Source organism: Triticum urartu, chromosome 3A (assembly GCF_056163025.1).
Source record: "Triticum urartu cultivar PI428250 chromosome 3A, HENAU_Tu73, whole genome shotgun sequence".
In the NCBI taxonomy this organism is placed as follows: Eukaryota; Viridiplantae; Streptophyta; class Magnoliopsida; order Poales; family Poaceae; genus Triticum; species Triticum urartu.
In genome coordinates this window covers 633,947,290-634,018,577 of record NC_141875.1, presented here as the reverse complement: position 1 = coordinate 634,018,577, position 71,288 = coordinate 633,947,290, and the positions used below count along the sequence as shown (strand labels likewise).

The 71,288-nt window shown below is 45.8% G+C and overlaps 3 protein-coding genes, 1 non-coding gene and 2 pseudogenes across 7 annotated transcripts; 1 reads left to right on the top strand and 5 right to left on the bottom strand.

The window, feature by feature from the left end:
- Positions 1 to 18,109: 18,109 nt before the first annotated feature.
- Positions 18,110 to 23,045, top strand: LOC125545622 (mediator of RNA polymerase II transcription subunit 10b). Of its 4 annotated transcripts, none has more exons than XR_015598778.1 (7): positions 18,110 to 18,404; positions 18,514 to 18,594; positions 18,690 to 18,792; positions 19,931 to 20,020; positions 20,443 to 20,608; positions 20,790 to 20,855; positions 21,188 to 23,045. XR_015598778.1 is itself a non-coding variant. In XM_048709634.2 (5 exons), the coding sequence occupies exons 1-5, from the start codon at positions 18,169 to 18,171 to the stop codon at positions 20,512 to 20,514; spliced, it is 582 nt and encodes a 193-aa protein (XP_048565591.2). In that variant the 5' UTR covers positions 18,110 to 18,168; the 3' UTR covers positions 20,515 to 20,706. The 4 variants fall into 4 exon arrangements, 1 of the variants encoding a protein (XP_048565591.2); XR_015598777.1 differs by having other exon boundaries at positions 20,977 to 23,045; XR_015598776.1 differs by having other exon boundaries at positions 20,790 to 23,045.
- A 6,456-nt stretch (positions 23,046 to 29,501) lies between these two features.
- Positions 29,502 to 30,104, bottom strand: LOC147980950 (uncharacterized; annotated as a pseudogene).
- Positions 30,105 to 32,438: 2,334 nt separating this feature from the next.
- On the bottom strand, positions 32,439 to 35,362 carry LOC125547088 (U-box domain-containing protein 4-like). Its single transcript, XM_087516997.1, has 3 exons — positions 34,758 to 35,362; positions 32,792 to 34,154; positions 32,439 to 32,707 (listed from the first exon to the last, which is right to left on the bottom strand). The coding sequence occupies exons 1-3, from the start codon at positions 35,087 to 35,089 to the stop codon at positions 32,648 to 32,650; spliced, it is 1,755 nt and encodes a 584-aa protein (XP_087373123.1). The 5' UTR covers positions 35,090 to 35,362; the 3' UTR covers positions 32,439 to 32,647.
- A 20,577-nt stretch (positions 35,363 to 55,939) lies between these two features.
- Positions 55,940 to 59,755, bottom strand: LOC125545621 (U-box domain-containing protein 4-like). The gene is made up of 3 exons (XM_048709633.2): positions 59,169 to 59,755; positions 56,450 to 57,929; positions 55,940 to 56,365 (listed from the first exon to the last, which is right to left on the bottom strand). The coding sequence occupies exons 1-3, from the start codon at positions 59,501 to 59,503 to the stop codon at positions 56,276 to 56,278; spliced, it is 1,905 nt and encodes a 634-aa protein (XP_048565590.1). The 5' UTR covers positions 59,504 to 59,755; the 3' UTR covers positions 55,940 to 56,275.
- Positions 59,756 to 60,898: 1,143 nt separating this feature from the next.
- On the bottom strand, positions 60,899 to 60,983 carry TRNAY-GUA (transfer RNA tyrosine (anticodon GUA)). Its single transcript is given in 2 exon segments — positions 60,899 to 60,934; positions 60,947 to 60,983. It is a non-coding gene; the product is annotated as a tRNA-Tyr (tRNA).
- Positions 60,984 to 61,249: 266 nt separating this feature from the next.
- On the bottom strand, positions 61,250 to 63,817 carry LOC125547087 (CO(2)-response secreted protease-like; annotated as a pseudogene).
- Positions 63,818 to 71,288: the final 7,471 nt, after the last annotated feature.

Genomic DNA, 71,288 nt, shown 5'->3' with positions numbered 1-71,288 from the left:
TGGTTCCCCACAAGATGACTTTTGTCCCATTATATTTGGTAGACCCTTCTTGAATACTGTTAATGCTAACATAGACCCTTCTTGAATATAAGGATATTGTTTCGGTTGGTTTAGGGGATATGTCTCATGAGTTTAATTTTGCTAAATTTCGTAGACAACCCCATGATAAAGAATTGCCTAGTAAAGATGAAATTATTGGTATTGCTTCTATTGTCGTGCCTCCTACTGGTCCTTTAGAACAATATTTGCTAGACCATGAAAATGATATGTTTATGAATGAAAGAAGGGAAATAGATGAAGTATTCTTTAAACAGGGACCTATTTTGAAACACAACTTGCCTGTTGAAATCCTAAAGGATCCTCCTCCACCTAAGGGTGATCCCATGTTTAAGCTTAAACCTTTACCTGATACTCTTAAATATGCTTATCTTGATGAGAAAGAGATATATCCTATTATTATTAGTGCTAACCTTTCCGAGCATGAATAAAAGAAATTATTGAAAACTCTGAAGAAACACCGTGCTGCTATTGGATATACTCTTGATGATCTTAAGGGCATTAGTCCCACTTTATGCCAGCACAAAATAAAATTGGAGAAAGACGCTAAACCAGTTGTTGATCACCAACGACAGTTAAATCCTAAGATGAAAGAAGTGGTAAGAAAAGAAATACTAAAGCTTCTGGAGGCAGGTATAATTTATCCCGTTGCTGATAGTCAGTGGGTAAGTCCCGTCCATTGTGTCCCTAAGAAGGGAGGTATTACTGTTGTTCCTAATGATAAAGATGAATTGATCCCACAAAGAATTGTTATAGGTTATAAAATGGTAATTGATTTCCGCAAATTAAATAAAGATACTAAAAAGGATCATTACCCTTTACCTTTTATTGATCAAATGTTAGAAAGATTATCCGAGCATACACATTTTTGCTTTCTAGATGGTTATTCTGGTTTCTCTCAAATACATGTGTCAAAAGATGATCAAGAAAAGACAACTTTTACTTGCCCTTTCGGTACCTTTGCTTATAAACATATGCCTTTTGGTTTATGTAATGCACCTGCTACCTTTCAAATATGTATGACTGCTATATTCTCTGACTTTTGTGAAAAGATTGTTGAGGTTTTCATGGATGATTTCTCCGTTTATGGAACTTCTTTTGATGATTGCTTAAGCAACCTTGATCGAGTTTTGCGGAGATGTGAAGAAACTAATCTTCTCTTGAATTGGGAGAAGTGCCACTTTATGGTTAAAATTTCTGAAAGAGGTATTGAAGTTGATAAAGCTAAAGTTGATGCTATTGAAAAGATGTCATGTCCTAAGGACATTAAAGGTATAAGAAGCTTCCTTGGTCATGCCGGTTTTTATAGGAGGTTCATTAAGGACTTCTCTAAAATTTCTCGGCCTCTGACTAATCTTTTACAAAAATATGTTCCTTTTGTCTTTGATGATGACTGTGTAGAAGCATTTGAAATACTTAAGAAAGCTTTGGTTTCTGCACCTATTGTTCAGCCTCCTGATTGGAATTTACCATTTGAAATTATGTGTGATGCTAGTGATTATGCTATAGGGGCTATTCTAGGACAAAGAGTTGATAAGAAATTAAATGTTATTCAATATGCTAGTAAGACTCTAGACAGTGCTCAAAGAAATTATGCTACTACTGAAAAGAATTTTTAGCAGTTGTATTTGCTTGTGATAAGTTCAGACCTTACATTGTTGATTCTAAAGTAACTGTTCACACTGATCATGCTGCTATTAAATATCTTATGGAAAAGAAAGATGCTAAACCTAGACTTATTAGATGGGTTCTCTTGCTTCAAGAATTTGATTTGCATATTATTGATAGAAAGGGAGCTGAGAACCCCATTGCAGACAACTTGTCTAGGTTAGAAAATGTTCTTGATGACCCACTACCTATTGATGATAGCTTTCCTGATGAACAATTAGCTGTCATAAATGCTTCTCGTACTGCTCCATGGTATGCTGATTATGCTAATTACATTGTTGCTAAATTTATACCACCTAGTTTCACATACCAGCAAAAGAAAAAGTTCTTCTATGATTTAAGACATTACTTCTGGGATGACCCACATCTTTATAAAGAAGGAGTAGATGGTGTTATTATACGTTGTGTACCTGAGCACAGACAGGAATAGATCCTACGCAAGTGCCACTCCGAGGCTTATGGAGGACACCATGCTGGAGATAGAACTGCACATAAGGTATTGCAATCCGATTTTTATTGGCCTAATCTCTTCAAGGATGCCCGTAAGTTTGTTTTGTCTTGTGATGAATGTCAAAGAATTGGTAATATTAGTAGACATCAAGAAATGCCTATGAATTATTCACTTGTTATTGAACCATTTGATGTTTGGGGCTTTGATTATATGGGACCGTTTCCTTCCTCTAATGGGTATACACATATTTTAGTTGTTGTTGATTATGTTACTAAGTGGGTAGAAGCTATTCCAACTAGTAGTGCTGATCATAACACCTCTATTAAGATGCTTAAAGAAGTTATTTTTCCGAGGTTTGGAGTCCCTCGATACTTAATGACTGATGGTGGTTCACATTTTATTCATGGTGCTTTTCGTAAAATGCTTGCTAAGTATGATGTTAATCATAGAATTGCATCCCCATATCATCCACGGTCTAGTGGGCAAGTAGAACTGAGTAATGGAGAGCTCAAATTAATTTTGCAAAAGACTGTTAATACATCTAGAAAGAATTGGTTCAAGAAACTTGATGATGCATTATGGGCCTATAGAACTGCATATAAGAATCCTATGGGTATGTCTCCGTACAAAATGGTTTGTGGTAAAGCATGTCACTTACCTCTTGAACTAGAACATAAGGCATATTGGTCTACTAAAGAGCTCAACTATGACTTCAAACTTGCCGGTGAGAAGAGGCTTTTTGACATTAGCCCACTTGATGAATGGAGAACCCAGGCTTATGAGAATGCCAAACTGTTTAAAGAAAAAGTTAAAAGATGGCATGATAAAAGGATACAAAAACGTGAGTTTAATGTAGGTGATTATGTATTGTTATACAACTCTCGTTTAAGATTTTTTGCAGGAAAACTCCTCTCTAAATGGGAAGGTCCTTACGTTATCGAGGAGGTTTACCGTTCCGGTGCCATTAAAATCAACAACTTCGAAGGCACAAATCTGAGGGTGGTGAACGGTCAAAGAATCAAACATTATATCTCAGGTAACCCTATAAATGTTGAAACTAATGTTATTGAAACTGTAACCCCGGAGGAATACATAAGGGACACTTTCCAGAACGTTTCAGACTCCGAAAAGGAATAGGTACGTGGTACGATAAGTAAACCGACTCCAAAACAGTTCTAATAGCAATTTTTCTCCGTTTTAGAATATTTAAGAAAATAGGAAAATAAGAAGTAGTCCGGGAAGGACACGAGGCGTCCATGAGGGTGGAGGGCGCGCCCTACCCCCTGGGCGCGCCCCCCTGCCTCGTGGGCACCTCGTGTGTTCTCCGGACTCCGTTTTCTTGCACAATACTTCTTTTGGTCAGTAAAAATTTCACTATATAATCTCCCAAAGGTTTTGACCACCGTATCACACAAATATCCTCTGTCTTTGTTTCGAGCTGTTTTCTGCCAGGGTTGTCAAGGCCAGGCATCATGTCGTCTCCCTCCTCCTCCAACAATGAGGGCAATGATGCTTGGCTAATGTAGATAGAGATGAAGAGAGAAGAGCCCGGAGAGATCAACAAGGATGATGGGATTAAGAAGACCACGGGGGATCAAGTTCCAGCAGGAGTAGACGAAGACATCCTTCAACCTCATCACAATCTCTTTACCCCAACGGAGATTGAAGCTTTCAAGATGATTGAGTTAGATCGTATTCAAAACAAGTATCTCACAAGTGAAAATATTTTGTAGAAGGAGCATATCATCGCACTCAAGGGCATTATCCGCAAATTGTAGGATCTCCTACGCTCGATGTGCGACTATCCATCATCACCAACACCTTCTTCACCAACAAAGAAGAACTGAGTATCGGGTATGGGCACTCCCCTTGGCAACTGCCAAGCTTGGGGGAGTGCCCTGGTATCGTATCACCATCACACTTTTATCTTTACCGTTTTTCTTAGTTCAATCCTTTTGGTAATATCTTGATCTAGTAGAATAAAGTTTTAGTATGATATAGTTCTTTAGTTTTGCTTTATGATCCTTCTATGTAATCGAGTCCATGAGCAATATATAATAAAGATTAGTGTTGAGTCAAGGGCTTGATTATTTTGCTATGATCTTGAGGGAATAGAATAAAAGAGAAGAAATAAAAAGAAATAAAGAGGTCATATGGATCTTATGGAGAGTAATGACTTCACATATAAAGAGTATGATGAATAAAAATTGTTGAGAGTTGACAAGCATAGTTTTGGTCATTGTTGCAATTAATAGGAAGTAATAAAGAAAGAGAGGTTTTCACATATAAATATAATATCTTGGACATATTTTATGATTGTGAGCACTCATTAAAATATGACATGCTAAAGAGTTGATGTTGGACAAGGAAGACAACGTAATGGGTTATGTTTTCTTACATCTAAGATAAATTATATTGTCATGGATCGTCCAACATGTTGAGCTTACCTTTCCCTCTCATGCTAGCCAAATTCTTTGCACCAAGTAGAGATACTACTTGTGCTTCCAAATATCCTTAAACCTAGTTTTGCCATGAGAGTCCACCATATCTACCTATGGATTGAGTAAGATCCTTCAAGTAAGTTGTCATCGTTGCAAGCAATAAAAATTGCTCTCTAAATATGTATGATTTATTAGTGTGGAGAAAATAAGCTTTATACGATCTTGTGATGTGGAAGAAATAAAAGCGACGGACTGCATAATAAAGGTCCATATCACAAGTGGCAATATAAAGTGACGTTCTTTCGCATTAATATTTTGTGCATCCAACCATAAAAGCACATGGCAAGCTCTGCTTCCCTCTACGAAGGGCCTATCTTTTATGCTTGTCTTATACTTCATGCAAGAGTCACGGTGATCTTCACCTTTTCCTTTTTACATTTTATCCTTTGGCAAGCACATTGTGTTGGAAGATCATAATATATATAGCTAATTTGATGTGAGTTTTCATGAACTATTATTGTTGACTTACCCTTGAGGTAAAAGGTTGGGAGGCAAAACTATAAGCCCCTATCTTTCTCTGTGTCCGATTAAAACTTCATACCCATAAATATTGCGTGAGTGTTAGCAATTGTGAAATACTAAATGATGGTTGAGTATGTGGACTTGCTAAGAAGCTCTTATATTGACTCTTTCCTACGTTATGATAAATTGCAATTGCCTAAGTGACTGAGATTATAGTTTGTTAGTTTTCAATGAAGTTTCTGATTCATACTTGAGTATGTGAATGAATTGTTACTTTAGCATAAGAGATCATATGACAATATATATATATGTTGCTTTCTAAGAATGATCATGATGCCCACATGTCCGTATTTTATTTTTATCGACACCTCTATCTCTAAACATGTGGACATATTTTTCGATTTCGGCTTTCGCTTGAGGACAAGCGAGGTCTAAGCTTGGGGGGGTTGATACGTCCATTTTGCATCATGCTTTTATATCGATATTTATTGCATTATGGGCTGTTATTACACATTATGTCACAATACTTATGCCTTTTCTCTCTTATTTTACAAGGTTCACATGAAGAGGGGGAATGCCGACAGCTGGAATTCTGGGCTGGAAAAGGAGCAAATATTAGAGACCTATTCTGCACATCTCCAAAAGTCATGAAACTCCACGGGAATTATTTTCAGAATATATAAAAAATATTGGGCGAAAGAAGTACCAGAGGGGGGCCACCCACCGTCCACGAGGGTGGGGGGCGCGCCCTACCCCCCTGGGCGCGCCCCCCTGCCTCGTGGGCCCCCTGGTGGCCCTCTGATGCCCATCTTTTGCTATATGGAGTCTTTCGTTGAGGAAAAAATCATAAGCAAGCTCACGGGACGAAACTCCGCCGCCACGAGGCGGAACCTTGGCGAAACCAATCTAGGGCTCCGGCGGAGTTGTTCTGTGAGGGAAACTTCCCTCTGGGAGGGGGAAATCATCACCATCGTCATCACCAACGATCCTCTCATCGGGAGGGGGTAAATCTCCATCAACATCTTCACCAACACCATCTCATCTCAAACCCTAGTTCATCTCTTGTATCCAATCTTTGTATCCAAACCTCAGATTGGTACCTGTGGGTTGCTAGTAGTGTTGATTACTTCTTGTAGTTGATGCTAGTTGGTTTACTTGGTGGAAGATCATATGTTCAGATCCATTATGCATATTAATACCCCTCTGATTATGAACATGAATATGCTTTGTGAGTAGTTACGTTTGTTCCCGGGGACATGGGAGAAGTCTTGCTATAAGTAGTCATGTAAATTTGGTATTCGTTCGATATTTTGATGAGATGTATGTTGTCATCCCTCTAGTGGTGTCATGTGAACATCGACTACATGACACTTCACCATTGTTTGGGCCTAGAGGGAGGCATTGGGAAGTAATAAGTAGATGATGGGTTGCTAGAGTGACAAAAGCTTAAACCCTAGTTTATGTGTTGCTTCATAAGGGGCTGATTTGGATCCATATGTTTCATGCTATGGTTAGGTTTACCTTAATACTTCTGTTGTAGTTGCGGATGCTTGTAATAGGGGTTAATCATAAGTGGGATGCTCGTCCAAGTAAGGACAGTACCCAAGCACCGTTCCACCCACATATCAAATTATCAAAGTACCGAACACGAATCATATGAGCGTGATGAAAACTAGCTTGATGATAATTCCCATGTGTCCCCGAGAGCGCTTTCCTTTATATAAGAGTTTTTCCAGGCTTGTCCTTTGCTACAAAAAGGATTGGGACATCTTGCTGCACCTTATTTACTTGTATTACTTGCTACCCGTTACAAATTACATAATCACAAAACTATCTGTTACCGATAATTTCAGTGCTTGCAGAGAATACCTTGCTGAAAACCGCTTATCATTTCCTTCTGCTCCTCGTTGGGTTCGACACTCTTACTTATCGAAAAGGCTACGATAGATCCCCTACACTTGTGGGTCATCAGTGGCGGAGGAACATAGGCGGTGGGGGCCGGTGGTTCGGCCGGCGGCCCGTGCGGTGTTCTGTATGGGAAGAATTAGAGACGAGGAAGAAGAAGGGTTAGGAGACGTAGGATCTTCATCCAACCGCCTGAAATGGTTGACTGACCCAAATGACAAAAGTCACGCGACTTGCATGCAGACATGCCTTTATATTCAGTACCATCATCGTACCTGCTTAGCAGTGCTCCTAAATCCATCAAGCTAAACAACGTGCCACTCATAATTACAAACTTGTTGCTCAAATACGAATCTAATATGATGCTGATATTACTAAAACATATAACGTTTAATTGGTCAGCTAATGTTGCTACTTTACTTTTGAAAAGCACGTGCACCACATATAGAGAGACAACAGGGAGTTGCATTCTTAATACGCTCTGGTTCATCATGTGTGGGCACTGCGCAACAAACATTTTATTATCCAAAATCTGCTTGCTCTTCTTTAGCATGTTCCTCTTCCGTTCTTCTTTAATAAGTACTCTCTCCGTTCCTAATTACAAGTCTTTGTATAGATTCCACCATGGACTACATATGGAGCAAAATGAGTGAATCTACACTCTAAAATGTATCTGTATACATCTGTACGTGATCCATAGTGGAAATCTCTATAAAGACTTATATTTTGGAATGGAGGGAGTATGATAGTAGTACAGTATGTTCCTTGTAGTGAAGATGAGCAGGGACATTTGTAGTGTAGAGGTCTATACGTCAGTTGTGATGGACACTTTGAACTCTTCGGGCCTCTTTGATTCATAGGATTTTGTCATAGGAATAGGAATTGTAGTGGCCTGCCCACTTGAATCCTATAAGATTAGCAAGGAAATGCGGGGAGCTGTGTCGCCTTTGAGAGTTACACGGATATTAATAGTACCGCACCTTCAGTTGAAGAGAGCTGATATCCGAAGCCTTTCTAGCCGTACCGGCAATACTAGCACATATATTCCAGCAAGTTCCACTTTGCTGATTTTACTTGTGATGCTTACGATTTTCCCGTTATATCTACACTAGGATCTACGTAGCTGCTTTGTGTCGCACTAGCAGCAGTCCACTCTTGAACCTAAACAACACGCCAATCATAAATCCAAAGCTTACTTCTTCAAATATGAATTGTGATATGATACTGATATTAGTTAACTGACACACATTTAATTGGTCAGGTAATGCTCCCACTTGATTTTCCAAATGCATGTGGCCACATATAGAGAGACAACATGGAATTGCATTTCTTTGGGCGCTGTGATTCATCATGAGTGGGCAACCAACACTGTATGCAATGAAGCGGAACCTCAAGAATATGCTTCCTCTTCTGTTCTTTAACATGTTACTCTTTTGTTATTCTGTATTTAGTACGTACAGTATGTTCCTTGTCAGGAAGGGGAGCAGGGACATCTGCAGTCAACAGCTGATAGAGCTAGCTTGTACGTGATCGATAGGCTTTCAATTAGTAGCGGCAATATAACACTGTAATTTCTAGCCAGTTCCACTTTCCCGATTTATATATCCTGGTTATGGTGTACCCCTTTTATGTAAACTACGATCACGGTTTGGCAATAAACTCTCTATACAATATATTATGAACCTATCATCTGCCAACTATCCTTACTTCTGGAGCCTATTTTTTTGTGTACTTGTGCCAGATTATATTAATGCACACACCATATTATAGTTCACATGGGCTCTCTCATCAGAATCCAGTGATAGCAAACAAGGGTTTACAGGGGCGCCGCTATATTAGAATATCATCTGCATTACAAAGATAATCTCACTACTATTTATGTTTTCATGCTTCTCAAATATTATACGTAATCATAGTGAATATCAGAATCCGCGCATCAGAAGAATATTGTGGAACACTGACGACTTACAAAATTGGCACCAAGGCATTGAGTGCCATTCTGGATGCAATGAAACTCATACGCTCCCCACCTGTAGATTCTTGTTCAGAATATGATCCTAATGACTATTCTGACCTTGAGGAGTCAAAGGCAGATGGACTATCATGTTCACCCGTCAAGGTGCCTGTTCTAATTTGGCAAGGTTTTATTGATTGCGCGTATCTTGCATACGTTGTCTTGCATTTCTTCTACTTTGTAGCACCGCCATTTGCTTAGTTTACTCATCATATATGTCAAGATGCCATGCCCATCCATTATCAATACATATTCCATCTGTCATCATACCATGTTTTTTCACTCAAATGTTGTTCTTGTGCATCAGACATCAGAAAGGAAGAGGGTGATTGTCGAACCTAAAGGAGCACCAGCAAAGTCCTTGAAAAACGTGGTGGTGCCGGAGAAATCAGACAGCACCCCACTTATATTGGCTCTACAACCAGTGACACAAAACGTAGGACCCGACTCCAGTAGACTGCACCCATACTTCACTGGCCACACCACTAGCCCCACCACACAGGACCTGCACTCTAGCAAAAGGTATGCCGATTTCAGTTTCCATATCACCAGCCGTACCACAGAAAAATCCCACTCCAGCAAAAGTATAGGAAGTCCACCGGCAGAAGACCTATCCCAACTGCAGAGACGGCCAATTCCTGCAGATTGGAACCCCATTCCAGTTATTCCCAGTTTAAAAGACAATGCTTTCAATGTTGTTAGGGACTACGTGCATATATTCCCATCATGGGAAGATTATAGTGAAGACAAACACCATTTTCACATCTTCCTGTCCCACTTACGTGTAAGTGCTATTATTCATGGTGATTATTTTCCTGTTTTCTGCTGATTGAACACATCAATGATTTACATTACATTGTTGTAAGTAGGTGAGGGTCAATCTGGATAGTTATGGCAAGCAAAGCTTGCTTGCGCTTTTCAAGGAAGCATTGCAGCAGTATCGATGTTACTTGAGGAAATCACACTTTGATGGAAAGTCTATAAACGAATTTCCGGTGAAGTCTCCTATGCTAAATTTAGAAGACATTGAATGGAAAAACCTTGTTATGCACTGGTCTCGTTCACGGGATGAGGTATTGTCTATGATATCACATGACAATTTGAACTTCTACTTTTCCGCATGTGCCTTACGGAACTTTTTTGCAGGAAATCTGCTCGAAGAAGAATTCCGGTTTGAAAAGGACGATGGGATATCGCAAATATGCTGCCCGCTGCTTTGCTCTTGTTAGTACATGTTGTCCTGTATCACTGTACCTGCATACATACCTGGTTCATTATGTGACAGCTTGCTTATTAATTGTTCACTCCAAATTATTTGATCTGTATGAATGGTTACATTAGTGTAGAATATATCCAATGCCAATGAATTTTTTTAGCTCTGCATTGTTCTTGTAAGTACCTGATGTCCTTTATCAGTGTACTTATATTGACAACTAGTTGTACATGTACCATCACTCTGCAGCTTATTTTCCTTTGCCCTCCATTTTCTACACATCAGATCTATATTTACTCTTACCATAAGGGTTGGATAACACCGATGGTATTGAAGAAGTTTAGCTCTGCATTGCTCTTGGATGTACCTTTTGCCTGTATCGCTGCACTTACATTTATAACTACTTGGTTATGTAGCATCACTCTTCATCTTATCTTAAATATTCTCCATTTTTTATTATATTATCACATCTATATTTACTCTTAACAAAATGTAGAATAAAGATAATGCTTATGAAGAAGATTCTGTGGTAAACTTCTTGAATTGCCCCCCATCAGCATGGACAAGGGCTTTATAGAGTCTGTCTTCACCAATAATGTAAGTTTGTCCTTCTCAAGCCTTAAAACTTTATTGTGTATATTTGGTTAGGCATGACTGCAACAGCTGTTTATTTTTTATGTTTGCATCAAATTGCATGTTTAAAGTTTATTATGTAGTTCATAAACAAAAGTTTGTCCTTCTTAATTTAAGTTTTCAGTTGTACAACCAAGTTCCTTCTTCATACCATGTAAATTAAACTATACAGAGCAAGTGATCTTCTTTTGCACTGCATGTATGCTTCTGTTCTTGATTCGTAATCCAGTGGTGTCGTGAACCTACCCACTACAGCAAAATATCATATTCTGCAATGTCTTAACTATGAACAATGTCATATCATTCTACTATTATTTAAACCGTCTCTTTATTTGCCAATCTGAAATGGGATAAATTGACAGCACACTAACTATTGATACTTATGAGTTCTTGATCTGTAATCCAGTGGTGTCGTGAAGCTGCCAACTCCTTTACAATGTCATTTCCTGCCATGTCTTGACCTGAACAATACCATATTGTGTTAATGCTATTTTAAATCGTGTCACTTTATTCGTCAATAAGAAATGTGATGAATTGTCAGCACTCATACTTATATGTGCAAAACCTGTCATATGTCTGCTTGTTTATCTTTCAAAGTGAGGAGGATATAAGTGTCAAACAAGCGCAGTCTCATCAGCTTGCTCAGCTGCTTGCGTTGCAGTTCCCGAGCAGGGCTAACCTTTCTTGAACTCTATTGAAGTGCTAACGGTTTTGTATATTATTTTGTTGGCGTGTTTATTTGCACTAGTGGCGATCTTTGATGCCCAGTGTATGTAATCTGCTGTCTGATTGTGCTTTATTACCATAGTGGCGAACTTTGATGCCCAGTGGATATAATATGCCGTAATTTCTTTATTGTATAGTCTAGGTTTATTCTTATTCACGATGTTGCAGTTATTTTACTATATATATATCCTGTCTTCGCAGTAAACCGGCCAAACCGTAAAATTGCGGTACATAATCGGGTTGTCATGCAAATCACTATTTATGATCCGCATCATGGGCCCAGTCATCTTGGTCCGTTAATAGGCCTAAATATGGCAGGCTGAAAAGTAGGTTGGGCTTTTAGGAGGCTGAAAAGTAGGTTGGCCTGAAATGTGCTGAACAGCTCATGGGCCGGCAGCAGGCCGAAATAGACCCCGGCCCATGATTGTGCCAATCACATCACGGGTCGTTAACATGCCAAAATTGTCTCGGTCCTTGTTTGGCCCAATTAGATTATTAGCTGTGAGCAGGCCGGATGCAAACCGGGCTGTAGTTAGGCCCAACTATATGACAAGCTTTTAACAGGCCGAAATAAATATAGGGCCGAAATGTTAAACGGGCCGTTAACAGGCTGAAACTAATATCATGCCAAATTACTAAATGGGCCTTTAGCAAGTGGGCCCAAAAGTATAGCGTCCAGTTGACGGGCCGAATCTGATATGGGCTATAATTTGGCCCAAAGCCTCTTAAAGGGCCGGATCTTATCTGGGCCGTAATTTGGCCCAGAACATGGTAGGCTTTTAACGGGCAGGATCTCATATGGGCCTTTATTAGGCCCGGAATGTGGCAGGCTATTAATGGACCGGCATTTGGCCCAAAACATGGCAGCCTGTGAATGGGCCGGCCCACTAGTGTCCTCAAAATCTTGTGGGCCTTTAGCTGGGCCGACCCATTATGGTCGGTAAAATATTGTGGGCCTTTAGCTGGGCCGGCCCATTATGGTCGGCAAAATCTTGTGGGCCTTTAGCTGGGCCAGCCCATTATGGTCCACAAAATCTTGTGGGCCTTTAGCTGGGCCGGCCCATTATGGTCCGCAAAATCTTGCGGGCCTTTAGTTGGGCCGGCCCATTATGGCCCGCAAAATCTTGTGGGCCTTTAGTTGGGCCGGACCATTTAACCTATATGGGCCTCTGTAGGGCCCTGCCACGTGTCGACGTATCATAGGCATGTCTCCTCCAATGGACGGGCGACATCTGGCCCACCGAGGAGGAGACACGTGTTTCCTCCGGGCAATGAGAATTTTACACGTGGAAAATCACCATTGGTCCAGGCTGTTAACGGGTTATCGGATCCAAAACCGGACCCGATAGCTTAACGGCGAGCCGTTACGGTGGATGCCACGTGTCGGTCACCCTTGACGAAAGCACTTCTATAACGCATGATTTATCGTCATAGAAGTGGACACTTTCGTGATGATAATTTTGGTAATGTCATGGAACACTTCTACGATAGCACAGGTATGACTATCTTTATTCTGTCATAAAATCGTCATGGATGTACATGCATGACAGAAAACGTGACCTACTGTGACAAATACGTATCATCACGGAAGTGTATTTTTTGTAGTGCAAAGCATGGTGCTACAAAGGTGACTCCATATGAGCTAGTATATGGTCAAGAGGCTATTTTACCGGTGGAAGTAAATTTGAATGCTTTGAGAATAGCCAAACAAAATGATTTATCGGCAGTAGAATTTTTATAACTTGATGATGGATAATATTGATGAGGTTGCTGATAAACGTTTGGTTGCTTTGAAGGCCATAGAGAGGGACAAGTTGAGGGTAGCAAGAGCTTACAATAAGAAAGTTAAGTTGAAGAATTTTCGAGTTGGCGATCTCGTCTAGAAAGTAATTCTGCCGATTGGCTCAAGAGATAGAAAATTCGGGAAGATGTCTCAAAGTTGGGAAGGTCCTTTTAGGATTACAAGAATAGTTCCCGAAAACTCTTATTTGGTGGAATCCGTACAAGGGGCACTGTTACCTCGAGCTCTCAATGGCAAGTACTTGAAGAAATACCACCCGAGTGTGTGGCAAGAAGCCTAAGTAGGTAATGGACGATATATGATTATCGCCCTTAGCACAAACATGACCGATACCTAATTATCGTCCTGAGAAAAATAAATGGCCGATGGAGTGTTGACATCGTCCTTAGAACAAGCTATGTGCAAGTTATTTTTTGGCACACAAGCTTTGCCGAAAAATAGGGGGGCATGTGTTGACACCAGATTTTGACATGGTCAAAAACACAATTAAGATGGCCTCATATAAAAAGTGTTCAAAGTGAGAAAGTTTTGTATCTTCAAAAGGAGAAACTTTGATATTTGGGTCATAGCCATCCGATCTCATCTCTAAGGCCGAAGTTGTGTTCGAAGTATTAAGATTTTGTATTCAGAAGTCAGAACAATGTTCGGCTGATTACGCCTCAAGACTGCCTCATATGGAAAAATGATCTACATGAATTGTCTTCGTCTCGTCGAAACGATCGTTTTTGATATAAAAAATGTCCCAATCCGAGTTCATATGCAAAAGTTAGAGGCAACACTTCACGGACCGGTCCTAAATGAAAAAGTGACACGAGGGACCAGGCACCCACCTAGGTGGTGTCTGATGGGTCGCGTGAGTTATTTGTCCTTTGTCGGCTGAATGAAGCTTGCCGGTGTGAAAGCTTGCCAGGATGGAGACCTTGCCGGCGTGGAAAGCATGTCGGGGTGGAGACCTTGTCGGCGTGGAAAGCTCACCGGCGTGGAAGCTTGCCGGTGTGAAAGCTTCCCGGGGTAGAAACTTTGCTGGGGTGGAAATCTTGCCGAGGTAAAACCTTGACGGTGTGAAACCTTGCCGGGGGCAGAAACCTTGCCGGTGTGGAAAGCTTGCCGGGGTGGAGGCTCTCAAAGTCAATCCGACCAGAAGTTGGAGATGGGCTCGAAAGGTTATTAAAATTACCTCAGATGAAAAAGTGTTCTACATGGAAGTTGTGCATATCGTTGAAACGGTGAACTTTGGTTTTGGAGTCATCATCATCGGAGATAATATACGGCCTGCATAATTGTTACAAGATTCAGACAGTTCAGAAAACTGTATAAATGAATCCGACCCACATTTAAAGATAAGCCTTGAAAGTCGTAAATATGGCCTTAAAGGAGAAGTGTCCCGCAATATATTATGCAGATCATCGAGGCGGACAAGTTTGATGTTGAACTCGATTCCATCTAAGTTAGTATGCGATTTCTACGGCCCGTGCAAGAAGCGGGACAGAAGTGTGGGACAGATTCGGGCTGAATCCGAGTTGGACTAAAACTAGAACTGTAGGACGTGAATTGATGTAATTTTCTTGTAAGGAAAGCCTAGATGAATCCTTTGCTTGTACGGGAAGTCCAGCCGCCTCTTATATATATTAGGGTGACAGCCGATTGGAAAAACACACAATCGAACAAATCAATATACTACTTTTTCATCTACGTTTTATCTCTCCACCGTTTTTCTCTCTCGTTCTTCGTTGTTCCTCGAGTTTGAGAGCTGCGAATCCCGAGGCTATAGGGGCGAGCGGATCAACCTAGGGCAGCCCATTGCCACCGCACTCCCTGACGGGGTCCCTCCCGGGTATGCGGGGTTTGGGTCTAAAAAGCACCTGCCGACTATCCTGTGTATCGCGCTGTCGGTCGGGTCTCCTTCGACGTGAGCTGCAGTGCATCACCCCCGACGTCGAAGGTACACGTGATGTGTTCGCGTATCAACACACCCTGAGCAGATATCCCGATTTTTATGAAATAAACTTGTTTAAACTCAGGTGTGATGACCATAAAAATAACACTCATCAGAGTTCCATTCTTTGAGGGAGGTACGTCTCCATTGGAGGAATGTGGCGGCACACTGCTCACCAAATGCCACAAATGGCTCACTTTATTCTTCTCGCACCCTCGCACGATACAAAGGGCCACGATTCCACTATGCAGTGTCCTTGGAGGAGGCAACCGATACCTTCACAATTAAGGTTGGGGTGAGCTCCACAACTTAATTGGAGGTCCACAACTCAAAGTGCATTAACTTTTTCAAATTTGATGAACTTTTTTTTCTAAATCGTGGTTTTCTTCAAATTTGATGATTGTTTTTTTTTCAAATTTGTGATTTTTTTTTCAAGTTTGATGGACCTTTTTAAAACTGATGAACTTTTTTTTCCAAATTTTTGAATTTTTTTCTTTGGATTTTTTTAAAATCTTACTTAGTTTGAGAAGTCAACGACTGACGGCCAACTGGTCAACCGTTGACCGTTCAACCGGTGAGCGACGAACCAAAAGTGCCCAGGCGACGGACTGCATCGCGAGTGGTGAAATGGGCCGGCCCATTTCTGCAGGGGCGCTAGAACTCCTAGCCGGCGCATAAAAAGAGCTCCCCGTCATTCATCTAAAAAAAGAAGAGTTAATATTACTATTAATGCATAAACTTGTACACATGGGAACAAAATGGTACAAGAACTTTAAAAACCCATAAAAGTAGCCCTTCAACTTGCTTAACAGAACATTTTGATACAAACCTCGTGGTAACCAATGGTAACCGCACGCGCGCGATAACCATCAAACCAAATCTCAATCTAAATCTATTGACGAGGTAAATATATATACATGTGTTTGGAAGATGGAGAAATAAATGAAAAACCAAAATAGCGGTGAGGCGGGGCTTCGAACCCAATACCAGCGTTGTGCTCTGTATTACCAGAAGAACACGAAACCTTTCGTGTAAAATACGGAGAAAAGTAATTTGGTGGGTTGTACTTAAGATATATCTTTTTTTCTTATGCTTCAAACAAGTAGTAAGTGCATCTCCAACTACTCCGACCTGCAAACTTTCCTCATGTGTTCGGACTGTATTGTTCGGACAACAAAAGCCATCCAACGCAGTCATGTGTCAATCTATGGTCTGTCCGTACGTATTTTTTTTTTCGCAAACTGAAGATAAACGTGAGGAATTTGCGGGAGTTCGGACCGCTTCACGCCCACTTCTGACCACCCCGACCCACCCAAATCCCTCCTTCCCCCACGCGCTTTTGGTCAGGGCCGCTTCAGAGCGTCAGCGCCCGGCTAGAGCACACGCGACCGCTCACTTACGCCGACATTGAAGCGGCGTGCCGTTCGAGAGAGTACTGCCCGCGCCGCTTCCTGGTGCAGGCGACTCTGTGTGTTCAAACGACACGACAGCCGACCACCCGTCCGTCTGCCGCCCACATTGATGGCATGCGGTTGCTGAGGCGTCTTCTCCGACGCCACTGATTCGTCCCTCTCCAGCCCACAATTGCTATATAAACTGCTGCACAGTCATCCGCTTCTGATCCCTCTCTGCACCACTGCCACCATGAATTCCTCTCCTGCCAAAACTCTCTGGGACAGGCTGACGTCGGAGCAGGAGAAGGACATGGCCGCCATTGCTGCCGGCTGGCCGGACGGTAGGCAGCCGAAGCGTGATGACCCGACGCCACCCTCGCCGGTGCATTGCACCACGACCATCGGCGAGGCCCGTGCCTATTACATGGACATGGTGCAGGAGGAGCGGAAGGAGCAGTTCCGGGAGGCACAGACCGACGCCGCCCAGAACCACCACCTCCTCCAGGAGCACGTGCAGGCGGAGGAACAGCTCGCCGCCGGCAGGGCGATCGCGTCGGACGTGGACTTGACAGAGCAGGAGGTGCTGCTCGAGATCCTACCGCTCCGCCTGGGATTTTTGCTGCCACCCCCGTTAGATTTTGCTACAACCGGCGAGTATTTTTGCCATCCATGGCTGAGTTGCGACTCCGCGACAACGGCGTTGTTGCAACCATCATGGTGAGGCTGTGAGCGCTGGCGGCGAGTATGGGCAGTGGTGGTCCAAACCAGGGCTGCGCGAGGCAACGATGTGCAGGATTTCACAAGCGGCGGCGCTTATTTTTTTTTCTTTCTCTTCTACGCATGGGGAAGGATGGCGAAAGGGGACATGGGACAGATCTAACGGTTACGCACGTCTAAACCGAGCGGCTCTGGGCGGACCGGCCGAAATTTGCACCGGTACACCGGTGTGTAGCAGTCACCTAATATAAATACTTTCCGTTTTCATGTTGAATGTTAAGCAATGCTTATTGTCCTGATAACGCGCATAAAAGCATACTAGAAGCCTCCGGTTCGAAGACCTGCCTCATCTCTATTTTTTTGTTTTTATTTATTTCTCCATTTCTGTGATAATGGATAATAGGTCGTCTAAATCAATAATGAACACACGTGTCTTTGGGTTGGCTGGTTTATCACGCGCGTGTCTACAACCTGAGCTCTTTCTCACTTAACATGCAATAGACGGCGTGCTAGTCAGATTTAACGGAATTGTACTAAAATGTTGTGTTAGGTAAGTTGAACGACCACTTCTTTGGGTTTTTTTAGTTTTTGTACCATTTTGTTCCCATGGATACAAGTTTATGTATCAATAGTGGTATTAACTCAAAAAAGAAAAAAGACCTCCCCGTCATCTCCCCCTCCGACTTCGGCATGGACAGCACCGCCCCGAACTTTTCTTCCGCCGCCGCCGTCGCCGCCGCCGCCGCGGCCGCTTCCGGCAATGGCCTACAAGGGGGAGCGGGAGGGGACCGTCCCGAGGACCCGTCGAAGCAGAACCTGGCGCAGGTCACGGGCTCGATCCAGAAGACCCTGGGTCTGCTCCACCAGCTCAACCTCAACGTCTCCTCCTTCAGCTCCGCGTCCCAGCTCCCCCTCCTCCAGCGCCTGTAAGCTCCCTCGCCTCCACGCAGCAAACCTCCCCCGCGACCCCCTTTGCACCCCGCGGCTTATCTGCGTGCGCGGATCCCTTAGGGTTTGGTGTGTTGTACGGTGCAGGAACGCGCTCGTGGCGGAGCTCGACACGATGCAGAAGCTCGCCGACGGGTGCAACATCCAGGTGCCCATGGAGGTCGTCAAGTGAGATCGTTTGGTCTCGTCTCTTGCTCTGTCGCTCATTGCTGTTGACCCTCTGGCCTGAACTGTGTGTTCCTGATTGTTGCTTGTGTTGTTAGTTTGATTGATGACGGGAAGAACCCCGATGAGTTCACCAGGGACGTGCTCAACAGCTGCATCGCCAAGAACCAGATCACGAAGGGCAAGACGGATGCTTTCAAGGTACGTATGGGTTGTGTCGTTCTCAAAATTATAATTGGTATTACTGTCAGGAAAGCCTGCTTTTCATATAAGTCGACATTGCTGTAGTTTGAAGGGGATAAATTGTGTTGGCCATGTGAAAGGGAACCAGCATGGGTGTGTCTAGGACACATCTAGATGTGACATAGTTATGTCACATCTAAGCTGATTTTCACTCTGTTTGTGGTCTATTTTTTTTGTCCTGTTTTTTGTTTTTTTGTTTTTTGTTGCTGCATTATATATTTGTGGGAGCTTAGATGTGACATCTTTAAAAAACATCTAGATGTGAATTAGACAAACTGAACCAGCATAGCCATCTCATTCCATATAGTGGCATCCAAACTACAATGACGGGAATCCATCTCTGTTTTCATGAATTAAATTCCTTCATGCAATTTAGTTGCACTTTAACAACTTATTCTTAAGAAGAACAGAATAACCCCTTCCTATCCACTTTAAATTGGTAATGGTGTACAAACTACTGCCAATCAGTTATTAAGAATACTTTTCATTTTCAAAGCTTTTCTGGTGTTCCATGTTACCCCCATTGACTGCCAGTAATCTGCCCTAACTGAATGTAGAACTGTGGGACCAGTTTTTGTTGTGTTGTTGATGCAGATTCCTGTCTCTGTATTATCGAGCTTTATAAGAACAGCAGATGCAATTTTATGTCCAATACGTGTACCTCTAGCTCTAAGGCCCACCACTCTGTAGTGTTCGTTCGTTATAATTTATTGGTGCACGGATAGCCATGAATTCAATTCGTGATAAAATCATCTTGGCCGTGATAAGGAGAGGCTACTTTTCTTTTCACCTTCTCGTATCCTCATCGCTACGTTTGTACTTCTGACTATAATTCAAGCTGTGCATTCATTTCACCATGTTTGCCCTGCCATTTTTCTTCTGTGATGTTTTGCTTCCAACTCTATGTGTCAAGTTCGTATGACTTTGTGCACTGATATATGTCCTGAACTCTTGATCAAAAATTGACGCAAGAAGCTCGTTTAATTGTTTCCTCTACTATTATGATACTTTTTTTGTCTGTATTTTATACGAACTTCAAGAGGAGCTGGTTCTCGATTACAATGATGAAATGATATTGTCAATATGTTTTTCTCAGAGCCTGAGGAAGCATCTTCTTGAGGAGCTGGAAGAAGCTTTTCCAGATGACGTTGAAGCGTACAGACAGATACGTGCTACCTCTGCTGCTGTAAGTGGAAATGCGCCTGCATTCTTAGGATTGGCTGTTCCTTCACATGTGTGTCTTTACTGAAAATTTTGCTTAACACTCATCTTCAAGTGGACCAATAACAGTGTAGTGATAATATTTTACTACTTTAGCAATCATATGCAGTTTCATGTTTTAGTTATCACAATGCTGAATGCATCTTTCGCCCCCTTCTGGAAGTTGTGAGAGCAAGGCCTGTATATATCTACGTTCTATTGGAACCTGTTATTTAAGCTGATCTTGGCGTTAGGACTTAATTTAGGTGAGGTCAGAATTTACTTTTGTGTTGGCGATGCTCTTTGTAGATCTACACAACTACGGTTTCGTCCTATTTTTTAGTTTTAAGATTGGACTGTTAAATGAGCGTAAAATAATTCTTTAATCATTCATTTATTTTTATCCAGGAGTCAAAGAGGTTGGCTCAGTCCCAAAGTGCTTTGCCTAATGGAGATGCCAAAGTGAAACCTGAGCATTGAGAGAATAACCCAAGTGCAAAGAGCAAGATCTTGCTTTATATTTCCTATAGTTTTTCTTAGGAAGGCTTTGTGAACCAACAACTGATATAACCTTGTATGTGCTGCTCCCTCATATGAGTGATCAATATTTATGTATATTATGTCATAATATTATGTGTTCAGCTTACCCATTTATTGAAGTGAATTATCCCATGATGCATCATCAATTTATCATACCTGTGCTTATGAAACTAGTTACTCAGCTAGATTTGTCGTGTTTTTGTTTGTCTATGTAGTACCACCATCAATAATTTTCGAAGTGCCTGATGAAGTTCACTCATCTGATAAAACTGGATGTGTCGGTAAGTATTCTCAGGAACTCGAGAGCCAGAAATGGGATTCTTCATTTAGTGAGTCTTCTAGAGGTGGTGGCCCCTCTTTTGCAAAAGGCTCGAGCTAAATGTAACTGCCCCTCTTCCTCAGATGCATGTCTCATGTTTATCTTCTTGGGAGAAACGATGTCTGCTTACTGCTCGTTGCATTTGGTTCGCCGTAGTTTGCAGTGCACTGTAACTGCTTATACTAGATTTGACTACATGGAACTGTAATTTGGAATGTTAAATTTAATTTAAATAGAAGGATAACTTAGTTTCACTCTCCAATAATGCTTGTGTTGTTATCTATCTTTTTGCAGCCCTTAATTTTTCAGATGCTTTGACATGTGTCGATAGGGTTTTATAATGATCCTGAAGCTTGCTGACATTTTCGGTTGCCCGCCGTCATCTTGAGCAGTTCGAGGTGTCAGGGTTTATCGTTCTATAAGAAGTCAGCTTGAGGTGGTATTGTGCATCCTTAACAATTCAGTGGCTCTGAGGCGGATGTTCATAGGACCAAGGGTGACGACACTTGATCGTGTCTTTGGACACTGGGCGGAGTTTGTATCTTGATATAAGAAGAGGCAGGGAATGAGCCTTGGACCTTTTTTTGCCCCAGGACTACCCCGGTGTGCATATTGAGATCTTCTGAGGGACCTTGGGGGTTTGTTTGGCTTAAGGTGATGTATGCCTGAAGGGCTACTATGGAGGTGGCGCCTGTCAATAGGCAAGTGCGAGTTCCGGTACAACATTTGTTGCTTCTTTGTTTAAGAGGAAAACAGAAGGAAAAAACTTCATATTTATTTACTTATCATATGTTGACAAAGAAGCTAATAAGTAAATAGGCAAGGTAGCATTTGTTGTATCAAGCAAAATTTTCAGTCCTGATTCCTACATAATGAAATGAAGCAACAACATCGGAGCAAAATGAAGCAACAACGTCAGAGCTTACTTCTGATCTCCTTTAGAGTACATGACCCCTTGACGACAACTTGCTTGCAAAGTCGTCTCATCCAGATAGTGAATGGATGTATAATCATGCGTGATACGTCTTCTTACAGGCTTCCCTGAAATTTGAAGCTTTTTAGCTCCACGAAGACACCTTCATGCACATGATTTTTTCCCGACGCCTCACAGTCCTATGTGTTTCTCGTTCATTTTTGTTTTCGCTGTCTACCTACACACCTCATGCCAATCTAGAGAATTGTACATGGCGTCAAAAGTTTGACGAGTGTTGTCCGTGCGTGAATGAACGATGGCGCTTGTGCTGTCATCTGTATATATGCAGGAGGAGGCAACCCAACCAACATCAGCCGAGGGTTCGCGTGCCATTCATTACAGGTAACTTAATTGCATATCATGCACACATGTGAGATATATCTTACTACTTTATTGTCCATCATCTTCAGTGAGTTATTGATCGATCTTCTTTTCTGATTCTCTTCAATGTTTTCCAAGTATATTTCCGAAAGATACATGTTGCTAATATAAACCACATTGCTCCAAATTTGTTGTTTCTGCATAGATGACAAACTGTGCATTTTTCCCACAGAAACTTACAACACCAATTTTTGATACTGCCAAACAAAATCCTCCCAATATAGCAGAATTCCTGCATGTATCACTCTTGCAGCCAACTGAACAACAACATATGGCTGCATCCTTCGCCCATCGGCCTGTCTCCTGAATCAGATGATACAGACCAACAACACTAGACACATGTAACTTCGCTCTTTTCTCTTAGGAAAAACAGTTGGCACAATCACAAAGACAAAACTTTCTTAGAGCAAATTTCAGTTTGCAGAACGTGGTAAACTACTAAACTACATATTGCCAAATTGGTAACTGTCAACTCATTACAAAACCCTTACATTTCAGATGCTTCCACATGTGTTGGTAGGGTTTTCTAGTGAGCCTGAAGCTTTGTTGGCATTTTCAGTTGTGTGCCCACCGTCATCTCAAGCAGTTCGAGGTTTCAGGGTTTATCGGTCTAGGAAGTCAGCTTCAGGTGGTATTGTGCATCCTTGACAACGCACATGTCTCTGAGGGTGATGGCGTATGATCATGTCTTTGGATACTGGCCAAGGTTAGAGCTGGACATCAGAAAGGCAGGATATGCGCCCTGGCCTTCTCTTTTGAAGGACTTTTTTTTTTTTTTTTTTTTTTTTTTTTTTTTTTTTTGCTTCGGGTGCCGAATGCCTGAAGAGCTATGGAAGCGGCGCCTGTCAATAGGCAAGTGCGAGTTCCGGTACAACATTTGTTGCATCTTTGTTTATTTGTGTACGATGGGGGCTTGCTAATCTAATGATGTTATAAGAGAAGCTTGGTACACCCGCCCCTCACTCAGAAGGAAATAAGGGTAGATGGAGCAAACTTCTCAATTCTGATTCCTACAGACTAAATGAAGCAACATCAACCTGAGCTTACAGACTAAATGAAGCAACATCAATCTCAGAGCTTACGAGTACACTTCCGTTAACCACACATTTAATTCTTGCCCACTTTTCTAGTAACAACAACTTGGAATTGTTTACTTCTTATCTCCTTTAGCTCCTCCCTGGAATCGTTTTTCCAACTAGCTGAGTGCATGACAACGAATATGTCACGCCCTCAATGCAGCGTCATTCGGAGAAGCGCCAAGCTCATGCCACGGTCAAACATGCAGAAGCAGAACAGCCTAAGCTGAAGCAAACTGTCGAAACTGAACCAGCGCAACTGCAGGACAATATTCAGACTGAAGCTACTACTGTCGAAACTGAACCAGCAAAAGTGCAGAGCAACATTCAGACTAAAGCTACTATTAGTAACCTGGCTGGTGGTACCCGCAAGTCAGCTCGACCCCCAGCCCCGCCCACGAAGTACTCCAAAGACGACTGGGTCCTACGTTAGCAGTGGGGTGTGTTTGTATGTGTCTTGGTTGAGTGTAGTATTAGTAGTGGCTAGTGGGGATGACTTTGGTATTGTGATGTCCCGAACTAGGTAGGGATTACAAATCACTTTCTCAGATGGAATTTGAGGTACATGGGATACAGGGTTCGAAAATTGGGATCGAGAGGAGAGAGGGAGAGAGAGGATTTCTTTTTGAGGGATTGAGAGAGAGAGAGAACTGCCTAACCAAACACGCCACCTCCCTCTTGCACTTTCTTCAGTCACTTGTGCATTCCCTTTGGGTTTGGGTCCTCGTCGCGTTCCTTGGCCCTCCATCTCGTTTAACTCCCGTGCCTGGCGCCATCTCCTTTCCCGCGTCTCCACCCTGATCTTGGGTCGTTAGAGTTGGAGGTACACTGCTGGCAGGTATCTGGCGAATCATTTTTCGTGCGGACGAAGAACCCTGATAAGGGTGTCTCTCTTCCCCTTCTGTCCCACTTCTCTCTGTAACTGGATTGTTGAATTGAATCCAACCACTTGAGTGAGAGAGATTCGAAAGATCCCTGTTGCTGTTGCGATTAGGACCATAACAGATTAGTGTGCCCCTAGCCCTCAACTTGCTGGATATGCTTTTTTTCCTGACACCTCGCAGTCCTATGTGTTTCTCATTCATTTTTGTTTTCGGTGTTGACCTACACATGACTAATGCCACTCTAGAGAATTGTACATGGCGTCAAAGTTTGACGAGTGTTGTTTGTGTGTGAACGATAGATGGTGCTTGTGCTGCCATCTATATATATGCAGGAGGGAGCCCTACGAACATCAGCTAAGGGTTGGTGTCCCATTAATTACTGGCGACTTAAACGCATATCTTGCACGAATGTGAGATATCTTACTACTTTATTGTTCATCTTGAGGGAGTTGTTGATTGATCTTCTTTCCTGATCCTCTTCCATGTTTTCCAAGTGCTTTCCCAAAAATATGTGCTAATATAAACTAAATTACATTGCTCCAATTTTTTTGCAGGTACCATTTTGTTGTTTCCGAATACTAGATGGCAAACTGTGCATTTTTTCAATGAAACTTAAGACACCCATTTTGATACCGCCAATCAAAATCCTCCTAATATAGCAGAATTCCTGGGTGCATCACTCTTGCAGCCAACCGAGTAACAACACATGGCTGCATCCTAAAAGACTTTGTCCTGAACCAGATGATATAGACCAGCCACACGAGAAACATATCCCTTTTTTTTCTTCTTTCTCTTAGAAAAGAACAGTTGGCGCAATCGCAAAGAAGGAACATCCTTGTAGCAAATTTCAGTTTGCAGAAGGTGGTGAACTGTTGAACTGCATAGTGTCAGTTTGCTAACTGTCAACGCATCACAAAATCCACCTTGTAGATTTGGGCTAGGTTCGCTTCTGGAGCTAGCAACAACTGATTTCTATTCCATCGTCAGTGAGCACCAATGCAACTCTGGTAGCCTACAATCACAGGACCAGGCACATCAGACGGCTAGTATCCATTCATCTGACAACAGAGAAAGGGAAAGCATGCAGGCAATACATCATAGTTTGGGCCAGTTAACAACATGGACAGAACAAAATCTCGATGAAACAAATACCAACAAACTTCAAGAGGAGCTGCTTTGTCTTTTATCCGAACTTCAAGACTCAAGAGGAGCTCGCTCTCGATTACAATGATGAAATAATATTGTCAACATGTTTGTCTCAGAGCCTGAGGAAGCATCTTCTTGACAATATTGCCAACATGCTGGAAGAAACTTTTCGTCAGGAGCTGGAAGAAACTTTTCCAGATGACGTTGAAGCGTACACACAGATACGTGCTACCTCTGCTGCTGTAAGTGGAAATACGCTTGCATTCTTAGGATTGGCTGTTCCTTCACGCAGTGGCGGAGCTACAACAAATAAGTTGGGCGGGCCAAATATTTTTTTTATTCTAAACCATACAATTAAGTAGCTATTAGTCACTGGAATTTCAGGATGCTATACAGCGATACAGCCTATGACAATATAGGGAAACTGGTGTAGTGATGATGTTGTACAGTAAAACTGCGAGAAAGAAAGGGAATTTGTTGTGTTGGTTGCCTGTCTCTGGATAGATGCGAAGGAGCTGGATGGATGCGAAGGAGACGCGCACTGCTTCAGCCAGCTCTGGATTGGGCTATCACATGTATAAAATAATTATTTTTCTCTGGAGCCGGGCGGGCCACGGCCTTGTTTTGCCCTCACTAAGCTCCGCCACTGCCTTCACATGTGTATCTTTACTGAAAATTTTGTTTAACGCTCATCTTCCAGTGGACCAATCATATGCAGCTTCATGTTTTAGTTATCACAATGCTCAATGCATCTTTCACCCCCTTCCGGAAGTTGTGAGAGCAAGACCTTTATATATGTATGTTCTATTGGAACCTGCTACTTAAGCTAATCTTGGTGTCAGGAATTAATTTAGGTAGGTCAGAATTTACTTTTGTGTTGGTGACGCATTCTTTGTAGATCTACACAACTACGGTTTCGTCCTGCAGATTTTTAGCTTAAGATTGGACTGTTAAATGAGCGTAAAATAATTCTTTAATCATTCATTTGTATTTTTCTGCTTTAGTTTCTTATTGACTCATTTTTATTCAGGAGTCAAAGAGGTCGGCTCAGTCCCAAAGTGCTTTGCCTAATGGAGATGCAAAAGTGAAACCTGAGCATTGACAAAAGGACCCAAGTGCAAAGGGCAAGATCTTTCTTTATATTTCCTATAGTTTTTCTTAGGGAAGGCTTTGTGAACCAAAAACTGGTATAACCTTGTATGCGCGCCCCCCTCCTAGGAGTGATCAATATTTCTGTATATTATGTCATAATATCATATATTCAGCTTACCCATTTATTGAAGTGAATTACCCCATGATGCATCATCAATTTATCATACCTGTGCCTGTGAAACTAGCTACTCAGCTAGATTTGCCGTGTTTTTGTTTGTCTTTGTAGTACCACCATAAAAAATATATTCAAAGTGCCTAATGAAGTTCACCCATCTGATAAAATTGGAGGTGACTAAGCATTCTCGGGAACTCGAGAGCTAGAAATGGGATTCTTGGTTTAGTGAGTCTTCTACAGATGGCCCCTCTTCTGCAAAGGCTCGAGCTAAATGTAAGCATCCCTCTTCCTCAAATGCATGTCTCCTGTTTATCTTTTGAGACAAACGCTGTCTGCTTAGTGCTTGTTGCATCTGGTTCGCTGTAGTTTGCACTGCACTGTAACTGCTTATACTAGAGTTGACTACATGGAACTGTGATTTTTTTTTTTGTAATGTACATGGAACTGTGATTTTTTTTTTTGTAATGTACATGGAACTGTGATTTGGAACGTTAAATTTAATTTAAATAAAGGATAACTCTAAGTTTCAGTCTCCAATGCTGCTTGTGTTGTTATCTAACTTTCGGCAACCCTTAAATTTTCAGGTGCTTCCACATGTGTCGGTAAGGTTTTCTAATGAGCCTGAAGCTTGTGGGCATTTTCAGTCATGCGCCCATCGCCATCTCGAGCAGTTCGAGGTTTCAGGGTTTATCGGTCTAAGAGGTCAGCTTGAGGTGATATTGTGCATCCTTGACAACGCGGTGGCTCTGAGGCGGATGTCCATAGAACCGAGGCTGACGGTGCATGATCATGTCTTTGGACACTCGGCTGAGTTTGAGCTTGATATAAGAAGAGGCAGGGAATGAGCCTTGGACTTTTTCCGCCAGAAGACTACCCCAGCGTGCAGATTGAGATCTTCTGAAGGATCTTGGGGTTTGTTTGGCTTCAGGTGCTGAATGCCTTGAAGGGCTATGGAGGTGGCGCCTGCCAATAGGCAAGTGCGAGTGCCAGTACAGGATTTGTTGCATCTTTGTTGATTTCTGTACATATACCGGTGGCTTGCTGAACTAATAATATTTAAGAAAAAACAGAAACAAGCATCATATTTATTTACTTATTATGCTGAGGAAGAAGCTAATATGGAAATAGGTAAGGTAGCATTTGTTGTATCGAGCAAACTTTTCAGTTCTGATTTCTACAAATCAAAATGAAGCAACAGCAACTTCAGAGCCTCCATCTGATCTCGTATAGAGTACATAACCACAATTAGTGTACCGCTCGACCCCAACTTGCTTGCTAAGTCGCTGCATCCTGACGACATGCAGATGGGTAATCACACATAGTATGTCATCTTACGGACTTTCCTGAGGTTCTGAGCCATGTCGCTTCGTGAAGTCGCTTTGTAAGCACGTGATTTTTTCCGGACGCCTCAAAGTCCTATGTGTTTCTCGTTCACTTTTGTTTTCGGTATCGACCTACACACACTCATGCCAATCTAGAGAATTTTACATGGCGTCAAAAGTATGACGAGTGTTGTCCATGCCTGATTGAACCAAGGATGCCTGATTGAATTTCATTTTGCAGAACGTGGCAAACAACTGAACTGCATAGTGCCAATTTGCTAACTGTCAAAACCCACCTAGCGGTGTTGGGCCAGGTTCACTCTAGAGCTAGCAACAACACTGGTTTCTATCCTATCGTACAGTGAGCATCAACGCAACGCTCCAAGGCCATCACAGGAGCAGGCACATCAGACAGCTAGTACCCATTTCAAACAGGGAAGCGAAAACATGCAGGCAATAATACGTCACAGTTTGGGTCAATTAACAACACAAAATCTCGGCGAAACTGATGCCTATGAACAAGCTGTACAAGAGATATAAAACGATAAATTGGCCATCTCAACAACAATGATGACAACAAACACCCACACCCGGCAAGTAGCATGACATGCTGAGCACAATCTCAATCTGACGATAAACACTGCACAACGTCAGTCAGCAACAACGACCCCCATTTGAGAAGTCCGGGGAAATGCATGATGTGCATGGTAAGATCATCGTAAGCATCTCCTTGAGTTCCCACTTCTCTGGCTGCTGACATAGCTTAGAAGAAAGGCCGAAGCCGATCTTTTATTAGATAGGGAAAGAGATTTTACATCGCGGCGAAGGCCGCAAAGAGAACAAGCGGGCAGAGCCAGTTCAAGACCTCCCGTGGTTCACGGTGCTCTAGCTCCACGAAGTCGCCTCCTGTAGGGGCGTCATTTTTTCCCGACGCCTCGTAGTTCTATGTGTTTCTCATTCATTTTTGCTTTTGCTATCGACCTACACAAGCTTATGCGGTTATGCCAATGCAAGGAGTTGTACATGGTGTCAAAGTTTGGCGAGTGTTACCTGAATGAACGATGGCGCTTGTGCTGCCATCTATATATACATGAGGAGGAGGTAACGCAACCAACATCAGCCGAGGGTTGGTGGTAGGAGCTAGGGCCCTACCGGATCTAGGGCGTAGGTTGTACGGGAAGGAGGGGGAAGGGCGAGGGCTGGTGCGCGGCGGCCGGCAGCGTGGCGCCGTCCTTGCGACGGGAGCAGCGGCGGCGAAAGCAGGAGGCGGCTAGGGTTTAGGTCTCCTGGCTCCCTAAGGGAAGCCGAGCAAATATTGATTGCTTCTTGCTTGATTAGATTGATACATCTCCTCTCCTTATATAAAGAGGTTTACTTGACTCTTAAGCAAACGATCCTAATACGATAAGATAATTGGGCTAAGCCCCTAATTAAGATACTTGGGCCATAACCCATTGGGCTAAGCCCTTATGCCGGTCATAACACTTCTCCCCGCCCGCACAAACAGCTCGTCCTCGAGCTGTAAGGTGGGGAAGCGCTTGCTGAACTCCTCGAGGTGATCAACCAGCGTCAAACACCTTCGCGACAGCTGGGGCAGCAAGGTCGGTGGCGACGGCGTCCTCCGAAATGTAGTCTGCAACCTCCAGGTAGAAGAGTCGCGGGCAAGCGTGGCCGGGCGTGTAGGGCTCGTCGCAGTTGAAGCACAATCCTTGGCGGCGACGCTCGAGTAGCTCGGCCGAGGTGAGCCGGCGGAACGGGCGCGCAGCGGTCAAGGCGAGGGGTGCCGCGGAAGCCTGGGTAGGCCGACCCTGAGCGGGATCTGGCCAGGGTAGCGACCCAGTGGCCCGGGACGGTGACTCCTGCTGGACGGCCACCGCGCGACGCTCGAACGCGCGGGCGTAGTACATGGCCGTCTGGATATCCTGGGGTCCCCGAAGCTCCACGTCCACGCGGATGTGATCCGGAAGTCCACCGACAAAGAGGTCGGCCCGCTGCTGCGCCGTCACGCCCGCCGCATGGCATGCCAGGGCCTAGAAACGATCGGCGAAGTCCTGAACCGTGGAGGTGAAGGGAAGGCGGCCTAGCTCCGCCAGGCGGCTCCCGCGGATTAGGGGCCCGAAACGAAGGAGGTAGAGCTCGCGGAAGCGCTCCCAAGGGGGCATGCCGCCCTCGTCCTGCTCGAGGGCGTAGTACTAGGTCTGTGCCGCGCCGCAGAGGTGGTAAGAGGCGAGCCAAGTGCGCTCCGAGGCGAGGGTGCGCTGCCCGCGAAAGAACTGGTCGCACTGGTTGAGCCAGTTGAGAGGGTCCTCCGTGCCGTCATAGGTGGCGAAGTCGATCTTGGCGAACCGCGGCGGTGTCTGGGTTGGAGCGCCGTGTCGAGCTGCCTCGGAGGTGCGGAGTAGCGAGGCGGGTGGTGCCTGGTCGGGGGACTCCGGGTAGGGACCCGCGGAGCCGGACGGCCCGCCGAACTGCGTAAACGGGGTCGGCTGCTCCGGAGCCGTAGTGTAGACCGGCGATGGCGACGACCCCGCCGCCCACGCTGGTAGTGGCGATGGAGAGGGCGGAAACCGGACCTGATGGATCGGCAGTCCCGCCGGCGAGGGCGCCCCTGAGTTGGGCAGGGGTGGCGCCGGTGGTTGTAGTGTCGGCGGCGGAGGGTGGGCGGTCGCGTCGGTGGCCGCGGGGGACGGCGGCTGCAGATACCACAGAGGGGCCGCGGCCAGAGTGGACCCGCCGGGGTGCCCTGCCTGGAACGGCAGCAGCGGCAGCCCGGTGCAGGCCGACGCCAGTGGTTGCAGCGTCAGCGGCGGCGGAGGGTGGGCGGTCGCGTTGGTGGCCGCGGGGGACTGCGGCTGCAGATACCACAGAGGGGCCGCGGCCGGAGTGGACCCGTCGGGGTGCCCCGCCTGGAACGGCAGCAGTGGCAGCCCGGTGCAGGCCGGCGCACCCTGGCTCTGATACCAAATTGGTAGGAGCTAGGGCCCTACCGGATCTAGGGCGTAGGTTGTACGGGAAGGAGGGGGAAGGGCGAGGGCTGGTGCGCGGCAGCCGGCAGCGTGGCACCGTCCTTGCGACGGGAGCAGCGTCGGCGAAAGCAGGAGGCAGCTAGGGTTTAGGTCTCCTGGCTCCCTAAGGGAAGCCGAGCAAATATTGATTGCTTCTTTCTTGATTAGATTGATACATCTTCTCTCCTTATATAAAGAGGTTTACTTGACTCCTAAGCAAACGATCCTAATACGATAAGATAATTGGGCTAAGCCCCTAATTAAGATACTTGGGCCATAACCCACTGGGCTAAGCCCCTATGCCGGTCATAACAGTTGGCGTGCCATTCATTGCCGGCGACTTAAACACATAGTATCATGCACGCACGTGAGATCTTACTACCCTACTTTACTATCCATCTTAGTGAGTTATTGATCGTTCTTCTTTTCTGGCGCTCTTCCATATTTCCAAGTGCTTTCCGAAAAATACATGTGCTATATGTAAGCCACATTGCTCCAAATTTGTCGTTTCCGCATATATGGCAAACTGTACATTTTCCCCAAAGAAACTTACAGCACCACTGGATACTGCCAATCAAAATCCTCATAATATACAACACATGGCACATTGTTTCCTTGGTTCGTCACTCTTGCAGCCAGCCGAGCCCAACAACACATGGCTGTATCCGTCGGTCTCTCTCCTGAATCAGATAATATATACCAGCGACACGAGAAACATAAGGTGACATAGAGGTGCCAAACCTTCCCATCGTCGATGGAGCAGAAAGAAAGAATCCGCAGTTTATTGTCTTAATTTTTATCCTTATTCTATACTAGTAATAATGTACGTGCAATACACGTTTATATTAGGTAGGATATTAGTTGCACGTTATATTAGATAAGATATATCTGTTGCACGTTGGTATTTGGTAAGATATCAATTACTTTTTTATGGGAATGGTAGGATATTAATTACATGATGGATTTCAAGGGATAGTGTTGAGTCAAAACATGTTTATAACCAATGACAGTGGTGGGTAATTAGAGCGTTAAACGTGTTTGGTGCTCAAAATTGGAGCAATTTGAACCGCTAGATAACATGATTTGACGGTCAAAATGGTTTGGATCTGTCCATTTGGGTTTTTTTATATTGATATAGATATAGATGAATACTATAGATGCTATCACTTCTTTTCCTTTCCTCTTGGGAAAAAAACAGTTGGCGCAATCACAAAGCAAATCTGATTTTGCAGAATGTGGTAAACTACTGAACTGCATAGTGCCAATTTGCTAACTATGAATGCATTACAAAATCCACCTTGTAGAGTTGGGCTAGGTTCGCCCCTAGAGCTAGCAACAATTTATGTTCTATCATCAGTGAGCACCAATGGAACACTGCTAGCCTACAATCACAGGATCAGGCAAAGCTAGTATCCATCTCTAAACAGAGAAGGGAAAACATCACAGTTTGGATCAGTTGACAGCACAAAATCTTGGCGAAACAGATACCAATGAGCAAGTTGTAAAAAATATATAAAATCGATAAATATACCATCTCAACAACAATGACGAGAACAAACACCCACACCCAACAAGTAGCATGCCATGATGTGCACAATCTCAATCTGACTATAAAACAGTACACAGCGCCAGTCAACAACAATACCTGCTATTTGAGAAGTCCGGGGAAATGATTGATGCATATCGTAAGACTATCATTATCATCCCCTTCCTGAGTTCCCACGTCTCTGGCTGTGGAAGTAGCTGAGAAGAGCCTGTGCCTGCAGCAAATTCAAATTCTTAGCGAAATGATTTTGCAACTACATTTCTTCTAGCTGTAAATTTTGTTATCGGAAGTGGAAAACCTTCTCTCTTGCTCGTGGTGTTCCTGACCGTGACAGTGTGACTAAAGGGGGCAAAACACCCTCTCGAAGAACTATGCTGCAAGATCTGTTACTGTTTTTGCATAGCTGAAGCAATGCTGCAACAGCATTTTCCTTCCCTCTCGCTGAACCCAGTTCGACAACTTCAACAAGAGCTGGAATACCTCGCGCCTGCCCAATCGCAGTTCTCCCTTCTGGTATCGTAGCAAGATTTGCCAAGACAGCTACAGCTATGTCGATCATTCCAAGAGCAGGATCCATAAGCTCAACTAGTTGCTTCACCGCATCAGCTTGCACAATGCGACCCTTGTTCTCATCAAGTATGGATAAATAAAACAATGCAATAGCTGCATCTCTCTTTCCTTGCGGGGTCCCACTTACCAGGAAGTCCACGAGAGGCTTGACGGCACCAGATCGTCCAACCCTCACTTTGTGTTCTTTAATAACCGAGAGACTGGACAAAGTAGCTGCTGAATTCTCTTTAGCTTCAGGGTTCCCTGTTTCCAGGACATGGATGAGAGGATCAATGGCATATGCATTCACGATGGCAATCTTATTGTTATCACTGATGGACAGATTGAGGAGGGATGTCGCTGCATTTTCTTGGATCTTGGCATCTGGTGAATGAAGAAAACCAACCAGCAAGTTTATAGCCCCACAATCTGCAACGACAATCCTGTTCACCATGTTGTGCTTAGCTAGAAGGCGAATCTCTGATGTCGCTGATCTTTGACCTTCTATGGAATCGCTTCTCAAACCATCGATTAGCTTGTGCACCTGATTCTCAATGGCAGAAAGATCACCCCGAGCATCCATGGATGAGGAAGATATTATTCTAGGAAATCCCCTATCAGATGCTTGTGGGCGAATAAATTGCTCTCTCATGCCGACATCACCCAATTTTGGCAGGATGAGCCAAAGTGTGCTTATCCTAACACACTTTGTGCGCAGGGTGTTGTCCATGTAGACGTTAAAGCAGTGACGAATGTCAAGGAACTCCAGGTGGCAGCAATTATCCAGGATAGCTGTCAGTCCTTTATTTGTCAGGCCATTGCCAAACAGCTGCAAAGAGCGTAGCCCACGCATGGTTGCAATCCCCATGGCTTCATCATCCTTGTCGTAGTCACTAGCTTCAGAATCATACAACACATCCTTAATCAGTCTGAAGCTCTTCAGTTGTGGGCATGCTTTGCCAACAACCCCCAACACGCCACTCCCACCCACATTTGAACACAATGCAAGCTCGAGCTCCTCAAGCAAAGGGAATTTCACTATCGCCTCCGTAAGTGCTTCATCACTAAATTTATAGCATGAAACGAGGCGAAGACTCTTGAGAGATGGTGCCCTGCAAATGTAGCACTTGGATCTCAATACCCAACAAAAACAATATAAAAAAGACATAAGCACACTGAATAAAAAATAGGTAGCTAGAATGTAAGTTCTGACAGACTTGCATAACCCGAATAGAACATTTCATAAATTCAGATAATTGCGTAGCATCAAAGGACATTGGTACATACATAATTTAAAGGGGTTTACTGGGAGAATTCACTATATTGGAGAGAAGTTTCAGGGAAGCTAAATCGTTATTGCAGGTTGCAAATTTAGGATAAATTCTGCACTCTAGGAGTATGAAATCAGATGAGTTCGTTCTGTTCAATAATTAACATAACTCAAAACATTGTCGATACGACTGTTTCAGCAGGAAATGTCCACAAGCCCTAAAAGGCTAAGTCCCAACTGTATTCTTTGCCAAACCAAACCAAAATAATACTTTCCGTTGTGGCTAAATGTTGTGATACGAGACCCAATAAACGAAACCCAAAGTTTGAAGCAATGTCAAAATTATCCAATAAACGAAACCCAAAGGTACACATAAGTTGCAAGCAATTGGAACAGAAGCAGAACATGTAGCCAATGTCAAAATTGATGGTTAGGGGGGTCTCACTGGTCGGCGAGGCGGAGGAGGAAGCCGTGGCCGCCGGCGTGCTCGCACCAGAACGCCTCACACCTACCCGCGCTGCGGCGGACGGCGGCCTGCCCCATCCCGTGGAGGTTGAGCTGGCGGGAGAGATCGGCGTGGCCTAGCATGTTGATGCGGCGCCACAGCTCGGGCTCGTCGCGGGCGGCGCCGCGCCAGGAGCGGCACGCCTGGCCGGGCCCCATCAGGATGTCGACGTGGCCGAGCTTGTGGAGGATGGATGAGATCGCGTCCAGCGGCAGCTCCGCCCAGTTCCTCGTCTCCGCCTCCGCCGACACGAACGAGGAGGAAGAGGGCATCGCGCGCGCTAGGTGGGTTGCGACCCTTCGCGGCGAGGAAGCTGAGGTCAGCTGCGCCGCCTTGCAGTCGAGGAGGAGCGCGCGCTCGACGTCGGCCAGCAGTCGCCGTCTCACCGGAGCCCGGCGTGTACAAGCGGGTTTTGCAGTTCGAGGGAAACAGAATGGGAGTTTACAGGAGGAAATTTTGTTGAGAGACAAGAATTGAGAAGAAGTAGTATCAGTCCCCGTCACACATGTAGCATGTGTTGGGAGGGAGTTGCTTGTGGGAATTTGACAGGCCTTGGAATCCGAGGAGAATGGCCAGAGACGGAGATCCGGCGAGGACCTCCGGCGCCGTTCTTGAGCAAGAGAGAGAGAGACATGGGGAGAGAGACGAGTGAATGGGTATGGTATGGGGAGTTGGAACTCCCCTGCCGAGTCATAACCCCACGCTCACTCGATGGCGCGGTAGTACCGCTTGGCGGAAGTATCGCACCTGAGCGGTAGTACCGTGCCCTAGCACGGTAGTACCGTGCCTCTCAAAGCGGTAGTACCGTGCCTCTCAAAGCGGTAGTACCGCAGCAAGCCGCGGTAGTACCGTGGGCTCAAGAAGATGCACGTTTCAAGCACACGAAAAAAGGTCTTTGCATGAACACTCCGAGGCAACACGACAACACAAGACCACGCTACACACAAAGGCAGAAAGGCAAACGACAAAACGAAACAACCACGAGACACCACCTCTCCAGAAAGAGGGCGGTGGCCGTAGCCACCTATGTTTGAGTCAATTGGTATGGCACCGCGAAGAATTATCTTTGGGCCCATGACCAAAACTCGTCTTTGAAGCACAAGTACCATCAAACATGGCTAATGTGAAAGACTTGATCAATTTATGCATAATGGGGGGAGGGAGAGCTCATTGAGAGAACAACACTTCCCCTATGTCCATGCCTACATCTAAACAAGACAACACGTTGAGTATGGTGGGGTGTGCAAGGGTTCAAGTAACATTGCTCGAATCAATGATATTTAGCTCATGTCTTAACTCGCGAAATCTTGCTTCATCCAAGGGCTTCGTGAAAATATATGCAAGGTTATCATGAGTGTTGACATAGTTGAGCTCGATCTCTCCTCGCCTAATGTGATCCCGGATGAAGTGATACCGGATCTCAATGTGCTTCGTCTTGAAGTGTTGCACCGGGTTGAGAGAGATCTTGACGGCACTTTCATTGTCACACCAAAGAGGCACTTTGTCACAAATGACACCGTAATCCTTTAAAGTTTGCCTTATCCATAAGAGTTGTGCACAACAACTACCGGCCGCCACATACTCCGCTTCGGTGGATGAGAGAGACACACAACTTTGCTTTTTGGAAGACCAACTTACAAAAGAGCAACCAAGAAATTGGCACCCTCCGTAAGTGAACTTCCTATCCACTTTGTCTCCCGCCCAATCGGAATCCGAATACCCTACAAGCTTGAAGTTTGCTCCTCTTGGGTACCATAAGCCAAAGTTTGGGGTATGAGCCAAATATCGAAAGATTCGTTTGACCGCCACATAGTGACTTTCCTTAGGTGCGGCTTGAAACCGTGCACAAATTCCCACACTCAACATGATATTCGGTCTAGATGCACAAAGGTAGAGCAAGGAGCCTATCATGGAGCGATATACCTTTTGATCCATCGTTTTACCATTGGGATCTATGTCAAGTTGGCACTTGGTGGGTATTGGAGTGGAAGCCGGCTTGACATCACTTAGCTTGAATCTCTTGAGCATGTCTTGAGTATATTTAGCTTGGTTGATGAAGGTTCCTTCTCTTCTTTGCTTCACTTCGAACCCTAGAAAGAACTTCAACTCTCCCATGGAAGACATCTCGAACTTTGAGATCATGAGAGCAGCAAATTCCTCATTGAAAGCTTTGTTAGGGGAACCAAAGATAATATCATCAACATATAATTAGCACACAAACAACTCGCCTTTGACCTTCTTAGTAAAAAGAGTGGGGTCGATTAGCCCAACTTCAAAACCACGGTCTTGTAACAACTCGGTAAGGTGGTCATACCACGCACGTGGGGCTTGTTTAAGGCCATGGAGTGCCTTATCGAGTTGATACACATGATCGGGAAAGTAGGGATCCTCGAACCCGGGGGGTTGCTTGACATAGACCAATTCATTAATGGGACCATTAAGAAAAGCACTCTTCATATCCATTTGTTATAACTTAAAGTTATGATGAGAAGCATATGCAATCAACATGCGAATGGATTCAAGACGAGCAACGAGAGCAAAGGTTTCACCGTAGTCGATACCCTCGACTTGGGAGTAGCCTTGTGCTACCAAACGAGCCTTGTTGCGAACGATAATCCCATGGGCATCTTGCTTGTTCTTAAATATCCACTTGGTTCCAATGACATTGTGGTTCCCCGTCGGTCTTGGCACCAATCTCCACACTTTGTTGCGCTCGAAGTTGTTGAGTTCTTCATGCATGGCATTGAGCCAATCCGGATCTTCGAGCGCCTCATGGACCTTGTGGGGTTCGACACAAGAGACAAACGCGTGATGCTCATAATAGTTTGCTAATTGTCTACGAGTGCTTACCCCCTTTCTTAATCTTCCAAGCACATTCGTCATGAGATGATCCTTGGTGGAGAGCTTGGAAGCAACCTTGGCGGCACGACGCTCCAATTCCTCCTCGGGGGTGAGACGAGGAGTGGTCACTTAATCATCTTGAGCATTGTCTTGAGCTTGCTCGGAGGAGAGAACTTGAACTTGGGCATCACTTGATGTGTCAACACCGTCTTGAGCATGATCTTGCCCTTGGTCATGTTCTTGAGGATGAGGGCCTTCATGTTGTTCTTCGGAAGCGTGTGGGCCTTGGTGTTGGAAATATGCCCTAGAGGCAATAATAAATTAGTTATTATTATATTTCCTTGTTCATGATAATCGTTTATTATCCATGCTAGAATTGTATTGATAGGAAACTCAGATACATGTGTGGATACATAGACAACACCATGTCCCTAGTAAGCCTCTAGTTGACTAGCTCGTTGATCAATAGATGGTTACGGTTTCCTGACCATGGACATTGGATGTCATTGATAACGGGATCACATCATTAGGAGAATGATGTGATGGACAAAGACCCAATCCTAAGCCTAGCACAAGATCATGTAGTTCGTATGCTAAAGCTTTTCTAATGTCAAGTATCATTTCCTTAGACCATGAGATTGTGCAACTCCCGGATGTCGTAGGAGTGCTTTGGGTGTGCCAAACGTCACAACATAACTGGGTGGCTATAAAGGTACACTACAGGTATCTCCGAAAGTGTCTGTTGGGTTGGCACGAATCGAGACTGGGATTTGTCACTCCGTGTAAACGGAGAGGTATCTCTGGGCCCACTCGGTAGGACATCATCATAATGTGCACAATGTGATCAAGGAGTTGATCACGGGATGATGTTTTACGAAACGAGTAAAGAGACTTGCCGGTAACGAGATTGAACAAGGTATCGGGATACCGACGATCGAATCTCGGGCAAGTATCGTACCGCTAGACAAAGGGAATTGTATACGGGATTGATTAAGTCCTTGACATCGTGGTTCATCCGATGAGATCATCGTGGAACATGTGGGAGCCAACATGGGTATCCAGATCCCGCTGTTGGTTATTGACCGGAGAGTCATCTCGGTCATGTCTACATGTCTCCCGAACCCGTAGGGTCTACACACTTAAGGTTCGGTGACGCTAGGGTTATAGAGATATTAGTATGTGGAAACCCGAAAGTTGTTCGGAGTCCCGGATGAGATCCCGGACGTCACGAGGGGTTCCGGAATGGTCCAGAGGTAAAGAATTATATATAGGAAGTGCTATTTCGGCCATCGGGACAAGTTTCGGGGTCACCGGTATTGTACCGGGACCACCGGAAGGGTCCCGGGGGTCCACCGGGTGGGCCCACCTACCCCGGGGGGCCACATGGGCTGTAGGGGGTGCGCCTTGGCCTGTATGGGCCAAGGGCACCAGCCCCAACAGGCCCATGCGCCAAGAGATAAGAAAAGGAAGAGTCCTAAAGGGGGAAGGCACCTCCGAGGTGCCTTGGGGAGGATGGACTCCTCCCTGGCCGCACCCTTCCTTGGAGGAAGGGCCAAGGCTGCGCCCCCCCTCTCCCTTGGCCCTATATATAGTGGGGGGAAGGGAGGGCAACCATACCTAAGCCCTGGTGCCTCCCTCTCCCTCCCATGACACATCTCCCTCCTCCCGCAGCGCTTGGCGAAGCCCTGTTGGAATCCCGCTACTTCCACCACCACGCCATCGTGCTGCTGGATCTCCATCAACCTCTCCTTCCCCCTTGCTGGATCAAGAAGGAGGATACGTCGCTACTCCGTACGTGTGTTGAACGCGGAGGTGCCGTCCGTTCGGCGCTAGGATCATCGGTGATTTGGATCACGACGAGTACGACTCCATCAACCCCGTTCTCTTGAACACTTTCGCGCGCGATCTACAAGGGTATGTAGATCCACTCCTCCCTCGTAGCTAGATGACTCCATAGATTGATCTTGGTGACACGTAGGAAAATTTTGAATTATTGCTACGTTCCCTAACAGTGGCATCATGAGCTAGGTCTATGCGTAGTTTCTATGCACGAGTAGAACACAAAGTAGTTGTGGGCGTTGATTTTGTTCAATATGCTTACCGTTACTAGTCCAATCTTGATTCGGCGGCATTGTGGGATGAAGCGGCCCGGACCGACCTTACACGTACTCTTACGTGAGACTGGTTCCACCGACTGACATGCACTAGTTGCATAAGGTGGCTAGCGGGTGTCTGTCTCTCCCACTTTAGTCGGATCGGATTCGATGAAAAGGGTCCTTATGAAGGGTAAATAGCAATTGGCATATCACGTTGTGGTTTTTGCGTAGGTAAGAAACGTTCTTGCTAGAAACCCATAGCAGCCACGTAAAACATGCAAACAACAAATTAGAGGACGTCTAACTTGTTTTTGCAGGGTATGCTATGTGATGTGATATGGCCAAGAAGAATGTGATGAATGATATGTGATGTATGAGATTGATCATGTTCTTGTAATAGGAATCACGACTTGCATGTCGATGAGTATGACAACCGGCAGGAGCCATAGGAGTTGTCTTTATTTATTATATGACTTGCGTGTCATTGAAAAACGCCATGTAATTACTTTACTTTATTGCTAACCGTTAGCTGTAGTAGTAGAAGTAATAGTTGGCGAGACAACTTCATGAAGACACGATGATGGAGATCATGATGATGGAGATCATGATGATGGAGATCATGGTGTCATGCCGGTGACGATGATGATCATGGAGCCCCGAAGATGGAGATCAAAAGGAGCAATATGATATTGGCCATATCATGTCACTATTTGATTGCATGTGATGTTTATCATGTTTATGCATCTTATTTTCTTAGAACGACGGTAGTAAATAAGATGATCCCTCATTAAAATTTCAAGAAAGTGTTCCCCCTAAATGTGCACCGTTGCGAAAGTTCGTCGTTTCGAAGCACCACGTGATGATCGGGTGTGATAGATTCTTACGTTCGAATACAACGGGTGTTGACGAGCCTAGCATGTACAGACATGGCCTAGGAACACATGCAAAACACTTAGGTTGACTTGACGAGCCTAGCATGTACAGACATGGCCTCGGAACACAAGAGACCGAAAGGTCGAGCATGAGTCGTATGGTAGATACGATCAACATGAAGATGTTCACCGATGTTGACTAGTCCGTCTCACGTGATGATCGGACACGGCCTAGTTGACTCGGATCATGTAATCACTTAGATGACTAGAGGGATGTCTATCTGAGTGGGAGTTCATAAGATGAACTTAATTATCCTGAACATAGTCAAAAGGTCTTAGCAAATTATGTCGTAGCTCGCGCTTCAGTTCTACTGTTTAGATATGTTCCTAGAGAAAATTTAGTTGAAAGTTGATAGTAGCAATTATGCGGACTAGGTCCGTAAACTGAGGATTGTCCTCATTGCTTTATGTCCTTAATGCACCACTCAGTGTGCTGAACCTCAAACGTTGTCTGTGGATGTTGCGAACATCTGACATACACGTTTTGATAACTACGTGATAGTTCAGTTAAACGGTTTAGAGTTGAGACACCGAAGACGTTTTGAAACGTCGCGAAACATATGAGATGTTTTGAGGGCTGAAATTGGGATTTCAGGCTCGTGCCCACGTCAAGAGGTATAAGACCTCCGATGATTTTCTTAGCCTACAAACTAAGGGAGAAAAGCTCAATTGTTGAGCTTGTGCTCAGAGAGTACAACAATCATTTGAATCGAGTGGGAGTTGATCTTCCAGATGAGATAGTGATGTTTCTCCGAAGTCATTACCACCAAGCTGCTAGAGCTTCGTGATGAACTATAATATATCAGGGACATATATGATGATCCTTGAGATATTCGCGATGTTTGACACCACAAAAGTAGAAATCAAGAAGGAGCATCAATTGTTGATGGTTGGTGAAACCACTAGTTTCAAGAAGGGCAAGGGCAAGAAAGGGATACTTCATGAAACGACAAGTCAGTTGCTGCTCAAGTGAAGAAACCCAAAGCTGAACCCAAGCCTGAGACTAAGTGCTTCTGTAATAAAGGGGAACAACCACTGGAGCAGAATTACCCTAGATACTTGGTAGATGAGAAGACTGTCGATAGAAGTATATTGGATATACATTATGTTAATGTGTACGTTACTAGTACTCCTAGTAGCACCAGGGTATTAGATACCGGTTCGGTTGCTAAATGTTAGTGAACTCGAAATAAAAGGCTGCGGAGTAAACGGAGACTAGCTAAAGGTGAGCTGACGATATGTGTTGGAAGTGTTTCCAATGTTGATATGATCAAGCATCGCACGCTCCCTCTACCATCGAGATTGGTGTTTGCGTTGAGCATAGACATGATTGGATTATGTCTATCGCAATACGGTTATTCATTTAAGGAGAATAATGGTTACTCTGTTTATTTGAATAATACCTTCAATGGTCTTGCACCTAAAATGAATGGTTCATTGAATATCGATCATAGTGATACACATGTTCATGCCAAAAGATATAAGATAGTAATGATAGTACCACCTACTTGTGGCACTGCCACTTAAGTCATATCGGTATAAAACGCATGAAGAGGCTCCATGTTGATGGATCTTTGGACTCACTCATTTTTGAAAAGTTTGAGACATGCGAACCATGTCTGTTGGTGTATATGCATGAAGAAACTCCATGCAAATGGACCGTTTGGACTCACTTGATTTTTGAATCACTTGAGACATGCAAATCATACCACATGGGCAAGATGACTGAAAGCCTCGTTTTCAGTAAAATGGAACTAGAAAGCAACTTGTTGGAAGTAATACATTTTGATGTGTGCAGTCCAATGAGTGCTGAGGCATGTAGTGGATATCGTTATGTTCTTCAGATGATTTGAGTAGATGTTGAGTATATTTACTTGATGAATCACGAGTCTGAATTATTGAAAGGTTCAAGTAATTTCAGGGTGAAGTTGAAAGATCGTCGTGACAAGAGGATAAAGTATCTATGATATGATCATAGAGAGGAATATTTGAATTACGAGTTTGGCACAGAATTAAGACATTGTGGAAATTGTTTCACAACTGATACAGCCTGGAACACCATAGTGTGATGGTGTGTCCGAACATCATAACTGCACCCTATTGGATATGATGCATACCATGATGTCTCTTATCGAATTACCATGACAGTTTATGGGTTAGGCATTAGAGACAACCACATTCACTTTAAATAGGGCACCACGTAATTCCGATGAGATGACACCGTATGAACTATGGTTTAGAGAAACCTAAGCTGTCATTTCTTAAAAGTTTGGGGCTGCGACGCTTATGTCAAAAAGCTTCAGGCTGATAAGCTCGAACCCAGAGCGGATAAATGCATCTTCATAGGACACCCAAAACAGTTGGGTATACCTCCTGTCTCAGATCCGAAAGCAATAAGGGATTGTTTCTTGAATCGGGTCCTTTCTCGAGGAAAAGTTTCTCTCGAAAGAATTGAGTGGGAGGATGGTGGAGACTTGATGAGGTTATTGAACCATCTCTTCAACTAGTGTGTGGCAGGGCACAGGGAGTTGTTCCTGTGGCACCTACACCAATTGAAGTGGAAGCTTATGATAGTGATCATGAAACTTCAGATCAAGTCACTACCAAACCTCGTGGGATGACAAGGATGCGTACTACTTCAGAGTGGTACGTAATCCTGTCTTGAAAATCATGTTGCTAGACAACAATGAACCTACGAGCTATGGAGAAGCGTTGGTGGGCCCGGATTCCGATAAATGGCTCGAGGCCATAAAATCCGAGAGAGGATCCATGTATGAAAACAAAGTGTAGACTTTGGAAGAACTACTTGATGGTCGTAAGGCTGTTAGGTACATATGGATTTTAAAAGGAAGACGGACAATGATGGTAAGTATCACCATTAAGAAAGCTCGACTTGTCGTTAAGATGTTTTCCGACAAGTTCAAGGAGTTGACTACGATGAGACTTTCTCACTCGTAGCGATGCTAAGAGTCTGTTGGAATTATATTAGCGATTACTGCATTATTTATGAAATCTTGCAGATAGGATGTCAAAACATTGTTTCCTCGACGATTTTCTTGAGGAAAGGTTGTATGTGATACAACCGGAAAGTTTTGTCAATCCTGAAAGATGCTAATAAGTATGCAAAGCTCCAGCTATCCTTCTAAGGACTGGAGTAAGCATCTCGGAGTTGGAATGTATGCTTTGATGAGATGATCAAAGATTTGGGGTGTATACAAAGTTTATGAGAAACTTGTATTTCCAAAGAAGTGAGTGGGAGCACTATAGAATTTCTGATGAATATATGTTGTTGACATATTGTTGATCAGAAATGACGTAGAATTTCTGGAAAGCATATAGGGTTATTTGGAAAGTGTTTTTCAATGGAAAGCCTGGATTAAGCTACTTGAACATTGAGCATCAAGATCTATAAGGATAGATCAAAACGCTTAATGGTACTTTCAAATGAGCACATACCTTGACATGATCTTGAAGGTGTTCAAGATGGATCAGTCAAAGAAGGAGTTCTTGCCTGAGTTGTAAGGTATGAAGTTAAGACTTAAAGCTCGACCACGGCAGAATAGAGAGAAAGGACGAAGGTCGTCCCCTATGCTTAAGACGTAGGCTCTATAGTATGCTATGCTATGTACCGCACCTGAAGTGTGCCTTGCCATGAGTCAGTCAAGGGGTATAAGAGTGATCCAAGAATGGATCACAGGACAGCGGTCAAAGTTATCCTTAGTAACTAGTGGACTAAGGAATTTTCTCGATTATGGAGGTGATAAAAGAGTTCGTCGTAAAGGGTTACGCCGATGCAAACTTTGACACTAATCCAGATTATTCTGAGTAGTAAACTGGATTCGTATAGTAGAACAGTTATTTGGAATAGCTCCAAATAGAATGTGGTAGCTGCATCTAGGAGATGACATAGAGATTTGTAAAGCACACACGGATCTGAAAGGTTCAGACCCGTTGACTGTAACCTCTCTCACAAGCATAACATGATCAAACCCAGAACTCATCGAGTGTTAATCACATGGTAATGTGAACTAGATTATTGACTCTAGTAAACTCTTTGGGTGTTAGTCACATGGGGATGTGACCTTGAGTGTTTATCACATATCGATGTGAACTGGATTATTAACTCTAGTGCAAGTGGGAGACTGTTGGAAATATGCCCTAGAGGCAATAATAAATTAGTTATTATTATATTTCCTTGTTCATGATAATCGTTTATTATCCATGCTAGAATTGTATTGATAGGAAACTCAGATACATGTGTGGATACATAGACAACACCATGTCCCTAGTAAGCCTCTAGTTGACTAGCTCGTTGATCAATAGATGGTTACGGTTTCCTGACCATGGACATTGGATGTCATTGATAACGGGATCACATCATTAGGAGAATGATGTGATGGACAAAGACCCAATCCTAAGCCTAGCACAAGATCATGTAGTTCGTATGCTAAAGCTTTTCTAATGTCAAGTATCATTTCCTTAGACCATGAGATTGTGCAACTCCCGGATACCGTAGGAGTGCTTTGGGTGTGCCAAACGTCACAACGTAACTGGGTGGCTATAAAGGTACACTACAGGTATCTCCGAAAGTGTCTGTTGGGTTGGCACGAATCGAGACTGGGATTTGTCACTCCGTGTAAACGGAGAGGTATCTCTGGGCCCACTCGGTAGGACATCATCATAATGTGCACAATGTGATCAAGGAGTTGATCATGGGATGATGTTTTACGAAACGAGTAAAGAGACTTGCCGGTAACGAGATTGAACAAGGTATCGGGATACCGACGATCGAATCTCGGGCAAGTATCGTACCGCTAGACAAAGGGAATTGTATACGGGATTGATTAAGTCCTTGACATCGTGGTTCATCCGATGAGATCATCGTGGAACATGTGGGAGCCAACATGGGTATCCAGATCCCGCTGTTGGTTATTGACCGGAGAGTCATCTCGGTCATGTCTGCATGTCTCCCGAACCCGTAGGGTCTACACACTTAAGGTTCGGTGACGCTAGGGTTATAGAGATATTAGTATGTGGTAACCCGAAAGTTGTTCGGAGTCCCGGATGAGATCCCGGACGTCACAAGGGGTTCCGGAATGGTCCGGAGGTAAAGAATTATATATAGGAAGTGCTATTTCGGCCATCGGGACAAGTTTCGGGGTCACCGGTATTGTACCGGGACCACCGGAAGGGTCCCGGGGGTCCACCGGGTGGGTCCACCTACCCCGGGGGGCCACATGGGCTGTAGGGGGTGCGCCTTGGCCTGTATGGGCCAAGGGCACCAGCCCCAAGAGGCCCATGCGCCAAGAGATAAGGAAAGGAAGAGTCCTAAAGAGGGAAGGCACCTCCGAGGTGCCTTGGGGAGGATGGACTCCTCCCTGGCCGCACCCTTCCTTGGAGGAAGGGCCAAGGCTGCGCCCCCCCCTCTCCCTTGGCCCTATATATAGTGGGGGGAAGGGAGGGCAACCATACCTAAGCCCTGGCGCCTCCCTCTCCCTCCCATGACACATCTCCCTCCTCCCGCAGCGCTTGGCGAAGCCCTGTTGGAATCCCGCTACTTCCACCACCACGCCGTCGTGCTGCTGGATCTCCATCAACCTCTCCTTCTCCCTTACTGGATCAAGAAGGAGGAGACGTCGCTGCTCCGTACGTGTGTTGAACGCGGAGGTGCCGTCCGTTCGGCGCTAGGATCATCGATGATTTGGATCACGACGAGTACGACTCCATCAACCCCGTTCTCTTGAACGCTTCCGCGCGCGATCTACAAGGGTATGTAGATCCACTCCTCCCTCGTAGCTAGATGACTCCATAGATTGATCTTGGTGACACGTAGGAAAATTTTGAATTATTGCTACGTTCCCTAACACTTGGGTTGGTGATGGCTCCACTTGAGTGGAGCATTGTCCTTCTCCTTCGGCCACAAGGGGTTCCTCAATGGGTAGGATAAAGCCAACACCCATTATTCTTAGGGCTTGAGGAGGAATTTTATCACCTACATCACAAGTGCCACTTTGCTCCACTTGGGAGCCGTTATTCTCATCAAACTCCACGTTACACGTCTCCTTAATAAGTCCCGTGGATTTATTGAGGACACGGTAAGCATGAGAGTTTGTAGCATAACCAACAAATATGCCCTCATAAGCTCTAGCCTCAAATTTAGACAACCGAACACCCTTCTTGAGAATGAAACACTTACACCCGAACACCCAAAAGTACTTGAGGTTGGGCTTGTTACCGGTGAGTATCTCATATGGAGTCTTGTTCAAGCCCTTGCGGTGGTAGAGCTGATTGGATGCATGACACGCGGTGTTGATGGCTTCGGCCCAAAAGTTGTACGGAGACTTGAACTCCGCCATCATGGTCCTTGCCGCATCCATCAATGTCCGGTTCTTCCTCTCGCAACACCGTTTTGTTGAGGGGTGTAAGGTGCGGAATATTGATGCTTGATCCCCTCATCACTAAGAAACTCATCCAAGGTGTATTTCTTGAACTAGGTGCCGTTGTCACTTCTTATTGTCAAGATCTTTGCATTGTGTTGATGTTGTGCTTCATTTGCAAAGTCAACAACGGTTTGTTGGGTCTCGCTCTTCCTCTTGAAGAAATACACCCAAGTGTATCTTGAGTAGTCATCCACAATCACCAAGCAATACTTCCTACCCCCAAGTCTATCGAAGGATGGAGGCCCAAAGAGATCCAAGTGAAGGAGCTCCAAAGGCCTCTTTGAGTAAATGATAGTCGTGGGAGGGTGAGCCTTCTCATGTAGCTTTCCTTCGATACAAGCACTGCAAGCACGATCTTTAGCAAAACTAACATTCGTTAGTCCACGGACATGGTCCCCCTTGAGAAGACTTTGCAAAGATCTCATATTGACATGGGCTAGACGGCGATGCCAAAGCCATCCCACATCAACTTTAGCCATTAGGCATGTCGCGGTCTTAGTGGGTCGCTCCAAAAAGTTAATCACATATAGACCGTTCCCGACATGCCCAACGAAGGCTACTTAAGAGTCTTGCTCCACAAGAGGGCCACGGTATCGATATCAAAGAAAGTGGCAAAGCCCATGATTGCAAGTTGACAAACGGAAAGTAAATTGTATGCAAGGGACTCAACAAGCATGACCTTCTCGATCGTGAGATCATGAGAGATGACCACCTTGCCAAGTCCCAATACCTTAGAAGATGAGGCATCACCCCTCGACATTGGTGGGCATAGATGGAATCTTGTGCACGTCCACCACCAAATCCTTGCTTCCGGTCATATGATTTATAGCTCCGCTATCGAGCAACCATGATCCCCCACCGGAAGCAAACACCTACAAGAGATCAATGCTTGGTTTTAGGTACCCATTTTGTAATGGGTCCTTTGATGTTAGTAACAAGGGTCTTTGGAACCCAAATAGACCATTCAATGTATTCATGAGGAGAACCAACGAATTTGGCAAAGACATGCCCATCACTAGCACGACATAACATATGAGAAGGATTAAAGCCGCCGGCTTTGATGAGAGGAGTGGCATTGCCCTTTTTGACAGCGTCACCCTTCGCATTTTTCTTCTTCTCTTTGGAAGCACTCTCTTCCTCCTTCACAAAGGTTTGCATGAGAGGAGGAGGTCGTTTGGTCTTGTCGTTCTTCTTCTTGTTCTTGGACTCGGGCACGTACCCAACCCCTTCCTTAGCCACAACTCCCTTTTGGTTGATCAAGAGGTCGTTGAGGTTCTTCTTGCCTTGTATGCAAGTCGCAAGACCTCTCTCAAGTTGCCCCTTTAGCTTAGCGTTCTCCTCAACAAGATGCACATGCTCACAACATGGGTTAGTAGCATTTGCATTATCAATTAACATCATACAAGGAAAAGTGGATTTTTCCTTGGTTAGCTTTACTTGAAGTTGATCATGAGACTCTTTGAGGCTAGCATGAGCACTCTTCAAGGCCTTGTGAGCCTTGTCGAGTAGATCAAACTCCTCTTTGAGTATAGCAAGATCAACCTCAAGTTCGGCTTTCTCGGAGTTTAGCACATGAGAAACAATGAGAACATGATCATAGTCTTTCTTTAACTTAGCATGATCAACGTTGTGTGACTCCTCAAGAGCCAAACGAAGACCACGCTCTTCCTCAAGAGCATTGGAAAGATCCAAAATCTCATCGGCATAGTCACGACTGTGCCCTTCCATCTTAGTGATGGTATCTTCGTGAGCCTCGATCATGTCATTGGCTTCACCAAGTTGTTCCAAGAGAGCAACAAAGTGCTTCTTGGATTTACCCTTAAGTTTGCCCATAAAGGCCTCAAACTCATTCGCCTCCACATTAGTTCCCTCATGTTCATCAATGCTATCCGTCGAAGAAGGATGATTAATGATGGTAGTTTTGATGTTGGGGGTTACCTTGTTGGTGACTTTAGCCATGAGGCACTTGGCGGTGATGCTCTCATTGGGTGAGTCGAAGAAAGACACCCGTGGAGTCGTCGCAATGGCAACTGAGGCCATGGCAGCCAACTCACCATCTTCATCATCGTCATCATCCTCATTGTACTCTTCTTGTACCACCAATGCCTTGGGAGGAGTCTTCTTGGTGAAGTTGCTCTTGTTGGGGAACGACTTGGCCTTGTCCTTTCGGATGAGCTTGCCACCATTGTCTTCCCTCTTCTCATACGGGCACTCCGCAACAAAATGACTCACATTGCCACAATTGTAGCAAGTCCTTACATGTTGCTTGCTCTTCGTGCCACTTGAGTTGTTTTTGTTAAAGTTTGGCCTCGAGTTTTTCTTGCTCCAAAATTGCCTTGAAGCGAGTGCCATGTGTTCATGATATGCATACTTTGTATCTTCGGGGTTGCTCTCCTCTTCTTCCTCTTATTCTTCTTCAACGGTGAGCTTGGCCTTCAATGCAAGGTTGGGCTTCTTTGCCCTTTGAGAACGAAGCACCGCATTGTCGGCAGTCTTGTCCAAAATGTTCATGGCCACAAACTCATCCAACACTTTGCTTGAGGTCAAAGTGTGGAAGTCCGGTCTTTGACGAATGACGGAGGACATGGCCTTGTGGTAGGGCATCATTGCCTTGAGGAATTTGCGCTTGATCCAATTGTCATCCGTGTCCTTGATCTCGTGATCTCGTAGTGAGACCGCGAGTTTGGTTACTCTCCGATAAAGCTCACGAGGTTCTTCATCTTCTTTCATTGCAAACTCATCGGCCTCATCTTGCACCACTTCATAGTTGGAGCGTTGAATACTTGCGCTTCCCCGGTAGAGAGAGACAACACAATGCCATGCGTCTTTGGCCAAGGCGAAGGGCCGAAGATGAGGTAGGTCTTCGGGTGGGATTGCATCTTGAATGATGAAGAGAGCATTCTCATTGAATTGATTATTCACGGCTTCTCGAGGAGTGAAGTTGCTTAGATCATGCGGATAGAAACCTTCTTCAATGATTCTCCAAAGATTAGTGTTCACATGATTTAAGTGACGTTTAAAGCGGTAAACCCAAGAATCAAAGTCCTCATTTTTCACAATCTTAGGGGGAGGACCGGCATGATTCAAATGAGTGGAAGGAACCGGTCCACCATAAACAAGTGGTGGTTCCACATGAGCAAAGATACCGGTGCCATTCTTACCACTAGAAGAAGGAGCCTTTTCACTACTAACTTCCCCCTTATCGGAGGTAGCATCCGTCACCTTGTCGGTGGGATTACCCACTTTCAACGGTGCGGTGGATAGTTTAAGCCCTTCAAGGAATTTAGTAAACATGCTTTCAATCTCGGTCGTCATGGAGGTTTTCAATGTCTCCAAGGCCACATTGAACTCCTCATGAGAGACCGAGGTTTCTCCATCGCCCGTAGACGAGATCGGATTCACACCGGAGTGTTCCTCCACACCGTCTATGGTATCGACCATACTCTTCAGACGGTAAAGTCCTTAATAAAGAGACGAGGCTCTGATACCAATTGAAAGGATCGATATGGTTGACTAGAGGGGGGTGAATAGGCAACTAACAATTTTTAGCTTTTCTTTAACAATTTAAACTTTGCATCAAAATAGGTTGTCTAGATATGCAACTAGGTGAGCAACCTATATGATGCAACAAGTATAGGAACACAAGCAAGCAAGAGATATGATACAAATAAGCTTGCACAAGTAAAGGCACGAGATAACCAAGAGTGGAGACGATGGAGACGAGGATGTGTTGCCGAAGTTCCTTCCCTTTAAGAGGAAGTACGTCTCCGTTGGAGCGGTGTGGAGGCACAATGCTCCCCAAGAAGCCACTAGGGCCACCGTATTCTCCTCACGCCCTCACACAATGCGAGATGCCGTGATTCCACTATTGGTGCCCTTGGAGGCGGCGACCGAACCTTTACAAACAAGGTTAGGGCAATCTCCACAACTCAATTGGAGGCTCTCAACGACACCACGAAGCTTCACCATAATGGACTATGGCTCCGCGGTGACCTCAACCGTTTAGGATGCTCAAACACCCAAGAGTAACATGATCCGCAAGGGATTAGTGGGGGAATCAAATTTCTCTTGGTGGAAGTGTGGATCGAGGCCTTCTCAACCACTCCCGAGCAAATCAACAAGTTTGATTGGCTAGGGAGTGAGATCGGGCGAAAATGAAGCTTAGAGCAACAATGGAGCTTAGGGTTGGAAGAGATGAGTCAACGGGGAAGAAGGGGACCCCTTATATAGTGAGGGACAAAGATCCAACCGTTATCCACCTACCAGCCCGCGGCCAGCGGTACTACCGCTCCAGGCCAGCGGTACTACCGCAGGGCCGCGCGGTACTACCGCTTGCTGCCAAGCGGTACTACTGCATGGTCATGCGGTACTACCGTACAGGCCCGCGGTACTACCGAAACCCCATCAACAGCAAGGTCAGATCTGAAACACATGAGCTGAGGGCGGTACTTCCGCGAGCGCGGTACTACTGCGCCCCCATGCGGTACTACCGCAAGGCAGGAATCCCCCAGCCAGGGGGAAGGAAACATCCGTGCCTACTTCCGCAAAGAAACGGAAGAAGCAAAAACCCGACACAGTAGTACTGCAGATGGGTGGTACTACTGCCTGACAACATAGCACGGTACTACCGCGGAGCGAAAGCGGTACTACCGTGGTAGGCGCGGATGTAAAAAATTACATCCGCCCCTACTACCGCGAGGGAGCGGTACTAGCCTGGTGGGCAACGGTAGCGCAGCTCCAGGGGAGCAGTACTACCGTGGGCACCTATGGTACTACCGCGCCGCTGCATGGTACTACAGCTGGTGCCTACAGTACTACCGCTCACTTGGGAGCAGTACTACCGCGAGCCAACGCAGCAGCCAGAAACAAGGCGGCGAGAAAGCGGAGGATGCTCCAAGGGAAAGGAGGGGACAAGAAGGAGACGTGTACGTGATGATTCCACCCAAACCTTTCCGACGCGGACCCCCTCTTAATAGTACGGCTTTCCTACGACTCAAATCCACCAAAAAGAAACATAGAAAAGACGTCGTCTTCAACAGTCTTTGAGGGGCACCCAACCGTCTTGTGCCTGGCGATGAAATGTCTGGGATACTCAAGGCACATGATTAGTTCGCAAACGTGTTGTCATCAATCACCAAAACACCTTAGGGATAAATATGCCCTTACAACCACCATGCTACTCGTCAGAGAGATAGTCGTGCATCCCACCATCCAGGGCCACCTCCCCGGCATCCCAGACCGCCCCTCCATCGTCGTCAGAGCACAAGGACACCACCAACCATAACCAAGATGAGCCGCCGTCAGAGCACATGGGCACCACCAACCAAGATGGGCAGTAGGCCTCTCCTTCCACCCCCAATACAAGCACTACATAACGGACGGAGCAGGGACAGGGTAGGGCCGCACCGAGACCCACCCATGAGCAAAGATGGGGCCCGGACGGTGTAGGGACAGGCCACTGGCAGCCACCAACAGTCCACCCACATGACACCATCGAGGACCCGGGCCACTGGGGAGACCGATCTAGGGCCTCCAGACCTTGACGATGGCGAGACCCAAAGGTCCGCTGCCGATTCCTGTTGTGCCCACTGTGCCTGCCATCAGAAGCTCCCCGCGCCACCGTTGACCAATAGGAGTTGCCACCAGCGCCACGACTACACAACTCGTGCAGAGGAGGGGGAGTTCAGCACACAACCACAAGTAGGACCCCATTGCTACCGTCGACCATGCGACGACACAGGGGAGGGGGGAAGAGAGGACTGGCGACTAGGTTCGGAGTCGCCTCCCGTGCCGCCCACGCGGGGGCAGTTTTTTTTTCTGCCGAGTGCATGGTGAGAAAGTTCTTGCACAAGGGGAATATTTTGTATTGACGTGAAGAGAAAAGCAACAAGAAATCGGAATTTCCTCGCACAATGCCATTAGATGAAACGCTTACCATGACCCGACCAATAACGACGCACACATCCGTCGCCTCTGTGGCCACCGGATATGATTTGATGGGATGGTTCGGGCAGTAGCCTATTGACATACTATAGGTTTGCAACTAAGCCACTGTTGCAATCTCCCCCACCTCAACAACTAGGTTGTTGCAGGATCTAGATCTCATGTGACTTGTTGACTACCTCCTTCGTACTCAACGTGTTTCCTGTGGGTCACTCGATGGTGGGGCAGTTGCGACAACATCTTTCATTGCATTCTGCAACATCTTTCACGTTGCAAAACTCATTTCCACAACATCATCCACGTTGCAAATCTGCAACACAACCACTGTTGCAAAAAAATCTGTAACATGAACTCTATTGCAGAAAGTACTGCAACACCGTCTTTGTTGCAATGATAAGGATGTGGTTGGATCATTCGATGATGCCATATCTAGTTGCTGTCAAGGCGGCGGATTTTTTAAAAAGATCCGTCGGCCGACGTGTAACAAGGTTGTTAGATGGTACGATTGGCACAAGTCCAATTGGATGATACAAGTGGCACATGTGTCGACCACGTCAACTTTCACGAGATACTTAACGGCACCAAATAATCCAATCCTCACTTTGTTCTTGTTAAGTTTTTTCTTATTTTCCTCATGCTAATCTGGATAATCTGTCTAAAGAACGTGCTAGCAATGTGGTTATTACTATGTTATAAGGGGGAAACTATTGCTAAAAATCTTGAAAAGAATTCAATGAGTTCTTTCGTACTACCTGGAGGTGTACTGCTCGTGCTATTTTTTTAGAAAAGAAGGATTACCCCGGCTTCTACATCTAGGCGATGTATACGGTCATTTTATTAATTATTCTCATAAGACCTTATAAAGCCATACAACAGCAAGACTAAAGTCATCGTCTAAGCAACAACTGTCGCTACACCTATCCAATTAATGAAGGGGCGCAGATAGTCTGGGCCTAATATCAAACAGACATCGTAGCCAAAACTAAACATCTAAGACCTGAGGTCCCAACCAGGACGCCTGCCGGAATATGGGGCACTTACCGGTCCGGCACACTCCTCAACCAGGACGCCTGCTGGGTATGAGGCCGCCACAGCCACCTGCTATCAATCCATCTTCAGAGTTGTACTGTTGCATGTACCATGCCAGGGCTCTCTGCCATCGATGCCACCACGACGCCCGACAACGTCGTCCTCCTGCGCGAGTCCATCCTCCCACAGCGAACTCTGAATCTGCACTACGCCACGCCATCAAGATCCGTCGCCATCAGTGTGTAGGATGAAGCACCGCTCCACCAAAGAATCAGTCCTCTGGTCCCTTGATCACGTGTGTACCGCCAAGAATGACGCCCCCAAGGGAGGAACGACACCAGAGCGCCGCCGTCATCCGATCATCCGATCTAGGGTTTCCCCCGGAGGTAGCAGAGAGTGGCCTTGAACTTCCCCGCGGCGATGCCTTCAAGAAGGGAACGACGCAGATAGCGCCGCCACCGCCGGCCTTAGCAGAAGCCGAAGGCAAGTTTTCACCCAGATCAGTTCGAAGGGATCCAACTCTCGTGCACGGGTTGACGTCACTACCAGCATCATCAAGCAGACCCTGGAATACCGGCAGATCAGCGAGCCGCCGGCACCACCGCATCCAGATCGCCGGCCACGCCGGGCCGCCGCCATCCCCCGCGCCGTCCGGGTCAGAGACGGAGCCGCCGACCGCGCACAGGGACCGCCGTCGTCTGCACACGCCGGAGCGCCGCCGAGAGCCCAGCGCCCGCCACCGCTTGCCGAAGCCAACCTCCGCCCGAGCACTGGTGCCACCGTGGAGCCATCAGATCGGGGAGGAAGACGTCGCGCGCCGACCACCGTCACGGACCCCGCCGCACGCCCGAGCGCCGGCGCCACCGCGGCGCCATCAAATCGGGAGGAGGAGGAGCCCATGCCTCGCCGCCCCGCGCAGACCACGCCGCCACCAGCGCCGCACAGGGAAGCCCCGCCCAGATCCGCCGGCAGCCCGACCTGCCGCCGAGCCGAGCGCCGCCGCGAGGGCCGGCCGTCCCGCGCTGCCCAGGAGCCTCGCGAGAGGGAGGGAGCCCCGCCGCCGCCGACGCACACGCGGGCTTTGCCCGGCGGCGGCGAGGGAGAAGGAAGGCGAGAAAGGGGAGCGGCGGCGGCGATCTAGGGTCCTTCTCAATACATTATGATGGTGTTAGGTTGCTTGTTTACCGTATAACTATTTGCGTTGTCATGTTTTGTCCCGTAATGGGTTTCTCGATGTCGAGCATTCGTAGCAGGTTTCCTGGCAATGCACCAGCTCGCCTCCCCTCTCTTTCCCTCCTCCTATCTTGCTTGTAATACCAGTGAACTTTGTACTCCATTTCCGTTAAGCCCGTAATGGCAAGGGGAATGCCCGGTTGAAAAAACAAACAAAGAGACCGAACAACAAAGCAGACGCCCAATTCTCTTTCAATATCCCAAGACATGGATGACTGGATAGACAGCATCTGCATTCGCGATAGATTGCTAAAGAATCGTTTCTCAAATCATCGATTAATTTGCGTACCTGCTTCTCGATGGCAGAAAGATCACCCCGGGCATCCATGGATGAGGAAGATTTATTCTTAGGAATCCCCTGTTAAATGTTTGCCGCCGAAGAAATTGCCCTCTCATGCAGACAGCACCCAATCTTGTCAGGCACGATTACATTTTCCCTTCGAGGGGCAGGGAGAAACACATGGTTGCATCCTACGATCTGTCTCGCTGAACCAGATGAACTAGGCCAGTGACACAAGAAACATGACGCTTCCTTTTCTCTTATAGAAAACAGTCTGTGCAATCAGAGAGACATAACTGAGGTAGACTGCTGAGCTACTAGTACTGCATAACGCAAATTTGTGCTAACTGCCAAGTATCAACGCATCACAAAAGCCACCTGGCAGAGTTGAGCCAGGATAGCTCCTGGAGCTATCATGATACAGCGCTGCTAGCCTACAATCGCATCATCAGGCACATCAGAGACATCTCTCAGTAGAAGCATGCAAGCAGTAAACCAGTGCGAGTCAGCTAACAGCACGTGCAAAGCAAAATCCCGGTCAAAAAGATACCAATGAACAAGCTGCACAAAAGATATGTAAAAAAACCCGAAAAAGACGCCATCTCAACAACAAACACCCACGCCCAACAAGTAGCATGAGATGATGAGCACAATCTCAATCTGACTATAAATACGCAGCACCGGTCAACCACTTGGAAACGCTTAATGAGCTCCCATGTCTCTGGCTGCGGAAGTAGCTGAGAAGAGCCTGTGCCTGCAACAAATACATATTCTTAGCAAAATGATTTTGCAGGTGGTTTTCTTCAAGATGTAAATTTTGTTGTAAAAAGTGGCAGACCGTTTCTCTTGCTCGCAGTGTTCCTGACTGTGACAGTGTGACTAAAGGGGGCACGGCGCCCTCTTTAAGAACTACGCTGCAATATCGGCTGCTGTTTGTGCATAGCTGAAGCAATGCCGCGGCAGCATTTTCCTTCCCTCTCGGTGAACCCAGTTCGACAACTTCAACAAGAGCTGGAATACCTCGTGTCTCCCCAATCGCAGTTCTCCCTTCTGGTATCATAGCAAGATTTGCCAAGACAGCTACAGCTTTGTCGATCATTCCAAGAGCAGGATCCATAAGCTTAACTAGTTGCTTCACCGCATCAGCTTGCACAATGTGACCCTTGTTCTCATGAATTATGGATAAATAAGACAATGCAATAGCTGCATCTCTCTTTCCTTGCGGGGTCCCACTTACCAGCAAGTCCACGAGAGGCTTGACGGCACCAGATCGTCCAACCCTCACTTTGTTTTCTTTAATAACCGAGAGACTGGACAAAGTAGCTGCTGAATTCTCTTTAGCTTCAGGGTTCCCTGTTTCCAGGACATGGATGAGAGGATCAATAGCATATGCATTCACGATGGCAATCTTATTGTTATCACTGATGGACAGATTGAGGAGGGATGTCACTGCATTTTCTTGGATCTTGGCATCTGGTGAATGAAGAAGACCAACCAGCAAGTTTATAGCCCCACAATCTGCAATGACAATCCTGTTCTCCATGTTGTGCTTAGCTAGAAGGCGAATCTCTGATGTCGCTGATCTTTGACCTTCTATGGAATCGCTTCTCAAATCATCGATTAGCTTGCGCACCTGATTCTCAATGGCAGAAAGATCACCCCGAGAATCCATGGATGAGGAAGATATTATTCTGTCAGATGTTTGCCGACGAACAAATTGCCCTCTCATGCGAACATCACTTAGCTTGCACACCTGATTCTCGATGGCAGAAAGATCATCCTGGGCATCCATGGATGAGGAAGATATTATTCTGGGGAATCCCCTGTCAGATGTTTGCCGACGAACAAATTGCCCTCTCATGCGAACATCACTTAATCTTGGCAGGATAAGCCTCAATGTACTTATCCTATCACACTTTGCACGCAGGGTGTTGTCCATGCAGACATTGAAGCAGTGACGAATGTCAAGGGACTCAAGGTGGCGGCAATTATGCAGGATGGCTGTCAGTCCTTTATTGGTCAGGCGATTGGCAAATAACTGCAAAGAGCGTAACTCATGCATAGTTGCAATCCCCATGGCTTCGTCGTCCCTGTCATTGTCACTAGCTTCAAAATCATAGAACACGTCCTTATTCAGTCTGAAGCGTTTCAGTTGTGGGCATGCTTTGCCAACAACCCCAAACACACCACTCTCACCCACATCTGAACATAATGAAAGCTCGAGCTCCTCGAGCAAAGGGAATTTCACTATCATCTCCTTAAGTACTTTATCAAAATTATAGCGAGAAATGAGGCGAAGACTCTTGAGAGATGGTGCCCTGCAAATGTAGCACTTGGATCTCAATAACCAATAAAAAAATATGCCACACATATAGAAAGACATAAGCACCCTGTATAAAACAGTAAGCTAAATTTATGTTTCGACAGATTTGCAGAGCACGAATAGAACATTTCATAAATTCAGATAACTGCATAGCATCATAGGACACAGATCATAACTTAAAGAGGTCTAGTGACAATTCAATTAATGATTAATTGTTTGATTTGACAAAAATTTCAGGGATGCTAAGTTTTTTATGCCTCATCGCAGGTTGCAAAATTAGAATAAACTCTGCACTCCAGCATATGAAATCGGTTGAGTTTGTTCTGTTCAACAAGCAACATAACTCCAAAGTCTCAAACCATTGCTAATGGGACTGTTTCACTGGAAAATACTCAGAAGCGCTAAAAGGCTAACTCACAACTGTATTGTGTTTCAAACCAAACCAAAGAATACTTCCCCGCTGTATTAACAAACCAATATATGAAGAACTCGGCTGAGTTAATTCTTAGTTGGCAAGCCAATGCACAGGTTGACGACGGGACAACAATTTTTGGTTGGCTGGAAAATCAGCATTCTTTTTCAATAGGGTGGGCATAAAGGTTTAACTGTATGAAGATAAGTAGATCAATGACCAGACCAGAGGGTGGCTAAATGTTGTGATAAGAGAAATTCAGCAGAGTAAAACTTGAAATGTCAGAATCATCCAATTATTGCAAACATTCTATGATTTACCCATACGTCCACAAGTGCTTCTATTTGTAAGTCGCTCATCCATTCTCCCTTGCCAATTAAGTATCACTAAATTTTACGAAGCTGCAGACAACATGAAGGCGGTATGGTGTCCGGAGTAATGCACGGTGATAGGTTTTCTCTAGCGCTTTCTCTTTATCAAACTAAGAATAGTCACTCCTCTTACTGAAATATATATAATAAATTCAATAAAATAACTAGTGTTATAAGTCTGAAAAACATGATAAAGTGATAATACAAAAAGGCACTATAAGCATCAAATCAGAAACCACATAATTTTCAGTTGTGTGATTCCATAGCAAAATTGCATGATTCCTACCCAAAAATAAAATTGTACAGAACTTTTCCGCTAAACGAAACACGAAGGTACACATAAATTGCAAGGGATTGGAACGGAAACAGAACATGTAGCCACTGCCTAACAAATCAAATAGAAAGCTCCTAAAACAAGAAGATGGTGTGGGGGGTGGTTAAAAATTCTCACTGGTCGGCGAGGTAGAGGAGAAAGTCGTGGTCGTCGGTGTAGTCGCCCCAGAACGCCTCGCATCTCCCCGCGCTGCGGCGGACGGCGGCCTGCGCCATCCCGTGGAGGTTGAGCTCGGGGGAGAGGTCGGCGTGGCCCAGCATGTCTATGCGGCGCCATAGCTCGGGCTCGTCGCGGGCGGCGCCGCGCCAGGAGCGGCACACCTGACCGGCCCCCATCAGGATGTCGACGTGGTCGAGCTTCTGGAGGATGGTTGAGATCGCGTCCGGCGGCAGCTCCGCCCAGTTCCTCATCTCCTCCTCCGCCGACACAAACGAGGGGGAGGAAGTGGGCATCTCGCTAGGTGGGCTGCGACCTTCATGCAGCGCGAGGAAGAAGCTGAGGGCGTTTGACCAGTACAGCTCCTGCGCTGCCTTGCGGTCAAGGAGGAGCACGCGCTCGAGGTGGTAGTCGTCGTCGCAAGTCGCCGGCGAAGTCGCCGTGTACGAGCGAGCGACGGCCGGCGTGTCAGGGAAAGGAGCGAGGAACTGGTTCAGGTGGGGAATTTTACTATTTTGCACAAAAATCTCATCCTCCGTGCGGAAAATACTCGTCGGAAAATAGATGCCTTATCAATTTCTCTCCCACGGGTATTTTTAAATAGAGAGAGTAAAACCATCTGTAAGCGGGCTCCTCAAATTGATCAGAACGCAGAGCCATTAACCAGACAGACTAAATAATTGATCTAACCAAACCTCTCAAAGCTTCCTTAAATGTTTTTATTATGGCCTGGCACCCCTCATATTGCCCTCATACTCCCTTCGTCTCTTTTTACTCTGTATATAAAATTTGGTCAGAGTTAAACTTTAACTAAGTTTATAGAAAAATATATTAAGATTCATAATATAAAATTAATATTATTAGATGCATCATGAAATTAATTTTCATACCATATAGTTTTAGTATTGTAGATGTTGATATTTTTTCAACAAAGTTGTCAAACTTTATAAAGTTTGACTTTGCTCAAATCTTATATGCAGATTAAAAAAATGGAGAGAGTATATGAAATGAATACGAGGAGTGTCCAAGCATGTTCGGTCAGTGATTCTGTGTCTGTGACATACGATTCAGCTCACCACGAAGCATTTTTTGTTTTATTATTATTTTTATTTCTCTTCTTCTTCACCAATCACATTCATACTCGAGCAGGCTCGCCAATACCTGCCCCGTCCCTGACACCTCTGCATTGTTCCATGGCCACCTTACCCGAGGCTGGCCCATCATCCTTGGTCACCACTTTTTTACCCGGTGTGCCGATCTTGATCGACTTTGGTGTCTAGGCATGCGACCCCATCGAACCAATCTCCAGCGACCCATCTGTGCTGGATCGCTCGCTATAAGACTAGCTACAATTGAGAGTAACATACATTAGTAATACACACATATCCTTAGACTATATTACTATCTTTATAGTAGGTAGTAACTTAAATGTGATAACATGCAAAGATTCATTTATTAGGTTATAGACTCATATTGCATTGAAACATGTGATGTTACAGTAACTAGCTAAGTTACTACAACTAGCTCTCTCCTCATTAACTCATTGCCACATAAACAAATTTGCTGAGTTGGACCCGATGTTACTATTGAAGTTACTCCCACTGTGGCTAGTCTAACCTCGGCAGCCACAAAGCACCCTCAAAAAAAGAAAGGAAGAAAAAAAGTGTCGAAAAAAAAATGTGGCGAGAGTGTCCGACCTGCCGGATTCGAACCAGCGACCTAAGGATTGATCTGCAACACTACAGTCCTCCGCTCTACCAACTGAGCTAAGGTCGGTTTGTGTTTGAATTAAATAATTCTTTCTTACATTAAGAAGAAGCTGTGACAAGGATTCGATCCTCGCTACTTGAGGGAAACAAAGAGTAAAGAAATGATTGGGGGTGTTATTTGTAATTAGGAACCTAATCTACTCGAGTTACATTTTGCGGGCCTACAGGAAGCCATAAAACATGAGTGCATGACTCCCCCACCAGCTATGCTGCATGCAACGGAGGCAGGCAGGCCGTGATTTTGACCGAGTATCTTCTCCATCTAGAGGAGGATCACACAACATTAACCGCGAAAGGCGTCCGGACCGACTGCGCGCCATCCGACCAGGTGATGGCGCCGTACGCGTACCCCTTGCTGGCCCCGGCGCCCGCGAAGCGCACCTCGTACGCCGCCGTCGTGCACCGCCTCGAGAACAGCAGCCGCTGGGGCGACACCTTCACGGACAGGCCCGCCGGCGCCTCGACGGACGCCACGTACGTCGAGTCGGACTTGGACGGCCCCCCGTTCGTGGCGGTGCGCGACACGGCGACAGGCTTCCCGGCCGCGAGCCGCGGCACGGAGATGGACGGGTAGTTGACGTTCGCCGTGATGAGGTCCTCCGCGACGAGCTTCTTTATCCGCCGCGACACCGTCAAGTCCGTGGCGACGCACACCAAGATCTTCCCGTCCACCTTGCGCGCGCGCAGCGATCCTGGACTGCAGTTGCTGCAATGCAGCCGTCACAGACTGATCAGCGATCAACATTGTAAAACGTAGTAACTTGACGTCTTCAAAATGGTCTTGATATATGTACCTTGCCTCGGCCACCGTCGCGCGCCGGGCTGTCGCCTGGGCCCCAAACACCAGAGGGTAGCGCTCTCCGCCGAGGCTCTGGTTGAGAAGTTTATGCCGACTCCCAGACATGGCATGGCGCGTCGCGTTGAGGTTGAGGGATACGAAGCAGTGTAGCACGGCGATGGCGATGGCGACGCGTACCTTGAGGACCTTCCCGTTGCCGAGGACGATTCTGGACTGGAAGGCGCGGTCGATAGTGGAGGCGGCGACGGTGAGGATCCACGGCGCGGAGTTGGCGACGTGTGTAGGGGTCGGGCCCGTCGTTGCCGGAGGAGCAGACGATGAGGACGCCCCTCTGGTGCGCGTGCGCGTGGAAGGCGCCGAGCGCTATGTGCCGATGGAGATGGAGATCACGTCCACTCCGTCGCTGACGGCGTCGTCGATGGCCTTGAGCAGCGCCGAGCCCAGGCACGCGTCCGTGGTGCACACCTTGTACGAGGCCACGCGTGCGGCCGGCGCGCCGCCCCCGTACCAGGCCGTAGTAGTCCGCGCCCTCCACGGCCGCGCCCGCGGCCGTTGACGCGCAGTGCGTGCCGTGGCCAACGTCGTCTCTCGGCGAGGAGGCCTTTTTGCCGTAGTGCCGCGCGCCGATGAGCTTCCTGCGGCACACGATGGCACAAGTTCAGCCGTGTCACAAGGTGCACATTGCAAGTGTTTTTCCTTTTCTTGTTATTACAGCACCTGTTGCAGTTGCTCTTGTGGAAGCGTGGGCCCTCCATGCACACCCCTCGCCATCTCGCCGGCACGTCCCGCATCCCGGCGGCGTCGTCGAAGCTCGGCGACTCCGGCCAGACGCGTGAAGGAGACAGCAAATCAGAAAAATGAAATGCAGGCAGTGTCTGTCTCGACTCACGATGCGAGTCGTGCGCTTGTCGCCCGCACCGGTATCGATGACGCCGATTATGACATCGCCGGACCGGAGGCCGGGCGGCCGAGGCGGTTGGCGCGGTGGCCGGACTGCGCGTCGCCGGCGGGTCCTGCCGACGGGCTCCACATGTAGACGACGTACGACTGAAACCATGATACCCATCCCAACAATGCCGTCAAACAAACCATGATATTGATATACAACAATAAACACGCGTTATTAGCTAGTACGTACGTACTTCTGTTCTCGCATTTCAGAGTTCCGACGCGCACGCGTGGCAGGTGCAATCCAACAGTAATAGTTCTTTTTTTTGAAAAGGGGTTTTACCCCAGCCTCTGCATCAGATAGATGCATAAGGCTCATAAAATTAAAACGATAGTCCAGCAACAAGTCTCCAAGCCTTCAAGTGTGAAAAAAAAAGCTCAAAAGAGCTAAGACAAAAAGCCACAACCGGCTGGCAAATAAAATAGGAGCACTACATGCCTATTCTATTACATGATCGCCATCCAAATCGGTTGAAAATATCCCGAGTTACCATCTCCCATCGGGTAGACGCAGTAACCAAACGCTCCCTGGCCTCCGTCGGAGTGAGTAGCGACCACATACGGATGAACGCCGTGGCCCTGAAGACAACCTGCAAAAAGTGAATGTTCGTTGATCTGTTAAAAACTAAATCATTCCTGCAGTTCCAGACTGCCCAAAGTAAAGCACAAACGCCAACACGAATGTGCCTCGCTATATCGGAATCAACCCCATCAAGCCACGTTCCAAATAACATGTTGATAGAGGTGGGCGGATTAATATTAAACGCAATATGAATCGACCGCCATAGAATCTTAGCCAACGGACAATCAAGAAAGAGGTGTTTGATATTTTCGTTATGGTCACAAAAACTACATCTAGCAGAACCCACCCAGTTGCGTTTTGCCAGATTATCCTTAGTCAAAATGACTTATTTATGCACAAACCACATAAACACTTTGATTCGCAAGGGTACCTTTACTTTCCAAACGTACATGGAGGAAGGAATGATGCTAGAGTTTATGACATCCAGATACATGGATTTGACCGAGAACACGCCGTTCTTAGTAAGTTTCCAATACAGCTGATCTGGCTGCTGGGACAGCTGTACATCCATGAAACGTCTTACAAGATGAAGCCAGGCCTCCCAAGGATTTCCAACTAGCGTCCTCCGAAAACTAATATCGAGGGGAGTGGATTGTAAAACGGTTGCAACGTAGGCTTCTCTACGTTGAACAATGTTGTACAGAGTAGGATATTGAAGTGCAAGGGGGTTCTCCCCAAGCCACGTATCCTCCCAGAACCTCGTATTAGCTCCATTCCCGACTATGAATCTTGTCTTGTTGAAAAAGAGTTGTTTAACTCTCATCAAGCCTTTCCAGAAAGGTGAGTCAGAGGGCCTCACAGTCACCTGGGCCAGGGTTTTAGCATGAAGATACTTATTACGTAGAATTTGTGCCCAAGTAGCCTCTGTCTCTGACGAAAGTTTAAATAGCCACTTGCTAAGGAGGCATATGTTTTTGACTTCCAGATTTTCAATCCCTAGACCCCCTTGGTCCTTCGGCCTACAGATTATATCCCACTTAGAAAGCCTATACTTTCGTTTAAGCTCATCACTCTGCCAAAAGAATCGAGATCGATAGAAGTTTAACCTTTTCCTGACACCCACCGGGACCTGGAAAAAGAATAGGAGAAACATAGGCATACTGGTAAGGACCGAATTAACCAAAATTAATCATCCTCCGTATGACATGAGCTTCCCTTTCCAACAGCTCAGTTTCTTTTCAAAATGATCTTCGATGCATTTAGTCAGCTTACGATGATGAATGGGTATACCTAAGTACATGAACGGTAACGTGCCCAATTCACAATCGAACAATTGTTTATAAGCCTCCTGGTTATCATTAGCTCTTCCAAAACAAAACAATTCGCTCTTGTGAAAGTTAATTTTGAGCCCGGACAATTGTTCAAATAAGCATAACAGAATCTTCATGTTTCTTGCTTTTGCCAAGTCGTGCTACATAAAGATGATAGTATCACCAGCATACTGAAGGATGGAAATACCTCCATCAACTAGATGCGGAACAAGGCCACCTACCTGCCCCGCGTCCTTAGTGTAACGCCCTCGATGCGGCTATATCTCCTACGTGTCGAAGCACGACTTAGAGGCATAACCGCATTGAAAGCAATGTCGCAAGTAAGGTAATCTTCACAACAACCCATGTAAATAGATAATAGGGGAAAAAGGTACATAGTTGGCTTACACTCGCCACGTCACACAAAGTACATAAATAACATTACAATCATCCAATACACTCATGGTCCGACTACGGTACCAAAATAAAATATCAACCCCAACAAGCGACATGGTCCTGATCGCCCCATCTGGGCACCACTACTGATCATCAGGGAAAGACACATAGTAACGGCGTGAGTCTTCGTCGAATTCCCACTTGAGCTCAAGCGCATCATCTAGAACGGAATCATCGGTCCCTGCATCTGGTTTGGAAGTAATCTGTGAGCCACGGGGACTCAGCAATCTCGCACCCTCGAGATCAAGACTATTTAAGCTTATAGGTAAGGCAAGGTAATATGTGGAGCTGCAGCAAGCGACTAGCATATATGGTGGCTAACCTGTTCGCAAAAAAGAGCGAGAAGAGAAGGCAAAGCACGAACGAAGAACTAGAGAACAACCTACGGCAAACATTACTCCAACACCGTGTTCACTTTCCGGACTCCGCCGAGAAGAGACCATCACGGTTACACACGCAGTTGATTCATTTTAAATAAATTAAGGTTTATGTTATCTATAATCAGACATTAACAAATTCCCATCCGCCCATAACCGCGGGCACGGCTTTCAAAAGTTCAAATCCCTGCAGAGGAGTCCCAACTTAGCCCATCACAAACTCCCACGGTCAATGAAGGATAAACCTTCTCCCGAGACATTCCGATCAGACTCGGCATCCCGGTTCTACAAGACAACTTTGACAAAGATAAAACAAGTCCAGCAACACCGCCCGAATGTGCTGACAAATCCCGATAGGAGCTGCACATATCTCGTTCTCAGGGCACACTCAGATGAGCAATCCGTACAACTAAAACCAGCCCTCGAGTTTCCCCGAGGTGGCGCTGCAAGGGGCTCTGGTTTGGACCAACACTCAGAGGAGCACTAGCCCGGGGGGGTTTAAATAAAGATGACCCTTGGGCTCCGGAAACCCAAGGAAAAAAGAGGCTAGGTGGCAAATGGTAAAACCAAGGTTGTGCATTGCTGGAGGAGTTTTATTTAAGGCGAATTGTCAAGGGGTTCCCATTATCACCCAACCGCGTAAGGAACGCAAAAATCCGGGAACATAACACAGATATGACGGAAACTAGGGCGGCAAGAGTGGAACAAAACACTAGGCAAAAGGTCGAGCCTTCCACCCTTTACCAAGTATATAGATGCATTAAGATAACAAGTTAATATAGTGATATCCCAACAATAAACAATGTTCCAACAAGGAACGATCTCAATTCTTCACTTGCAACTAGCAACGCTATAAGAGGGGCTGAGCAAAGCGGTAACATAGCCAATCAACGGTTTGCTAGGACATGGTGGGTTAGAGATTTGACATGGCAATTTGGGAGGCATGATAAGCAAGTGGTAGGTATCGTAGCATAGGCATAGCAAAAGAGCGAGCATCTAGCAAGCAAAGATAGAAGTGATTTCGAGGGTATGATCATCTTGCCTGCAAAGTTGTCAGAGTTGACTGGATCCTCGGAAGCAAACTCAACGGGCTCCTCGTTAGCAAACTCGTCTCCCGGATCTACCCAAACAAGACAAACAAGCAAAAGGAACACAATCAACCACGTGCAAAGCTCGAACAACATGATGCAAACATGGTATGCTATGCGGGATGCGATATGTGATGCATATGTAAGATTTGACAAGGAATGATTGAAACTGGCCTCAACTTGGAAATCCAAGATTGCCACTGGAAAGGTGAGGTGATTTCGGTTGAAATCGATATAAAGAACACCGGAATCGGATGCACGGTTTGGAAATGGCAAGCAAAACAAATATGGCACTGGTCTGCGATAAACAGCAAGTAGCCATCTAAATGCATCAAGATAATTATGCTACAACACTCAAACATGGCAACAAAATACATGGCAGGGATCCACTCATAATGCTTGACAAAAGATGAACACTGAGCTACGGCCAATTCATCCATTAACAGGTTCAAACAAGCACGGCAAAAGTGCAAATGATAAACAGGTTTCAGACTTAGTGAAATTAACACAAGTCTGGAATTTAACATCAGGTAGCACACTTTGGAGCATGAAAACTATATGCTACAGGAACTTAACATGGCAAAGCAAGGCATGACATGAAGCTACTCAAAGCACTTAAAAAAAGTCCATTAGTGACCTTGAGCCAAAAGGAATCAGAAAATACAATTGCAACCATGTGAACATAGCAAAAACATAAACAGATTACAGACTTAGAGAAAAAACTGGAGCATGCAAATCTGTTAACGAGTAGACATGTTCACGAGCTCGATGCACTCACTACAGAGCATGACATGACAAACTAAGCATACACCCATCAATAATACATATTATATGAGCTAGACATGGCAAGAACAACAACATAGCATTCACGGATCAACAACAACATCCTCGGCAAAATCACTAATGAGTCAACAATCTGCCAGGATTCACGAAATAGCAAAAGTAGAGCTCTATTGACTCAAGCTAGGGTGCTCCATAATTGCAAACAAAGACATGGATGGATATAGCACCACAATATTAACAAATAGTCCTTACTAATCATCCTCAAAAGAGGTATGGATCACTAGGAAACAACATGAACATATGGTATATTGATAAAACAGATCAAGGACTTAGTGAAATTCTAAGTCCCTGAAATCAGCATTAACGAATGCACTACTTTGCAAGCTTGTGCTAGTCACCACACACATCACAAAAATATATGGTAAGCACCTCTGTAAAGATGGCATGGCATATAACAAAACACATGTAGAACTCGGGAGCATATCAAGCACACATTAATCATGGCAAAAATGACAAATAGCTATTTGATGCAGCAGATCTGACAATTATCTCAAATAGCTCTCTTCCAACAGCATTTCAGGCATCAAGATGAGCTCAAATGAAAATGATGCAATGATATGAAATGATGTACTCTCAGAGACGAACATTTTGATATGCTACACGCCCAAAACGGAGTTACGCATGCAAAGTTATGGCATGATGAAAAATGCAAAATAACTAGGGTTTCGGGGGAAAGTCAACCGAATCAGATCTGGATCTGGATCGGCACTGTAGCGGCGCGGACTTCGAGGATGGTCGGGGAGCTCGCCGGAGTTGTCGGGGAGGTCGCCGGACTTGGCGTGGAGGAGGTCGGCGGCTTGCCGGTAGCCGGATCCGGCAAGGGGCGGCGGAGGAGGAGAGGACGGGCGGCGAGGAGGCGGGACCGGCCGCGGCGTTGCTCGGCTACGGCCGGCGAGCTACGCGGCAGAGGCGGCCGGCGCAAGGGAGACGACGGCGGCGCGACGAGGCTCCCTCGGGCGCGGACGGCGCTCGGGAGGAAGGAGGTGGGGCCCGGGCGCGGGAGGAGAGGGCCGGCCTTGGGCCCGGGCGGGCCGGCGGCGATGTGGGCGCGGCTGCCCATGTGGCGGCACGCGGTTGGTCCGGGCGGAGCGGCGGACGTGTCCGGCGCGTCCGGACGTTGTCCGGCGCGCGAAGAGGAAGGGGTCTAGGGTTTCGGGGAAGAAGACCCGTGAATTTCGGAGGGGGTTCTTTATATAGGCATAGAGGGAGCTAGGAGAGTTCAAATGAGGTGCGGTTTTCGGCCACGCGATCGTGATCGAACGCTCTAGATGATGGAGAGGGTTTTGGTGGGTTTTGGGCCAAATTGTAAGGGTGTTGGGCTGCAACACACACGAGGCCTTCTCGGTCCCTCGGTTAACCGTTGAAGCATCAAACGAAGTCCAAATGATATGAAACTTGACAGGCGGTCTACCGGTAGTAAACCAAGGCCGCTTGGCAAGTCTTGGTCCAATCCGGAAATGTTTAACCCCCACACACGAAAAGAAGGTAGAAAGGACCACCGGAGGAGATAGGAGCGCCGAAATGCAAAACGGACAACGGGGAAAATGCTCAGATGCATGAGACGAACACGTATGCAAATGCAATGCACATGATTACATGATATGAGATGCATGACAACGACAACAACACACGGAGACAAAAACCTGAACCCGAGGAAATAAAATAACTTAGTGCCGGAAACGGCAAGAGTTGGAGTGCATAAAAGGTAAATTACATCCGGGGTGTTACAACACTCCACCACTATGAAAGGATCTTGTCCCAAGATCTAGGACTGAAAGAACACCGGGTACTCAGAACGGAGGTGATCCTCGCGTTCCCAGGTGGCTTCACGGTCAGAATGGTGTGACCACTTGACTTTGAGGAATTTGATTGACTTACTGCGAGTCTTGCGTTCAGTCTCTTCAAGAATAGCCACGGGGTGCTCACGATAAGAAAGGTCTTCTTGGAGATCAATGTCTTCAAAGTTAACGGTGTGGTCAGGAGTCTTGAAGCACTTGCGGAGTTGAGAGACATGGAACACGTCGTGCACATTTGCAAAGTTGGGAGGAAGCTCGAGTTGATAGGCGAGATCGCCTCTCTTGCTGACGATTTTGAAAGGGCCCACATATCTAGGGGCAAACTTCCCTTTGATACCGAAGCGACGAGTACCTTTCATTGGAGAGACGCGGAGGTACACATGATCTCCGATCTCGAAAGCCAAATCACGGTGCTTACTATCATAGTAACTCTTCTGGCGCGATTGCGCTGCTTTGACGTTATCACGAATGACTTTACACATTTCCTCTGCCTCTGTGATCAAGTCATTTCCAAGAAGTTGACGTTCACCGGTTTCTGACCAGTTAAGAGGAGTACGGCACTTCCTGCCATACAGAATTTCGAATGGGGCCTTGCCCGAACTTGCTTGAAAACTGTTGTTGTAGGAGAATTCGGCATATGGAAGACAATCTTCCCACTTCATACCGAAGGAGATAACGCAAGCCCTGAGCATATCTTTAAGAATCTGATTGACACGCTCGACTTGACCGCTAGTTTGAGGATGGAAAGCTGTGCTGAAGCGGATGTTGGTGCCCATGGCTTTCTGAAAAGAATCCCAAAACTTGGAGGTAAAGATGATGCCACGGTCTGAAGAGATCAACTGTGGAACGCCGTGCAGAGAGACAATCCGAGAGGTATACAGCTCCGTCAATTGAGCTGCAGTGATAGACTCTTTAATAGGCAGAAAGTGAGCCACTTTAGTGAGTTTGTCGATGACAACGAATATAGCATCATTGCCATCCTTGGACTTTGGAAACCCAGTCACGAAGTCCATCTCAATGTGGTCAAACTTCCATTCTGGAATGGCAAGAGGTTGGAGGAGACCAGCTGGCCTTTGGTGTTCTGCCTCCACTCTCCTGCAGACATCACATTCATTCACAAACTGAGCAATCTCACGCTTCATTCGAATCCACCAATAAGCCTGCTTGAGGTCCTGATACATCTTCGTACTCCCAGGGTGGATGGAGAGGAGTGAATTGTGCGCCTCATTCATGATAACTTTACTAAGGTCATCTTTGGGCACAACAATACGATCCTTGAAGAAGAGAGTATCCTTGTCATCAAGGCGATAACACTTGTACTTGGGTTGACTCTTGGCAATCCCAATCTTCACCTTCTTCATCATAGCATCAAGAAGTTGAGCCTCGCGAATCTGATCTTCCAAGGTAGGAGAGACTTGAAGGTTGGCGAGGAAACCTTGAGGAACAACTTGCAAATTGAGTTTGCGGAAAGCTTCACAAAGTTCGGGTTGGTAAGGCTTGAGAATCAGACTGTTGCAGTAAGCCTTCCTGCTTAAAGTGTCAGCAATCACATTGGCCTTGCCTGGAGTATACTCGATACTCGGATTATACTCTTGCATCATTTCGACCCAACGAGTCTGCCTGAGGTTGAGATTAGGCTGAGTGAAGATGTACTTGAGACTCTTGTGGTCAGTGAAGATGTCCACTTTTCTTCCCAATAAGAGATGTCTCCAAGTCAAAAGAGCATGCACAACTGCCACCAACTCGAGGTCATGAGTGGGGTAGTTCTTCTCGTTGGGCTTCAACTGGCGAGAGGTATAAGCCACAACTTTCTTCTCTTGCATCAACACTGCACCAAGACCTTGAAGAGAGGCATCGCAGAAGACCTCGAACGGTTTGGATTCATCAGGAGGAGTCAGAACTGGAGCAGTGACCAATTTCTCTTTCAAAGTGTTGAAAGCGATGTCACATTCCGGAGACCAAACGTACTTGACGTGCTTCTGGAGAAGGTTTGAGAGAGGCTTCGCGATCTTTGAAAAGTTTCAACGAACCTTCGACAGTAGCTTGCGAGACCAAGGAAGCTGCGGAGTTGCTTCTCGTTCTGAGGTGGTTCCCAATTCACAATTGCAGACACCTTCTCAGGATTCACTGCAATGCCCTTGGCAGAGATGATATGCCCAAGATAAAGAACCT

What these genes read in the sequence shown, in the direction of transcription:
- LOC125547088 (XM_087516997.1), bottom strand. Translation starts at nt 35,089, where the DNA reads ATGCCCTCTTCCTCCTCGTTCGTGTCGGCGGAGGCGGAGACGAGGAAC. An exon ending in CTCCTCCGCCTCGCCGACCA is followed by an intron (nt 34,155 to 34,757) that starts GTGAGACCCCCC and finishes CTACATTTGCAG; the next exon opens with GGCACCATCTCTCAAGAGTC. An exon ending in CACCACGAGCAAGAGAGAAG is followed by an intron (nt 32,708 to 32,791) that starts GTTTTCCACTTC and finishes AATTTGCTGCAG; the next exon opens with GCACAGGCTCTTCTCAGCTA.
- LOC125545622 (XM_048709634.2), top strand. Translation starts at nt 18,169, where the DNA reads ATGGACAGCACCGCCCCGAACTTTTCTTCCGCCGCCGCCGTCGCCGCC. An exon ending in CTCCCCCTCCTCCAGCGCCT is followed by an intron (nt 18,405 to 18,513) that starts GTAAGCTCCCTC and finishes TGTACGGTGCAG; the next exon opens with GAACGCGCTCGTGGCGGAGC. An exon ending in GCAAGACGGATGCTTTCAAG is followed by an intron (nt 18,793 to 19,930) that starts GTACGTATGGGT and finishes TGTTTTTCTCAG; the next exon opens with AGCCTGAGGAAGCATCTTCT.
- LOC125545621 (XM_048709633.2), bottom strand. Translation starts at nt 59,503, where the DNA reads ATGCCCACTTCCTCCCCCTCGTTTGTGTCGGCGGAGGAGGAGATGAGG. An exon ending in CTCCTCTACCTCGCCGACCA is followed by an intron (nt 57,930 to 59,168) that starts GTGAGAATTTTT and finishes CTACATTTGCAG; the next exon opens with GGCACCATCTCTCAAGAGTC. An exon ending in CACTGCGAGCAAGAGAAACG is followed by an intron (nt 56,366 to 56,449) that starts GTCTGCCACTTT and finishes TATTTGTTGCAG; the next exon opens with GCACAGGCTCTTCTCAGCTA.